The sequence below is a fragment of the Cryptomeria japonica genome, chromosome 4 (genome assembly GCF_030272615.1).
Source record: "Cryptomeria japonica chromosome 4, Sugi_1.0, whole genome shotgun sequence".
NCBI lineage: Eukaryota > Viridiplantae > Streptophyta > Pinopsida > Cupressales > Cupressaceae > Cryptomeria > Cryptomeria japonica.
In genome coordinates, this window is record NC_081408.1 from 234182132 (window position 1) to 234254220 (window position 72089).

The 72089-nt window shown below is 36.4% G+C and overlaps 3 protein-coding genes across 5 annotated transcripts in view; all 3 read right to left on the reverse strand.

Moving 5' to 3' along the window:
* Window positions 1-23266: 23266 nt before the first annotated feature.
* LOC131027229 (LRR receptor-like serine/threonine-protein kinase FLS2) lies at window positions 23267-32262 on the reverse strand. Of its 3 annotated transcripts, none has more exons than XM_059219746.1 (7): window positions 31540-32262; window positions 30288-31329; window positions 29994-30127; window positions 29704-29726; window positions 29319-29607; window positions 28057-29235; window positions 26517-27975 (listed from the first exon to the last, which is right to left on the reverse strand). In XM_059219746.1, exons 3-6 carry the CDS (start codon window positions 30087-30089, stop codon window positions 28483-28485), a joined length of 1161 nt encoding a protein of 386 aa, XP_059075729.1. In that variant the 5' UTR covers window positions 30090-30127; window positions 30288-31329; window positions 31540-32262; the 3' UTR covers window positions 26517-27975; window positions 28057-28482. The 3 variants fall into 3 exon arrangements, with proteins under 3 accessions (XP_059075727.1, XP_059075729.1, XP_059075728.1); XM_059219745.1 differs by having other exon boundaries at window positions 29994-30180; XM_059219744.1 differs by lacking the exons at window positions 29319-29607; window positions 29704-29726; window positions 29994-30127; window positions 30288-31329; window positions 31540-32262 and adding an exon at window positions 23267-23676 and having other exon boundaries at window positions 23786-27975; window positions 28057-28125; window positions 28210-28384.
* Window positions 23317-23909, reverse strand: LOC131875051 (putative receptor-like protein kinase At3g47110). Its single transcript, XM_059219055.1, has 3 exons — window positions 23786-23909; window positions 23456-23676; window positions 23317-23328 (listed from the first exon to the last, which is right to left on the reverse strand). The coding sequence occupies exons 1-3, from the start codon at window positions 23907-23909 to the stop codon at window positions 23317-23319; spliced, it is 357 nt and encodes a 118-aa protein (XP_059075038.1).
* A 28810-nt stretch (window positions 32263-61072) lies between the features above and the next one.
* Window positions 61073-72089, reverse strand: part of LOC131027252 (LRR receptor-like serine/threonine-protein kinase FLS2) — an 11767-nt gene continuing 750 nt past the window's right edge. Inside the window, exons 1-5 of the mRNA XM_059219056.1 lie at window positions 70280-72089; window positions 70085-70177; window positions 69866-69996; window positions 61298-61363; window positions 61073-61213 (exon numbers count right to left, since the gene is read on the reverse strand). The exon at window positions 70280-72089 is cut by the window's right edge and continues 750 nt beyond it. Of these exons, the coding sequence (XP_059075039.1) occupies window positions 61073-61213; window positions 61298-61363; window positions 69866-69996; window positions 70085-70177; window positions 70280-72089 (2241 nt within the window). The remainder of the gene's footprint in view (window positions 61214-61297; window positions 61364-69865; window positions 69997-70084; window positions 70178-70279) is intronic.

Genomic DNA, 72089 nt, shown 5'->3' on the forward strand with positions numbered 1-72089 from the left:
ATTCATGGAAATTGGACCTAAAATTTGAAAGATGAATGTTGGATTCACAAATAGTAGGAATTTTCTCTCCAAATTTGGACTTTTCCAAGAGTTCAATTTGAAAAGGTGCAAGTTGCATATAGATACAAGTCTATTTCTCATTTCAAAACCCTATAAAATCCAACCCACATCTACCAATTTTTCAATCAAGCAATTCAAATCAATTGAGCATAGATCTATAATCAAGCTAGGAATAAGGCATTCAAAGATACAACTTTGTTACATCAGTTATGATCAGCTACATTATGTTTTTCCATGATGAAAGTATACACTAACATGTTCTAGAAACATTAAAGCATTTCAAAATTGAGGTATATTTGTCAATTTTTTATTTACATATATGTTTGGAACATATTAACACAAATTGTAATGTTATGAAGCTTCCTCTGCTAGATACCTCCCTAGAACTGGTTCAAGATGACTCTCACGTACATTTGTAAATGTGCAAGGAAACATAGATATGCCCAAGTCTGAGAGCATAGTATCTGTGATATAGTATTCTCTCAGACTTAGGCATATCTGGTTCCTCTGCTAGATACCTCCCTAGAACTGGTAAGCTCTTTCTTCGCTATGTATATGTCCTAGTGCCATGGTAGGGGCAGGGTGGGAGAGAGAGAGAAAAGAGAAATAGAGGTCGATTTCCCTCTAGGGCGTATAGAATTCATGGTGGTGAAAGGGGAAGACTGAACATCGACAACTGAGGCATGGGGGCAACATTAAAAGACTTCTGATGACCTAGGAATAGAAAAGCACAGATAGTTGTGAAATGCAGTGGATAGCTCAAGCAATGGGTGGGATGCAAGAAATTCCTCATATATACAAATCAATGAATGAAGGTGAAGATTCAGCTACCTCGAATGGTGAAGATTCTAGCCAAGCAATTCCATAAATTATGCAAATATTATGCAAATCCGAAATTCCTCATGCAAATATTATGCAAATCCAAAGATTCAATGAATGAAGGTGAAGATTTAGAAATTCTTCATATTATGAAAATCTAAAATGAAGGTGAAGAATCTACCTTGAATGGTGAGTGTGTCATTTGATCTTTCTAGGGGTTGAGCTCAATGCGGAAGCCTGTGTGGGATTGCAAATGTCACAAATGACTTTCCCTCTTTTGTTTTTTTAAAGTATAATGCCCGTTGTCGTCGCAATTACGATGAATGTGGGCACTTTTTTGAAAAAATAATAAAAAAATTCATTGCTAATGTCTTCTCTGTCAAAACCAAATGTGAATTTATTGTCGGAATTTCGACGAATTCATGCATTTCTTAAAAAAAAATCAAATTTGGTCACATATACCTTCTCCGTCAGAATTATAGACCAAATGTATTAGTGTCAACCTTCTTATTGTCATCACTCCTTTGATTTTGTCTCTAATGATCTGATCTTCAGAATGATTCAACCTTACATACCTAGGAGTCTTCTAATTTTCTATTCCTCTGTCCTAATCTACAGTTACTGTTGAATTTTCTGATACTATCAGAGTAACTAGTTCAACATTTTATTTCGGTATAGGTTCTACCGATTTAGTTATGATCATTTCCACTGCCAGTTCTCTCTCAAAAGTTCTGATTTGACTTTTGTTCTACTCATCCACTTTCATGTTTGTGCTCTCCATAATTCTCTACAATCTTTTGTTATAACATCTTTATGCTTTGCTTTCATTAGATAACCAAAAAATATTCCTTCATCACATCTTGGATCAAACTTGCCAATGGAATCATCTCTTTTTATATAGCCTTTACTACCAAAGATTCTTAAATACTTAATTTTCGGTGTATGACCAAACCATAACTCATAAGGTGTCTTACATGTATCTCCTTTGATATGAACTCCATTGAATGTGTATACCACCGTACTTACAACTTATCGCCAGTGGATATGAGGTAGATTAGCTTCCATCATCATGGTTCTAGCTGCATCCAAGATAGTTTTGTTCTTCCTTTCCACAAATCCATTCTATTGAGGTGCCCAAGGTGTAGACAATTGTCTCCTTATCCCATTCTTCTTACAATAATTGTTAAATTCACCGAATGTGAATTATCCACCATGATCTGACCTTAAAAATTTAATATTCAATCATTTCTCTATCTCAACTTTATCTTTAAAGATTTTAAACTTTCTAAATGCTTCAGGCTTCTCCCTTAGAAAAGTAACCCACATCATCCTATAATAATCATCAATGATTAGCATGAAATATCTATCACCCTGAAATTTTTTGATTCTAGAAGGAGCACACAAATCAGTATGAATAAGATCAAGAACATCATTACATTTGTCTTGTATACTCATACAAGAAATCATGACTTTCTTTCCCATTTAACATTCCTTACATACCGGATTATAAGGCTTTACAATCTTAGGTATATCTCTAACTACCTTAGTAGAACTGATCTTCACAATGCAATCAAAATTCACATGACACAACCTCTTATGCCATATCCAACTTTCATCAATTTGTGCAATCAAATATGTCGTTTCACTAGAGTTCAAATGAAAGATATTACATTTAATAGGTGTACCTATTGCAATTTCTAGACTAGATCTATTGATAATCTTGCATTTTCCATCATTGAACTGTAACTAAAATCTCTTATCCACCAATTGTATTACACTCAAAAGATTATGCCTTAAACCTTCAACATAATAAACATTATTAGTGTTATTCTTATCATCCAATGACAGTGTTCCTTTTCCCTTGATCATACATGCTTTGTCATATCCAAATCTAACCAGACCACCATCAAATTCTTGCATAGATAAGAACTTCCTTTTATCTCTAGTCATATGATGTGAACATCCACTGTTAATTACCCATTCATCCCTATCTTCAATTTTAGCAGAAAGGGCCTTCTCTTCAGGTACCAGATCATCTTTCTTGATAGCCAAAAATACCCATTCCTTTCCATTGGCGGATCCACTAGCTGAATCTTGTGTCGTTTCAATATCAGAATCAGTCACACCTTCCTCATCCGCATAGTAGCAGTATTTGTCTTTGTTTTTCCTATACTTATGCTTGTTCTAATAATCATGCTTAGGCATAAAATATCTTCTAAATATTTCTTTAAATCTTGAATTCCATTTAGGACATCTAGATGCAAAATGACCTATCTTATTACATGCAAATAATTTTAATGGTGATTTCCCTTCACACTTACTTCCTGTTAGTCCTTTAGGTACTCTTCTAGCAAATAAGGCTTCAAGTTTCTCAAACTCTTCATCTTCTTTCTTCATATCCTCTAGTTCCTTCACATATAAATCTCTCCAATCACTCTTGTTAGTCGATGAATGAAAAACAGGTTCAGATTTAATAGCTCTAGAAGGTCCAAAATCCTCAAACTCAAAAGCAAATAATTTCCCAACCAAGGTATCCCTATTAACACAAGTGTTTTCCATAGTTCTAAGCTCATTAATTGCAATAGCCTTCATCTTATAAGCCTATGGCAAAGATCTGCGTACTTTAGAAACTATTTCATTTTCACTCAGAGATCCACCAAAACATTGAATTCCCAAAACAGTCTCATTCACTCTCTCCATAAAAGGAGTAATCATTTCATCTTCTTCCATCTTCAAATTTTCATACCTTACCTAGTAACCATCAAGTTTAGTAGTTTTAATAGTAGGGTCACCTTCATTCAAAGTCTCTGATTTTTCCCATATAGCCATTGCAGCTGATTTGATAGTTAGTCCCATAATTTGTTGATCAGAAAGTGTACACAAAAGGGCTTCTCTAGCTCTACAATCATTCAGAAGCTCTTTATCCAGACTAGCTGGAGGAGGATTGTTAGATGTTGGATTAAATGATGTAACACCATTCTTAGTTATATCACAAATATCATTTCCAAGACATCTCAGATGATTCTCCATCTGTATCTTCCATACCCTTTAATTTGTTCCATCAAGCCTAGGAATTTTTCTTCGAAAAACAACAACAGATGAACTAGATGAACTTGAATTGCTAGATGTCATAGGATCTTCCTCAAGTGGTTAATCTTTTGTAGAGAGGACCAATCTCTGATACCAATTGTTAGACAACTCAGATAACCAAAGGACAACTATGAGGGGGGTGCGTGAATCAGTTGTCATCAGATTATAGAACTTTAAGCATTTAAATCCTTGTTACTAGAACACATAAACTTAATACTAGAATGCATAAACCAAATAACGGAATAAATGATAAAGTATTTAAACATAAACATAAATCACAGAACCATTACCATCCATTCATAAAACATGAGACCAATATTTGTACATGGAAAACCCGATAAAGGGAAAAACCATGGTGGGAACCCTACCCATAGTCAGATAATACTACTACAGTAAGTATGTGATTACAATATGAGGGGCATGTACATGCAGGAAGGCCAACAACCTAGAACGCACTACTCATCACAAAAAGGAGCCTCATTGACTACATAAACATCGGACTACAATCAGGAAAGAAGAGTGAACTGCAAGTATAGAATCTTTTATGCCTGAGTACAGTTCCAATTAATCTCAGTATCGAAGGCCTTAAACCTCTCTTACAAACCCAATTCAATCACATAGGATTGACCTAACCTTCTGCATGTGATTACAATATTTTTCGCACACAAATAATCCCATAACCCTTTTCTATCTACCCATGATCTACAAAAAGATCTTACATCATATTTATACCAACCTGAGACCTAAACAATTAGGTCGGCCACCTAAAAAATAATACAATAAATTCATAACATAAACCCATAATCCAATGATCAACCAAGTCATGTTAGGCTGAAAACAATGTAAACCAACCATTGAATCCATTCGGTAACGCATCAAGAAACTCCAACATGTTATAGATACTGGTCCATAACCTAGATAACACCAGACCCAAAATAGGTCACCATAAACAAAATCCAACACCACCGATGAACTGGAACACGAACAAGATAACCAACAGCATCCTAAAATCCATCTAAAAGTTGCACCAAAACCATTTATCATGTGCATCAAAATATCTTCAACAAATCTATGTCGGTAAAACCCTTACCAGTGACCAAAAGCCTTACTAGAACAAATGATAGTTCCTGAGTCATCAGATCCCAAATCAACTGATCGTGATACACATCTGAATAGCATGAATGATAGATCCAAACCAATTCTACAAACCAAAGCATATTGGATTCTACCGGATCAATATCATGATCAACCACTCTACCGGAACCAATCAGAAACCGATGAACAACCAAAACAACCTGTGTTGCCACCAATGACAAAACATAAATGCAACACATAATCAATTCCTCCAAATGGCCAAAAGGAATAAGGATAGATTGTTTTGCAAATAATATTCTCAAAAGGAAGGAATTGATTATGATGAGACTTTTTCTCTGGTAGCTAGGATTGAAGCTGTGAGATTATTTCTTGCTTATGTTGTCCATAAGAACTACAAGGTTTATCAGATGGATGTTAAGTGTGCATTTATGAATGGATATCTTGAAGAGGAAGTTTATATTGAGCAGCCTGATGGATTTTTGCTTTCAGATGACAAAAACATGGTGTGCAGGTTAAGGAAAGCTTTATATGGATTGAAACAAGCCCCTATAGCTTGGTATACAAGATTGGATAAATATCTTTTGAAGCTTGGTTTCACTAAAGGTAATGCTGACAGTAATTTATATGATAAGATCATTGATGATGACATATGTATTGTTGAATTCTTTGTTGATGATATCATTTTTGGAGGTGAGGATAAGTTATGTATGAGATTCTCTAATAATATGAAGAATGAATTTGAGATGTCTATGATTAGGGAGATGAAATTTTTCTTAGGTTTGCAGATTACTCACACTGATAAAGGTATTTTCATCTATGAAACTAAGTATGCTAGGGAGTTGTTGAGTAAATTTGGTATGGAAAATTCTAAACTGGTTGGTACTCCTATGGTTACAAGTGAGAAATTGACTAAGATAGATGCATGAGCACTGGTAAATCCTACATGGTATAATTCTATGATTGGAGGTTTGTTATATCTGAATCAAACTAGACCATATATAATGAATGCATTTTGTATTGTATCAAGATATCAGAGTGATCCTAGAGAGAATCATGAGAGCACGGTGAAAAGGATTTTCAGGTATTTGCAAGGAACAACTGAATATGGTTTGTGGTATCCTAAAGATGGTGGTTTTACACTATGTGCATATACAAATGCAAATTGGGTTGGAGATGTTGATGACCAGCAGAGCACATCCGATGGAGCTTTCTTTCTTGGTAAGAAAATTGTTTCATGGATCAACAAGAAACAATCATCTACCTCTGTATCTACTATTGAAGCTAAGTATGTAGTTTCTACTACTAACTGTACACAACTTCTATGGATGAAACAAATGTTGAAGGATATAAGAGTGAATTGTAATGAACCGGTAGTTATTCACTATGATAACTCTGCTACTATTGACATATCAAAGAATCTGATATTTGATTCTAAGACAAAGCACATATCTATCAAGTACAACTTTTTGAAGGAGAAGGTGGAAGAAAATGAAGTCAGACTGGTTTATGTGAACACTAAAGAGCAGATTCTAGATATCTTCACTAAACACTTTCTTAAGGAATCATTTGAGTACTTTAGAGATAGATTGGAGGTTTTTTCCCTTCCAATAGAGACCTGAGCGATGCTGATTGACATCAATCCGATATGCATTTACAAAGATACTATTCATTACGGGTTGATGTGTTGGTGATACTACTCAGGGGGAGTAGTCAGCTGTGTGGTTAAGTGGATTTATGATTTTCCTTTGATGTTTATGTCAGATTTTGGGCATTGATGTCAAAGGGGGGGAGATATATATGAAAAACAGATCTTAACAGAATATCAGTCAAAGGGGAGAGATCACATCTTAATAGGGATATCATTCACATGGAGAGTTTGTTATATCATCTTATGGGATATTGTTGGTTATCTTCCTTTGGAGGAGATTTGTTGGCATTTGTTGGAACTTGGATGTTTTTCACATCAAGTGTTGCCATCAATGCCAAAGGGGGAAATTGTTGGAAAATTGGAGGAATTGTTTATGTGTTCCATTGATGTTTTGTAATTGATGGCAACATTGACTATTTTGGTTGTATTATGATATCGATCAAGTATAATATGGTAATCTTTGGTTTTTGGAATTGGTTTGGATCTGTCATTTATGTTATTTAGATGTGTATCACGATCAGTTGGTTCAAGATTTAATGACTTGGGAGCTTTCATTTGTTCTAGTAAGCCTCTTGGTCACTGACAGAGCTTTGTTGAAGATCTTTTGATGCACTTGATAAGTGGTATTGGTGCAGATTCTAGATGGCTTTTGGGATGTTGTTGGTTATCTTGTTCATGTTCCTATTGATAGATGGTGTTGTGTTTAGGATTGGACCTAATGATATCTTATTCTGCTAGGTTATGGACGGGTTTATGTAACATGTTGATGGATGATCCTGATGCATTACCGATTGGATCTATTAATTGGATTATTTTGTTTTGATTTTAGGCTGACTTGGTTGATCATTGGATTGCATGTTTATATTATGAATTTATTGTATTCTTTTAGGTGGTTGACCTAATTGTTTAGGTCACGGGTTGGTATAAATATGATGTAATATCTCTTTGTAGATCATTGTTATGGTTACGGGTTTATGGTTTTAAGGGTTATGCAATTATCTATGTGCGAATAAGGTTGTAATAATATCTAGAGGTTTTGGTCAATCATAGGTGATCGAATTGGGTTGGTGAAAAAGGTTTAAGAACTCCTGTACTGAGCTTAACCAAAATTGTACTCAAGAATAGGAGATGCTATTCTTCCAGTTCACTCTTCTTTCCAGATTGTAGTCTAGATTTATTTTGTAATCGGCGAGGTTCCTTTTGTGATGAGAAATGCACTCTAGTATGTTGGCCTTCCTACATGTGCAGGTCCCTCTTTTTGTAATGACATACTTACTGCAAAAGCATTATCTAACTGTGGGTAGGCTTCCACCATGGTTTTCCCCTATACCGGGATTTCCACTTACAAATCTTGGTGTTATCTTTTGTGGATGGTTGGTAAATATTATGTGGTTTATATTTGTGCTTAATTGTTATATCTGTATTCCATCCAGTATTAAGGTTTTAATGCTTAAAGTTCTATAATCTATCAACAATTGATTCACCCCCCCCCCCTCTCAGTTGTTCATTGGTTATCTGAGTTGTTCACGTCATATGACTAGAGATAAAAGGAAGTTTTTATCTTTGAAAATTTTGATGGTGGTCTGGTTAGACTTGGAGATGACAAAGCATGCATGATCAAGGGAAGAGAAACTATATCATTGGATGGTAAGCATGATACTGATAATGTTTATTATGTTGAAGGATATAAGGGTGGATTATAATAAACTGATAGTTATTCACTATGATAACTCTGTTGCTATTGACATATCAAAGAATCCGGTATTTCATTCTATGACAAAGCACATATATTTCAAGTTTAATTTTTTTAAAGAAAAGGTGGAAGCAAATGAAGTCAGACTAGTTATGTGAACACTGAAGAGCAGATTGCAGATATCTTCACTAAATGCTTGCCTAAGGAATCATCTGAGTAATTCAGAGACATATTGAGGATTTTTGCCCCTCTGGTAGAGACTTGAGTGATGTTGATTGGCATCGGTCTAGTATGCATTCATACAGCTACTATTCATTCTGGATTGATGTGGTTGTGATACTACTCAAGGGGAGTAGTCAGTTATGTGGTTAAGTGGATTTATGATTTTTCTTTGATGTTTATGTTAGATTTTTGGCATTGATGTCAATGGGGTAGAGATATATGTGAAAAACAGAGCTTAATAGAATATCAATCAAAGGGGAGAGATCGGATCTTAATAGGGATATGATTCATAGGGGGGGTTTGTTATATCATCTTTTGGCAGATTGTTGGTTGTCTTTCTTTAGGGGAGACTTGTTTGGCATTTCTTGGCACTTGGATGTTTTTTCGCATCTAGTGTTGCCATCAATGCCAAAGGGGGAGATTGTTGGCAAACTAGAGAAATTGATTATGTGTTGCATTGATGTTTTTTCATTGATGGCAACACCGGCTAGTTTGGATGTTTACTAATTTCTGGTAGGTTCTGGTAGAGCGGTTGGATTATGATATTGATCCGGTATGATCTGATATGCTTTGGTTTGTGGAATTGGTTTGGATCTACCATTCATGCTATTTAGATGTGTATCATGATCATATGGTTCAGGATTTGATGACTCATGAGCTATCATTTGTTCTAGTAATCCTTTTGGTCATCGGTAAGGGTTTTACCAATAGAGCTTTGTTGAAGATATTTTGATGCACTTGATAAGTGGTGTTGGTGTGGCTTCTAGATGGCTTTTGGGATGTTGTTGGTTATCTTGTTTGTGTTCCCGTTGATTGGTGGTGTTGCATTTAGGACCGGACCTAATGCTATTTTATTCTACTAGGTTATGGACCAGTTTATGTAGTGTGTTGGTGGATGATCTTGATGTGTTACCGGTTGGATCTATTGATTAGACTATATTATTTTGGTCTTAGGCCGACTTGGTTGATCATTGGATTGTGGGTTTATATTATGATGGCCGACCTAACTGTTTAGGCCCACAGTTGGTATAAATATGATGTAATATCTCTCTTTGTAGATCATTGTTATGGTTATGGGTTTATGGTTTTAAGAGTTATGCAATTATCTATGTGCGAATAAGGTTGTAATCATATATATGCAGAGGTTTTGGTCAATCATAAGTGATCAAATTGGGTTGGTGAAAGAGTATTAATACCTTCAGTACTGAGCTTAACTAGAACTGTACTCAAGCATAGGAGATTCTATTCTTGCAGTTCACTCTTCTTTCTAGATTGTAGTCTGGATTTATTTTGTAGTCAGTGAGGCTCTTTTTGTGATGAGCAGTACGGTCTAGGCTATTGGCCTTCCTACATGTACAAGCTCCTCTTTTTGTAATCACATACTTACTGCAGAAGTATTATCTGATTGTGGGTAGGCTTCCCACTGTAGTTTTTACCTTTACCAGGATTTCCACGTACAAATCTTGGTGTTATCTTTTGTGGATGGTTGGTAAATTTTATGTGGTTTATATGTGTGCTTAATTGTCATATCTATATTCTGGTAATAAGGATTTAATACTTAAAGTTCTACAATTTGTCGATAACTGATTCACCCCCCCACTCTCAGTTGTCCATTAGTTATCTAAGCTATCTAACAAAAGGAGCCTGGAAAAACCCTACGTTTCTTGCTTCTCTTAGGGATAGGCTAGATGCTAGTAGTTTTCAAGGGCCCAGTCTAGCCAGTATTTCTTTTTGGTTAGGGTTTAGCTTTAGGGCCTTTTGGGGTCCATAGATTCTCTTACAAGTAATGGAGCCTAGGAAAACCCTTCTTGTTGGCTAAGGGTGCCTTAAAAATCCCTCATTCTTTGTTTTTGAGGACTTTTGTTTGCTAACTTTGCTCCTCTGATTGACCAACCTATTTTGTAATGCCTCTCACCTGATTTATGGTTGGAGTTTGGTTGGTGGTGGCTACTTGGATTTAGTGTTTAAGCTTTGTGCACTCTTTGGTTCTTGGGCTTTGGATTCTCGTAAGTCCAAAAGGTTTCACGTCCTTTCTAAAACTTGTGGTTCACTACCAAGTAGTCTAGTCTATTTTATGATGGCAACTCTTTAGTTGTAAGGGTTTTGGGGTCCCTTCAAAACCCGTTTTATCCAAATGTAAAACAATGCAATTTCCAAATAGGATGATTATTTAACCACAAAATTAAGCAAAATAAACTATAGAAATGATAAATTTGAATAATTAATGTCTCTAAATATAAAAATGATATTTAATAAAACTTAGACCAGAACATAGAAATAAGAAATTATGGAATGAAAATGTAAGGTCCACCAAAATACAATGATGTGTAATGTGATTCACTAGACTAAACATGAAAACTACAAATGAAACCCACTCACATCAATACAGATTGGGGAAGCAATGAAATATACCCAACTATAAACGCTTAGAAAAGTTGGGTACAATAGTTTGATCATTTCTATATTGAGTGTAGATGAAATTAGATAAGATAGAATGATTAAATGTAATAACTAGGGCTAATGATGTAGAATTAAGAGTGATTATCATAACAAGTGAGTTGTAGATCATATATGTAGCCTTTGAGTACAAATCTAGAAATAAGGAACATAAAATAACATGTTTCAACAATTTGAGCTGCAATTTGAGCCTAAAAGTGCTCCACTATGTAGCTAGGTGATCTAGTGTTGGAGTTGTCTGATACAAATATCAAAAATAAAATCTAAATCAAGATATCACTCTAAGTATCTCCCTAATTCTTCATTCAAAATGTTCTAGACTATGTGGGTAAGCCACAGTGTCTAGGATTTTCTACTCCTTTGAAGTCTAGTTTTTTTTTTTCTCAATTTACACTTTCTAAATCTATATTACTTCTCTACTAAATCTGTAAGATACACAAAAAAGAGAGGAACAATGGTGACGGTTTGATAATGGTTTGTCTAGGTCAAATGCTCAGTTTGAAATTAACTCTATAATCATGAACAAATAGAGAAGAGAGTTGAACCTTACAAGGTGGAGGATAGATCTAGAATAAAAATGTTAAGTAAAAATGTTATACTTTCATTCACAAATATCTATTTTCATTGAAGTCTTATTTAAAAATTTTGATGTTGCTATGCATGTGTTCACATAAATTTGATGATGAATGTCATCTTGAATGCTTGAAATATGAATACTTGACCTAGATATTTCACTGCCTTAATGGAACTTGATTTCCTACTCAATTAAAAATCATGATGTGAATTGAATTACTTCATGAGAGATGTTTCAAATTAGGGGATCAGACTTTCCTTTATACAAAATCCTCATGAAATATGTTGAAAATTAAGAAGGATAACATCGAGTATGATTTCTCACTAAACTTTTAGTGAGTATTACAGGGCTGAAATTTGGGCCCCTTTTGCATTGACTATGGAACCTTGCAGCTTATTTCAATCCTTTTGGACTAGGCAAAAGGTTAGGAAGCAAGGAGAGAAAAAAAGACGACAAATTTAGCCCTACTTTGAAAATAATTAGGCGTAATTGGGGCAAAGAAGGAAAGAACACCAAAGTGTGACCAGAGTGAGCATGAAATTGTATGAGGATACAACATATGGCACGATAGATACTAATAGATCTATCAGAAAAAAAATTGTAGTAGATAGTTTGGCTGAGAAGCTTAAGACTCAATTTATAGAAAAAGGATACTCCTAGGTTCCCATGATAGACCACTTTGAGACTTTTACACTAGTTGCTAAGATGGATTCCATCTAACTTGTCGTTGTTATAGTTGTTGCCTGTTGTTGGGAATTTAATTAGATGGATGCAAAGAGTTCCTTTATGCATGTTGTCATTCAAGAGTAAATCTACATGGAGAATCCATAGAGCTTCATTCAAGGTCCTTCACTTGTGTGACGACTTCAAAATTCTCTCTATGGCCTCAAATAGGCCACTCGAGCTTGGCATGCCAAGATGGACTACTTCCTTTTTGACAATTGGGTTTAGTCGATGTCATTTTGATCTAAACATATAAGTTCTATAGTAGGATGACACTAACATTTCTAGTTCTATATGTTGATGACTTCTTGATCATAAAATGTCATTTATCCACCATCAAGGTAGTGAAAACTACTCTACATGATAGATTTTTTATATTATACTTAGGTATTTTGGATTACAACATGGATATTAAGATCACTTAGTCATCTTCAAGTATTTTTCTCTAGATAACCCAATTATGCACTTGATATTCTTTCTAGGTTTCGCATGGCTAGTTGTAAGCATACATTGACTCCATTCCTATTAGGAGTCAAAATTGAGGCTAATTGTTTGTCATTCTTGGTTGATTGTACTTTATACTTATAGCTTATTGTGATTCTCATCGACCTAAATCATGTGAGACCCCATAGTTCATATGCTATTGGTATGGTCTCTTGATTCATGTGAGGGTCACATTATTTGTACTAGAATTTAGCTAAGTATGTCCTCCACTACATTCAAGGTACTGATAATTATAAATTTCAATACACAATGAGCATGGATATTGACGTAGTTGGACAAACATATTCATATGGGTCAAGTGACTTTCAATATTACAACTCTAATATAGAGTATTTCTTCTCACTTGGTTTTGGTTTAGTTCGTTGGTCGATAAAATAATCTACAATTACTCTTTCATCAATCGAGGCTATCTATTGAGGGGTAGTAAATTATGTAACTAAGGCTATTTGGATTTATAATGTTATCACTAAACTTTGTATTGTTGGCAATACGATGGAATTGATTATGTGTTGCACTGATGTTTTATCATTGATGTCAATACTAGTTGTTATGGTTGTTTATCGGCTTCTAGTAGAAGGATTGGATTGGGAAGATTATAAGTTGATTGTCACCGGTATGATCTGGATGATGGAACAAGTTTGTATGGACGGTTCATATGCTTTTGAAGTATGTTTCAGTCAGTTGGTATTGACTTGATGATCGGATGCTATCTCATGTTCTAGTAAGCCTGCTTTATAGGTCCGGTAGGGTTTCATCGACAGAGCTTTATTGAAGATCTTTGATGTAATGCATAAGTGGTGTTTCTACATCTTCTAGAAGGGATTTAGGATGTTGATGGTGATTGTGTTTGTGCCTCTATTGATTGGTGTCATTGCTTTGGCATGTGTGGATCTAATTTAGGTTTGGTGCTATCTAGGTTATGAACCTATTTTCATGTAGCATGTTGGTGGATCCTTCGATGCACTTTTAGGATGTTTTATGGATTGGATGATGTTTGTTTGGCCTTAGGACGACATGTTTTATGATTTTATTTCAGGATTATGTAATGGATCTATTGAATTATCATTTGGGTGGCCGACCTAATTGGTTAGGTCCCGGGTTGGGATAAATATATGTAAGATCTCATTGTAGATCATAGGAAAGGATAAAATAATGTAATAATCATTTATGTAGAGGATTTGGTCAATCATAGGTGATTGAGTTGGATTTATGTAAGAGGTTTTATACCTTCGGTATTGAGCTTAACCGAAACTATAATCTAGCATTTTTTATGCTATTATAGGCAGTTCTTCTTTCTAGATTGTTGTCCAAATATCTTGAGGTGGTTGGCCTCTTCTGTAGCCTATGTCAATGAATACAACATACCTACCAGTCAAACTGCATCATCACCCCTTTGACATGGAGAAGCCATTCTAACCCCAAAATGTTGATACCAAGTGTTGAAGCTAACACTGATACTAATTGTATTTCTTTCGATACCAAATGCATGTTCTCTTGTGCAGGTAACTCTCCCTCTTTCCAAGTAACACTCCCGGTGGTCCAGTTGTCATTTCAATTAAATAGGCATTGAAATATCTCACAACCCTAGACACTTTCAAAGACACAATCATATCGGTCTAGAAAGTTTGATACAAATCAGAAAACATGGCTATTAACTCCCCCTGATTCATACATCTTAGGTTCCCATTGCCTGTCAGGTTCAAAACCAGAGCTCCAATCTGCACCATATATAGGTTGAGCTATGCATATGTGATCAACTGATGATCTTTTAGCTCCATTATATCCATCACAACATATGACATGGTTCTAGATATACACAATGCTATACAATAACACCATCATGCCATAAAGCAAACCGATTATCCCAAAAACATGCATACCTACATGATCAACAACCAGGCAAGCATATGTCATTCAGGTCTTCTTCAGTACCACTTGAGACATAAACTCCTCAATCCATGCTACCAGAGTTAATGCAATAATCCTGGACCTCATTGTCTTACATAACTTGCACTACCGATTAGGAAACATACCAGTAACATGTTGCACATATCGGTTACCTACATCGGTCCATCATCTCTATCGAAGCACCTTCCTCTAACTCTTGTCTTATTTTTTCAATTTGAATAGGATCCCATTTGCAAATTTGCCATCCAATGACATATGTAGTCGTGGTCCATCTTTCATCTATAGGTGTGTAGCCCAGGCAGCCACTAAACACACTTACCATCTTATTTCCTTCCTTCATGCTGACAACAACTTGTTCTTCCATATGTCCTCTTCCATTGAGGGGGTGAATGATAAGTTCAATTTACTACTCCCCCTAAGGTCCTACATCTACTTTAAGCCTTAGGAGATATCACCTGTGCATTTAATGCATAGTGTCGATCCATGGTTGCATCATCTTGCTTCTTCCTCCATACTTGTATGACTTCACTTTTCTTCCCATTTTCAAACTTGAGAATAGGTCTTACTTTCTTTTACCAATTTTTTCTTTCATTTCTGAATTCTGCCACATGATTGGAGACATTGTTGTAGAAGCAAACAATGTTCATGCCAAACACATGATTGGAGGACCTTTTGTCAAACTAGTTAGACCATCTTCTTCTGGTCATGCTATTGTAACCTGCTATCAAAACTGGTGGACCACTTGATCTTGTAGGAACAAAACCTCTTCTACTTTTGTTCCATGCAGTCCTTTGTCTCTCATATGTTCTATACTAATCTCCATGTTGAGCTTAACTGCTATATCGACTATCATATGACATAATTTTCATGTTCCTGCATTCATGACTTCTATGTCCAAATCTATTGCAATTATAGCATAAATAATTTACATTTCTTGAGGCAGCAAATGGACTCTTCTTATTATGCATAGGAGCAGATTTATGCATGTTTCTACAACTTGACATATTATGGCCATAAGCATTACAAATTGGACAAACTACATTCTTATATCTAGACCTTTTTATGCATTCATCTGCCCTATAACCATACTCTTTGCAAGAGAAGTAGTAGCCGATAAATGATGGCATATGACTTACAAATTTATTCTTCCATGCATGAGGAGATCTTACCGGTTTATTATCTCCATTTTTGCTTCTCTGGGGATGGATCTTAGATTGTCCATGCTCTGCAACTTTTCCATCTGGTCTCTTATTTTCCCACATTTGATTTGTCTTGTGGGCAGTAGAATTTCCTTATCTTCTACCAATAGGAGGTCTTGTTTGTTGTCTTCTCATGTTCTTGCTTCCGATGAAGCTCTCTTCTCCCATCTTCCCTTTTTCTTTGGGATCTATATTGTTGCTCCTTCTTGCAACACCGGTCTTCATCCTTGAGTCCATGTCTTCACCGGTTGTGGTTAGATCAACCTTCTTTCTTGGAGCATCTCTAACTATGAAGGTCTGATCCTTGTCATTTCCATTTGAGGAGACACATTTAATAGCTTTGTGGGAGGTCTCCTTTCTTGTAGAGAACTCGTCGGTACCACATCCTAATCCATCAGTATCCTTGGAATGCTTTTTCTCTTCAACATTTTGTCCAAGGCATCATTGCTGCCATCAAACTAGATTCTCACCTTGAGCTCATCCTGACATTTTTCAAGGGTATTTCAGAGATTCTCCATTTCTCCTTCTAACTGTTGATGCTCTTTATCCTTGTCCTCTAGCTCATATGCTAGATTAGTACACCATCACTCCTTGGTGTCTTCTTGCTGAGTCTTTAACTCTGATATACATTTCTCAGAATCTTAAAGGCAACTAATCAACTAGTTTTCTTCCACAACTGTAGCATTCTTGAATAAATTGTATTCATTCCTCACTCTACTAAGTTTTTTGAGTGCACTTACAAGTTCTCCTTCAAGATCTACTTCTTCTTCATCTTCATCTTCATCTTCATCTTCTTCTTCATCTTCACTATCACTGCGAAACACATCTCGCCAGTAGGAGTGATCTGCATGACCATTCTCAGATGTGTGCCTCTTATCTTTTGATTCTTGAGCCATGAAGAGGTGGGTTCCTTTTTCATCATTGTTGTGGCTACTAATAGATCTACCTTCATCATTTGCAAACACATGAGTTGCATTTCTCAGTCTCTCTTCACAAACTAGTTCTGTACTAGTAAGCTCATTTCCATAGAGCTTCTTCAATCTATCCCATAAGCTTTTTGTTGATCTGCATCTGTCCACTTGTGAGGAAACATTATTTGATAACCCATAGAGTATAACCTTCATTGCTATATCATTACACCAGTTTCTTCTTTCTGCGTCCAAATCGGTGGGAGAGCTGACTTTACTAGGGCAACCATTTACAATCGACATCCACACATCAAACCCTAAAGAGGATAGGTAGACTTCCATCCTACAACTCCAAATAGGAAAATTTGAACCATCAAATACAGGAGTAGGGATTTACAAAAAACAAACCATTGTGTTCAAATACCAAAAGCTACCCAAGCTAGGGAACCCAGGATTTGATACAAATTGTTGAACACTAGATGTCATAGAGAGGGGGGTGAATTAGTGATTTCCAAACTTTTCCCTTTTCTATCCTATGTGTGTATATAGATTAACAAATCTAACACAAATCAGACATATCAGTTAGATGAGAGACTAACACAAATGCAATCAGACATAAAAGGGACATCACATAACACCATATGTACGAGGAGAAAACAAGATAGGAAAAACCTCAATGAGAAGTGCTCCTGGAGGCTACTGCTCCAAACTAGCCTCACATGAAACACTTTTGTTACAACATTTAGGGCACCAACCCAAGGAGTACCACTCCTACTTTAGGGCTCCAACCCAAGGAGCACCAACCCTTGCACCAAGCTCCAACTCAGTGATCTACAATAAACATATTATCAATACAAAACTAATCTCTTGGTTACAAATGAGTTATGTAACCTCTGCAATCTTTCTTCTTTGTTGTAACCTTACCAGTTCAGCCTCTACTTCTTCTCTGTCAGTTATGCTCTCTGCATACTGTTGATACTCGGCTTGCTGGTTACTTCAGTTACAGGCTTAACTCTGCACTAATCTTCTATGTTTCTTCTATGCAAGATCACTCTTCTCTTGTTCCTTTACCAGTTACTTCACTTGTTCACAAGTTCACACCACTGTCAGGCTCAATGACAGTCTGTCAGTTGCTTTACCCTTATCGGTTGCACTCTTCTTACCAGTTCTCTCTTGAGAACACAATCACCATGATATTCAATGAACTTCTCTGACTGGTTGACTCTTTGCTACTCTTTCACTCTCTATCCTTCATCACCCTACCTGCAACATCATCCCCTTCTGTCATGAGTCGAGATATTTATACTTGAGATTTCCTGCCATGACCGACATTCAAACTTCTGGCTTGCTAGGGTTTCTTCACTATCCTCGAGGTAGATCAAATCTAGTCAGATCTTCCTCTAGAGATTGACCACTTGCAATAGATCAATCAAACTCTACCAATCCTATTGCGTTCAAAATACATTTGCCCTATTTGGTAAACGCATCACCTTCTTCGATCTACACTTGTCAAACACCTATGAAGCAATCATGTAGATAGCTTCACCTACCCTGATCAACACCTGGATAGTGGGCCTCGATCATGAAGTCATCAAATCAGATATTTGTCCTCTGATTAATCTCAAGCAACACTTTTCTCCTCTTTGACCCGTGAAACAAGCTATCAACATTAATGTCGACCAGTCACCGCCTACCTCACCAACAACACTTTCACCAACCTGTGCATGCATGCCACTTCAACTCCACGTGGCCCCTTTGTTGACATCGCCCTCAACTTAGTCTGCTATTTTGGTCTGGATAGGATCACCGACCACCTACACAACCAAGTTTATCTACCGGTTCATAAACTATGTCAGTTAAACCCTAACCAGACTTCCTTTACCCTTGCACTTTGTTTCTCTTCCAATGTAACACCTAAACCAGCCAGCGCACATGCCAAGCTACTTCATGCACATCTTCATAAGATGGGACCTTCTACATCTACACTTTATCAACATTACCAGTGGACATACTTATCGGTAAACATCTTGAATATGAGACATCATGTCATCAATCTTCAACATGCTCCATCTATCTGCAACTGCTCAACCTTGCCTTCTTCATCAGTAGATCGATTCTCCTATCAATTGGTTTGTCAAAGTGACAACCACGTATCCTTCATTCTCTATACTGACAACTCATCATTGTCTACCCGGCTGATCCAATGCATATCTCTGATCTCATGCACCTAAGGAAAGTTAGAGTTTCACTAGTTCATCTAGTAAGAGCCTTCAATCACCTACCTTCTACTTTTTTGTCTTATCTCAGAGAACTATGGTGCATTCAATGTATAATAAGAGATAAGCTCCACTTACCGGTGAGAGTGGATCTTTGTCATTTGCATCTTGCATTGCACCAACGTGGCTTCCCTATTTGAGCATGCATATCTTCAAACAAGAACATATGATTCAGTTGAGGCACATTCACTGTCGATCATCTCTTCAAATGGTGATTACATTTTTATCCGGTGGGAGTCCTGTTGTTTCTTATCCAAAGAACATACCGGTGGCCTGCACATACTTCACCTCCGGTGTTGATGTGATTTAGGTAACATTCCCCTTTTTCATCACAATCAACCGACCAACATCTTGCTCTCTCCTTGGTTGGCAACTATTAACTGCCAACATGTCACTAATTGGTTTGCAGTCCTTATGTCTTCAACACAAATCAACACTAACTTGTGTACCGGTGACTCCAATGGCCATTAAGCTAGATGACATACTCTTCCTTACTGGTGACCTGCTATGCTAGATGACATCAAAGACATCACATCCGGTATGCATCAATGATAGTGTTGCACATACATCTTCCATACCAATTGCCATCCTATATTGGTTGACATCAATGACAATACAATGCCAACATAGAAGAATGTTAAGAGATCAAAACTTTCCCAACAACTTACAACTAAGAAAAAAAAAGATAATATAGAAATGAAATTATTTCAAAAAAATTAATACAAGAAAATCAATATGATAGGAAATGAAATTTAGCAAGAGATGTAATAGCTCTATTAAAAAATTAACAAATGGAAAAATATTGAACAAAGTATGAACTTAGATAAAATCACGAAGAAATAAGAATACAACTTGATGAAATTATGGTTTTTAGATAAAAATGCTAAAATTTTAGCCACTAGAATTTGTGTCCTATAGTTTGAGCTCTAGAAATGGAAAGGGTGAGTGTTGGAAGGTTCGACAAAAAAAACAAGGCTAATGGTCACCAAGTGAAAAGTCAATGTGATCAAGGAAAATTTTGATGACAAGGAAAAAGTTCCTAAGGAGGTTTCTTTCATGGAGAAACTTAATTTTATCAATTGCACTAAATGGCAAATGGCTAGCAATCTATAGAGGTTTGTAGAGCATTAATGTTTATTATCTCTTATTGTTCTATGCTCATGGTTTTAGACTATCCCATTGTTGTGCTTTATATTTATTTATTTTGATTTGGTTAGATTATAGAGTGTTTAGTATCACTCCTCAGGAGACTCGAACTATTTACCTTTGTGGTATTTTTGTTTTATCAAGTTTGAACCTTATAATTCCATTTTTAATAATATTAAAAATTGTAGTCTTAGGTATCATCGTTGGCATTAGATTGGGATAAAAGGAAGATCAATTTTCCCTAAAACAAATTTATGTTAATGGTCTTGGATACAATGGAATGATTTTTTTATTGAAATATATTCTTTTTACCCTTTTCCTCATTTTTCTTATTCTTACACGATTTCTTCATTTTATTTAACATTTTCTATCTATTATCAATCCTCCTCATTGCCATACTAGTTTGGCTAGAGTTTTACCAGGAGTCACAAACCTATTTTTATTTTTGAATCACCCTTCACCTTTCTTACTAATTATTTTAAAACCATTAACATTATAATGACAAAATCTAATCACAAGAATACATAAATGATTGTGTTGCTTATCCTTAGCATCTGCCATCCCTCCCTAGAAAGTAGCAATACATTTTTACTTAGGGAAATCACAAAATAGATAATGAAATTTATGATAATCCTTGCACTTGAATGAAATGTTTCATCTTACCCAATAAAATCAACTAGTTTGGTATCAATAAATTTAGACACGTGTACATGGATTTAGCCATATTTAACTACTTTCTTTTGTTTAATGATTTTAATTGTACCTAAATAAATATATATAAAATACACTAACAATTTGAGGGACTAATATTTCTAAATTAGTAGAAAGGAAAAAAGAAAAATCAAAACAAGAACCTTAAAAGGAAACTCTTATGTAGAAATGAAACCTAAATATCATGGTTTCCAACTAGCTATGAGCTTAATCAACAATACTATTTATTGCTTAATGATATGATGTGGCACTTCCATTAAAGGACCAATAGACCCATGTGGGTTAGCCATGGCCAAGCCTAGGAATTTGTATGACCCAAAAGTATAAAAAATAGAAAGGAACAAAATTGAGCAAAAAGGACTCTTTGAAAACATATCACTTTTGTGTTTATAAGTATTAATTTGGGTATCTAAAGTCCTTCCCCATTAACTAAAGAATTTTTTTATTCATTAGTTTTCAACCATTTTTTATTAAAACGATGCTTTAGAATGAGAGAGGACAAGTGAATTCTAGATGTCTAAATGAACATTGATGAATGATTTGAATTTGAATTTAAATTATCCAAAATTTTAGGAGGTAATTGTCTAAAATTTGAATTAAAATTTTAAAAGGTAAAGGTTAAGTCCATGGCCATGTGATTGACATGCAAACAAACAAATTTGAATGGGTGATGACTATATTAAGGTAGGTGTATGGAATAAGTGTGATAAATTTTATGAATAAATGAATATATTGATATATGTTCTTGTAAATATTAGGTGAGTGCTAAATACGTTTAAGAAAGATATCAACAATAAGAATCCAAAATCTAATAATAAAACATATAACATACTAAAAGAAATTAACATCTTTGGCAATTTTGGTTAGAATGGAATCGTGGGAGTTTTTAAAATGTGAAATTGATAGTTTAACAATTGTGGAAGAAAATCGTTAATACTCTTTAGGAGACGGTCTTGACTAAGTGCAATCTTTTTGGCACTGTGGATCCTAGTGATGTAGGTATTCTTCAAAGGTTGAATTTTTTTGGTAGTGCGGGAAGTAGGCAACTTACATGGACTAGTTGTAGATAGTCTAAGAGGAAGATTGATCAAGTAGGTAGATGACTCCCTCCTCAAGGAGTTCTAAACATAAATACTGATGGCTGCCCTAGGAGGAATCCTGGTCATGTGGGTATCAGTGGTATTGGCAGAGAGCTTTGGTATTGTTCAGTTTCTTTTATTCATTTATAAAGGGTTTCATACAAATAATATCATGGAGGCCCTCGCCATCTTGTATGCACTGTAGAGAGGTTGTGCTCTTAATTGGAAATAGATTATTTGTGAATCTGATTCACTAGTGGTGGTGATTATTTGGAATGGGCAACACTTGGATGATGCTAATTGACATTTAGCTATAGTTATTCGACAAATTTTATGGTTGAGTAGGTCTTTAAAATCTGTTTCTTTTTGTCATATTCCTAGAGAATGGAATAGAGTAGCGGATTGCTTGGCAAAATGGGCATCTGATGGAATGCAAGGTTGGTATATTGTAGAAAGGGGTCAAGGGGATTTATCTTATTTGTTAGAGCAATTAGTTAGGGAGGATAGGAAAGATTGATTCTTTGTTCTTTGTTGGACTATAGACCTTTCTTGGTTTGTATTCTTCATTTCTGATTAATAAATTGTTACCCTTTAAAAAAAATTTAAAAAGTTAAATGTATGTTTTTTAAAAAAAATTAAACAAAACAGATTTTAAAGAGTGAGAATAAATAATATAAAATATGAAAACTATCGACTCGAAGCCTGGGAAAAGATAGAGTTGCAGAAATTACAACAAAACAGCTACAATAATTACAAAAGATGCGAATCTTGCTTAGAAAGCACGTTTAATTATTCTCCCTCGAAACCCGTCAGCCAAAAAGATGTACGTTGGAGCAAGTAGTTTAGACAGTGACATTTGACCAAATTTATTGTCATTAATCATTGAACAGCATATATTATCATCAGTCATTGCTCAGATTTGACAAGATAGTGAAAGATAAAAAAACAATATTCCAGAGATGGGTTAAGAATGAACTTTTATATTCATAAGATTTATACATATGGCGATTTTGAACTTTGTTGTGGAAAAGAAGAATTAAGTAAAAGGAAAACTATGTTTCTCAATATTATTATCACATTATACTACAAAAAGATTTAAGAAATACTGTTAAGAAAATATTTTTAAAGAATAATGATACTGATATGATTGATCATAACAAATATTTGAGTTTTTAAATCCCGTCCTTTCATTTTACTAAACTTTCTATTTCATCTCCTGAAAAATTAAAATAAACATCATTAATATCGTTCAGTTTCATGACAACTTCTTTCATACTGGGACGTTGTAGTGGGGATTTATTTGTACAAACCAACCCTACCTGTAAAAGTTGAGTAAGACATACCAACACCACTGATGTGTCTGATTCATTCACATTTCTAAGTAGGGTGTAATCCACCACTTCTGCTATGTCATCTTGAAAATTCATACTTACCCATTTAGGAAGAGTCAATCCTTCTATAAACATTGCATCTGTTGGCTTCTTCCTTGTCAAAAGCTCCAGTAATAAAATACCATAACTAAATATATCTCCTGTTGTCTCAATCTTTCCACCCATTGCATATTCTGCAGAAAATATACTCATTAGTAATTCTCAAAGTTCATTTTATGTATTGATGCAATATACAACATGAATTCAGTGTAATATAGAGATGAGAATGACTAAAACCAGTACCTGGTGCCATGTAACCAAAAGATCCCTGAAGTGCATTTGTAGAAGCCAATGAATCAAGAGAGTTTCCAAAAACCACTTTTGCAATGCCAAAGTCTGCTATATATGGAGTGATATCATCACCCATTAACACATTACTTGGTTTCAGGTCACAATGTATCACTTGCACAAAACAATAATGATGTAGACACTCCATCCCCTGGGCTATTCCTAGTGCAATTGTTAATCTATCATTTAAATTCAGTGTGCATTCATCTCCTCCCTCTGGGTACAACCACCTATCTAAACTTCCATTTGACATGAAGGGAAGAACCAAAGCTTTAATAACAGGGTTGGAACAGACTGTTATGATTTTAATCACATTGCGGTGTCGAACTCTTTTCAGTGCATTGCATTCTGTAATAAAACTTTTATGGGCATTTTTATCTTGAAAATTAAGAACTTTAACAGCAATATGTGTCCCATTATACAGAATTCCTTTATAAACTGATCCGAAACCACCCCCTCCCTAGCAGATTTGCCTCACTAAAGCCATGAGTTGCAGTGACAAGTTCTTCATATGAAATCCTTGTGGGTTCTACATGGAGATGAAGGGTAGTCTGATCTACACTGTCAGTTTCAGTAGAGGCAATCTGGTCTACATTGTCAGTAGAGATGCTCTGCCTATTATATCTCCATTTATAGGAAAATGCAAGCAATAGAAAGCAGAGGATTAGTATTACAATGCTGATCAGAACAACAATAATTACCTTATGGGAGACTGGTAGCCCTTTGTGCTTGGACTTGAAATTAGGGCACGGTGGTAAATTTATCCATGCACCACATAGGCCAAGATTTCCTGCAACTGCTGGGGAGCCAAGATCTGAGAAAACCCCTCCCTTTGGAACCTCTCCAGTTAATCTGTTTGAAGATAGATTAAGATGGCGAAGCATTTTCATGTCTTCGAAAGCCACTGGTATTGTACCTGACAAATTGTTGCCTGAAAAGTCCATGTCTTCAAGATTTTTTAGTGTTGCCAGAGACACTGGAATTGGGCCTTCAAATGCATTCCAAGAAAGGTTTAGATATTCTAAAGCCGTACAACTTGCTAGAGCGCTTGGAATGCCACTAGAGAAATGGTTGTTAGATAAATCTATAGCTAAAACCATAACCATTTTGCTCACATCCAGAATTGAACCTTTCAATAAATTGTTAGAAAGGTTGAAGTAGCAATGAAGATTCTGAAGACCTGCAACTTCAGGAGGTATATTTTCTGTAAGTTGGTTGTAAGCCAAGTCCAGCCTTTCCAAAGTTTGACATCTCCCTAAAGTAGCAGGTATTTCCCCTGACAGTTGATTGCGATGAAGATCAAGCTCTCGTAATTGTGGGAGGTCGCCAAGACTCTCTGGAATTGACCCTGAAAGCATGTTTTCACTAATTGACAACAATCCAAGCCTTTTTGATTGGCCCAAACTTTCTGCAATTCTTCCTTCTAAATTGTTTTTGTCCAGAAATATCCTCTCCAGATTTGATAGTTTACCGAGTGTAGATGGAATTGTCCCATTGAAGCGGTTTGCTTCCAGGGTTACTGTTGCCAAGTTTGTGAGGTTACCAATCTCATCTGGTATGTTTCCCCCAATTTCATTTGAGTTCAATGCAAGAAAGGAGAGTAAATTAGACAGGCGGCCAACTGAATTGGGTAAGACGCCAGTGAGATAATTTAAACCCAAATCAAGTTGTTCCAAGATGGAGCAATTAGTCAAGGCAGTTAAAATAGGCAAACCACTGCCTCCACTCACAAAATGGTTCTGCCACAAAACAAACCGTCTGAGCTGCTTCATTTTCCCAAATACCAGGGGCACTGCGCCGCTCAGATAGTTGCGCTCCAGATAGAGCACTTGGAGGTGAGTCCAATTACCCAGTGAAGTGGGTATTTCTCCAGTGAGTTGATTTCCCCACAAATACACATCTTGCAACTCTGATAGCTTGCCAAATTCCCAAGGAATTGGACCAATTAAGTTGTTCTGATATAATTGCAACATTTGGAGATGACTACAATTGGAAAGGGCAACGGGAATTGACCCTGTTAAGTTATTGGTGTGAACATTAAGCCAGTTTAGCTGACTAAGCATACCCAATTCAACAGGAATGCTACCTTGGAATCTATTTTCGCCCAACTCTATTATAGTTAAGGAGGACATGTTGCCTATGAAAGGTGGGAGAACGCCTGTCAATTGGTTTACTACTATTGACATGGTATCTAAATTTGAAAGAAGACTAAATTCAGAGGGAATGCTTCCACTTAAATTGTTAATTGTTGAACGACAGCCTCCTAGAGAGGATGGAATGCGGCCTTCCAAATTGTTATAAGACAACCGAAGCCTTCTCAAGCGAAAAAGCTTTCCAATTTGGTATGGAATATTGCCCTGCAAGCTGTTATTAGAGAGATCAAGTGCTCCAAGAAAGGAAAGGTTTCCCAGTAATGGAGAGATGGGGCCAACTAATCCCTTACCTGTGAGATTCAATGAAACCACACGTTGTCGACCAGAAGAGCAGGTAACACCAGTCCAATTGCAGAAGATGTGATCGGGAGACCAATCGAACAAAGAATTATATGGATCAACAGAGAGAGCAGCCTTGAAACCAATCAGAGCTTGATGATCAGTATAATTAGAAGACTCTGCTACATGAGCAGGCAGTGCAGACAAAATGAGTAACAGAGTAAGCAGCATCATCTTCATTCTTACAAAATAATTTTAGGGATAATGGACAGCGCACGAAAATTAAATTTATTGCAAGTCTGTGGGAGCTGACAAGAAACAGAGGGCATTAACTACTTATTGAATTATTGAGATAGAGCATTCTTATAAATATAATTCTTTGTTTAACTTACATCAACGTCGGATTAAATTTTTATACATTTGCTACATATTTTTATATATTTTTTTCAATTCATAAGAATTTAGCATGTTCAAAGTTAAACTTACATAATAACATTTAACAGTCTTAAACTTACATAATAACATTTAACAGTCTATTAGTTGTACAAAGTCTAATGGTATTCATATATACGTTCAAATGTTTTCTTTTGGCACATGTTTGCAAGTGCTACATATTCTGAAATACATGATCAATCTAGTATTCATATACACCTTAATGTTGGACAAAATATAACAATGAAATTTGCATATTGTACCAATTACTTTTTAGTTTTTGACTACTTTGAAAGATCGTCTTAACTCATCTACACTCTAACAAATGTCATAGTTTTGTACCAAACTGACATTTGCTTATCCTAATACATACACAATTCTCATTCATTTATCTACACCTTATCCATATGTATTGATATCCTCTTTAGGTATCAAGCATTTATTGCACATGCTCATGTATCTGTCTTTACATATTATATTATCCATTTAATTGTTTTCATGCCCTGAAGTTATATTTGGTGAATAATTCAATAGTCATAGATGTGGCCCTTAATAGATGTGACTGTATTTAATGTCTATATATTTTTATCTTTTGTAAAAAGATTTCAAATCTTTTCAAAATCTTAATTTAGGTTAATCAAAAGAATAAAATGTTAATGGGTCTTTGATCTATTGTTGAAGTTGAATGGTGCTAAATGACCCTATTAAGATCAAATCTTGCTGAATGCAAAACTATGACATTGTAAAAAATAACACTGAAATGCCAGATGAATTTGACGAAATGAATACTAAATCTCTTTCCAATATCCAGCCCACTAAAACTTCTGATCCTGGCCGTCATGTCCACAGAAAAGAAAGCTTAAAAATTGTTTACAGAGGTCTAAATTTTTTGCGATCACCACCCAACCCCTCTTCAGTCCGGCAGATGTTTTCCTTAATGACAAATCTTCCTGCCAGGATGAATTGAGTAGCTTGATCTTGCAATCTATTGTCATGCCACTGCAGATTTTTAAATCTTTGAAGACTGTTGAATCTTTTGTCCACATCAACATGTGCACTCCATATGCATGTGGTACTGTGACAAAAAATACGGGAGGTTCTGAAAGCATGTCCAAGAAATGTTACTTCAAAACTGCAACTGTTGTCTGCTATTAAACATATCAAAATTGCGCCTTGTAAGCTCTCGTTTTCTAACTCCACAGAAAATCGTATTCCCGACTCTAGTGGGAGTTGGGGGATGTCCATTACTGTAACATTTTGAAAGCTGTGTGCATCTGCGTCCTGCATGTATCACAAATTTCATAAATAATAAAGACACACATGAAGAGTAAATTTTGTTATATTTTGAAACTACACACGCACCATTTTATCAACATCCTCCTTATTGAGTGTTGCTCCACAGAAGATAGATGATATATTGGAAGGAAGCGTCTGCACGAATCCCGAACGAACGGGGGTTACAAACCTTTGTTAAATGTCAGAAATCCCAAACATCAAACTTGTTAGACAGCTTACACGATTAGGTTGAGTAGCTCTGATTGCCAACGGATCAACAGCATTAGTGCCATGATCTTCACTTGTCTGACCCTGGACCTGTAAGTTTTCGAAAGGCAAGTCCACTTCCATCTGAAAACCTTCAATGTTTGGACAACACCGTATGTCCAAAATCTTAATATTCATCCATGTAATTTCCTCTGGTAACGCCCTAACTTCGGAGTCCTATATCCGTAATATTTCCACATGCCCCAACAATTCAACAGATTTGCTCACATCATAGAGATTGAAGCTTTAGAATAGAGTCAAATCTGTTAGCCGGCTCAGATGATTAGGAGATTGTGGTAAACATGTTATCAGTTGGCTCCCTATATATAGCTGTTCAAGATTTTCTAGTTGATCTATATGCTCAGGCAATTGTTGGAGACTGGTATGAAGTAAATTTAAATACCTTAGAGATTTTTGAACTGTGGTTCCTCGAGGCAAATCCTTGAACGAAAAGCAGCCTTGAAGATCCAGGTACTCAAGAGTGGAGATTTTACCCAAATCTGTGATAACAAGGCTCCAGCAGTCTCTTAAAGCTAAATATTGAAGTTGCAACAATTCAGTAAAAGAATGTGGCAAAACTTCCAGATCACTGCAGCCAGATAGATCTACATGTCTCAGAGTTCCTGCTTCCTCAAATTTAATGGGCAGTGATACCAAACCCTTGATATTTTTCAAAGCTAGCTTTCCTAAATTTTTCAGCTTTCCTAACCATTCTTGAAAACTATTTAGGCCTGGATCTGAAGATGACTTGTTTTTCACGTTTAGCTTTTCCACATGCTCTTTAAATGAGTCTAAGCTTGCTAACTGTTTATTTGGTTTAATTTGCAACTTCAAATTTCGTACCCGCTTTTCAGATAAGTCTGAGTGTAGCAATACTTTATTGAACCCGCTGTTTGAAGGGTGATAGCTTGTAACTGCAAGAGGAGCACTTCTACGGAAGATTATGGTGTCCGAGATTTCTGTGCAGCTAACTGTCAGTTCCCGTAACTGAGAAGGATCCTGCAGTTGAAGTAATGTGTTAATTGTCAGGAATGAGACCTTCAATAGTGGACAAACTGGACTTTAAAATATAGGGCATATACCTCAAAATCATCAGATAATCCGTGTAAGCCTTCAAAATTAACACCAGTAAGTTCCGACACTCTTAAATTTCTTAGTGAAAGTTCTCTGCAATTAAAGTCGCTGCAGTTAAATTTACCCAGGGGAAGCCATATCAAATCTCCAGTTACACTATTAAATTGATGTAGAATTCCTGAATCTTGAAGAGCTACAAGTTTTAATCCACATATATCTTGACTATCTAAGAAGACGGGCAGTTGAAGCTTCTTGTGATCTTCATTGCCACGAATTCCTCGTACAGAGTGATTGCATCTGCGCAGAATAAAAAATGTAAACAGGGTCAGTTAAAATTTCAAATATAACAGTTTAAAGTAGCTTTTGAACTATTAATGAAGCTGAATAGCTTACGAAGAGTGCATACGGCATAGTCCCTGAAAAAAGAAATAATGAAACCAACATCATGCTCCAAATTGGCAGCGTAGAGATCTATCAAACCCTAGCTCTTAACCAGGGGAACTTTGAATCCAACAAAAAGATGAAACCAACTTCATGTTCCAAATAAACTTCACAGAGACCATTAAACCTTAACTCTAACTAAGGGAGATTAATAATTTCATGCACCCTGTGTCTAGAATTTTAAACCTCTAATTCAAAAAGAAAATTAAAAAAACAGAGCACAATGGGTTGAGACAAAATACCTGTGCAGAGATCATTTTATTGTTTGAGCAGCAAAGGCGAAGGGGAAATTCTTGTCTGCCGATTTGTATTGCCAATTCCCTAACTAAATCGTTCATTCTTATTCTCAAGCTACCCTTTGGTCTCCTCCAGCATTCTATGTAGAAAGGCTCACGAATATAAGTTTTGCATGAACAAATACTCTAGCATCTGGAAACAAATACATGATTAGGACTGGGAATTATAAAACAGTTGGAAGGATTGTATTAAGGCTATAGGTGTGAGCAAAGCCAACTTCCAGATTAAGTAATTCTTACAGATTTTCGATCAGTTCGCTCGAGGAAAGGCAGCAGATACATTCGGTGTTGGATGTTAATGTCGAAGTCGACGTCTGCATTTTCAAATTGCACAAGGCCTTTATGATGGAGAACCTCAAGGCAGTCGAAGCCACTCTGGTCCAATCCATCCAAAACCCGCACAGCCAGATCTCTGTCTTCTCCTACTAAGAAATGGGCAATGTCTAAAAACGCCTCTTTCTCTTTGTTCTTGAGAGAATCATAGGTAACTTTGAGTACCCTGTCTAAAATGTTATCAGGCAATTGTTGGCGAAAATTTTCCAATTGCCTCATCCAGTAGCTTCGATCACCATTACTAGAGATCTGCCCACCTAAAACTTTCAAAGCCAACGGAAAGCCACCACACATCTTGGCCAACTCCTCTACAATGTCTTGCAAATCTGGGGGCGACTTGGGCTCATGGAAAACATGCCAGCAAAATAACTCATGGGCATCTTTTATATCTAACAGTTGGACATCATACAGTACTTTAATTTGAGAGCGTGCAAGTAAATCTCTGTCACGAGAGGTGACAAGAATCAGACTTCCATTTCCAAGGACATCCTTCACTACTAATAAGAGATTCTCTATTTGCTCTGTATTGTCTACCTCATCTAAAACAATCAGAACTTTGAACCCTCGAAGACGATCTCTAAGCAAGCTCCTCCCTCGACTCGTATTCTCAATATGCATATACGGCTGAAACCCCAACAGATCAGTAAGCAATCTTTTCTGTAAAGATGGTAAATTCTTCTTACTCGCATCAGACAATTAACAGCATCTACTGAATTGGGAACGCTTTGTATTGTAAAGATGAGTAACTAGAGTTGACTTCCCCGATCCACCAAGTCCCACAATCCCCACAATAACGATATCATTCGTTGTAGTTTGATTCAAAACCTTGTTCTGGAAGTGCTCTGCAGCTTGATGGAGTCCCACAGGGTGTATAGCAACATCAAGTGCTTCCACCGTCACCTCTTTCAATACAGTGTCCACAATTCTATCTAAAAACTCCCCAAGGTCACTGAAACATTAAAAAAAATTGTTATAAAAATCAGTAACCAAACAATAAAGTAAAAAGGCTGATTGTTTCATTTCTGGATTCGTTTCTCTAAATTATTCGTCAAACAGGTCTCACTGATGATCCATCATCAAAAAGCTAAAAGAAATGAAATTTTTAAAAATAATAACTATCACCATAGATTTGCAGGTTATAGGAATTAGGAATGCTTACTCTTTGACCTTGCTGAACACCAGACCAGAAACATCTGATACTTTGGTTAGAGCACTCATCCATCTCTCCACCAGTGAATACTCAACCCTGCCCTTGTTTTTATGATTGTCGAGGGCTTCAGCATATGCTCCCTTTTGAATATACCGCAGGTCAGAAGGTTGGATGCCATAGAAGATTGGGATAAGCTTGCCGCCATGACAATCCAACATCCACAAAAGCTCATTCAAGCACCACGAAGTTTCCGCATATGTTTCAGAGAAATAGAAACGTGTACGGTGCAATTACTAATGGCAGTTTTTATTGCAGGGGTTAAATAATTTCCCGTTTGCAGTTCCTGCTCATCAAGAAACACTCTTAGGCCAATCCTCTTAAGAGCGCGGTAGATGAGGCTGCCCAGTGTTTTCTTGACATCAGGTCCTCTGTGATTTATAAAAACGTGGTATCTTGGAAACACTTGCTCCATAACCGAATCCAACCAATCAAAACCTCAGAGGCCAGATACCTACAGACTAGCTAAAGGAATTGGCAAGTCAAAGAGCAGATAACTGAGGAAACAGAAGGATTTTAAACAGGAAAAACCTTGGGGAACAATGAACCACAAACAGATTAAGATGGTGAAATAAGCTGGGCTTAACCAGCGCAGACTAGGGTGGGGTCTCATGGAGGTGCTTCCTAAAAAATAGAGTTGGGTTGCTGAGTTTTTTTAAGGAATATTTTAAAGCTAAAGGTCTTCTGAATTTTGTTTTTGCACTTCAGCTTCTAAATTTAAGGATGTCATGAACTTTGTAGTGCAAATTAACTTAAGTTTAAACTCCTAAATTTAAGTAAATTGGTAGTAAAATTTAGTTTTTTTTCTAAAATTTATGTAATTGACAAATGACATAATACTTTCCTAAGCTGGTGGGGCAATTTCTAGCCCCACCCCATTTTCAGCAGCTTAGGGTGGGGTGGGGTCCCATGGAAGGGGGCTTCCTAAAAAATAGAGTTGGAGCTACTGAACTTTTTTAGGAATATTTTTAAGCTGGCGGTCCCATGGATTTTGTTTTGCACTTCAGCTTAAAAATTTCAGCTTCTAAATATAAGGATGTCATGAACATTGTAGTGCAAATTAATTAAGTTTAAACTCCTAAATTTAAGTAAATTGGTAGTAAACAAATTTAGTTTTTTTTCTAAAATTTATGTAATTGACAAGTGGCATAATACACTCCTAAGCTGGGGGGGCAATTTCTAGCCCCACCCCATTTTCATTGGCTTAGATTTTCAAGCCTAAAAGGTAGGGGCTCTATTTTTTAGGAAAAGATTCTAATTAATGGGGGTAGCCAAAAATTTTTTTTTTCATGGGACTGCCTCTTCCTTAAAAATAGAGCTTAAGCCCCCTCCATGGGACCCCACCCTTAGATTTTCAAGCCTATAAGGTAGGGGCTCTATTTTTTAGGAAAAGATTCTATTTAATCCTTAGCCAAATAATATTTTTTTCATGGGACCGCCTCTTCCTTAAAAATAGAGCTTAAGCCCCTTCCATGGGACCCCTCCTAGTCTTATGAGGGGAGCTTAAGCTCTATTTTTATGGAAGAGGGGGTCTCATGAATTAAAAAAAATTGTGTTGCAGGATTATTTGGAATCTTTTCCATAAAAATAGAAGCCCTAGGGTGTGAAAGGGGATGCAAATTTGAGCGGGTGAAAAAGGGTGGAGCTAGAAATTGTCCCACCAGCTTAGGGGTGTTATTTGCCACTTGTTAAAAATTTAAATTTAATTTCTATAAGAAAATAGTTTTGGAGGGAAATGAATAAGAAAATGAATTATTTTTATTTGTTTTTATTATGCACATAGCATAAAAGATATTCTTGAGACGACCAGCTTCCTTAAATTTTTAAGTTGGATTACACTATGAAATTCATGGGACCACCAGGTTTAAAATTTTCCTAAAAAATCTCAGCTGCTCCCGCTTTACTTTTTAGGAAGCCCTCTCCATGGAACCCAGCCTAAGCACTAACCGTTTACCGTTCCAGCAAACACTGGTCGTATAGTCAACGGTCAGCAGTCCTCGCTTCAAACAGTGTTTTTGGGCTTCTGCAGAAGCACTGTTTCACTGTACGCAGCAAACAGGTTCCAACCCAATCAATTTACATTTGGTAGCGTATTCCCAACATGCGCCAAAATGGGAATACGCTACCAAATGACTATTTTGAGTGCTATTTTTAGGGTTGGAAGGGTTTACAGTCCTAGAGAAATGTTGACCCCTCTAGAAGCTATGAAGAGACTTGTTTTTGTAACTAGTAGCTGCAGAATGGAGAGGTTAAGGAGCTTGAGGATCCATATTTTGCCAAAGCGGATAGATGGCATACTGGTGCTTGGAATTGGGTAGGATGAATGTTAGTAGGCACACGGGCATCTTTTAACACTTTAGTAAGGATCTCTTGATGGATAGATGAAAATTTTAAAATATCAAAAATAGATCAATCAATCCTTCTGGGAGAAGAATATCTACAACAGGGATTGTGAGGCATGTTGTGGCTCTTGGTCGATATCTTCTGAATCCATTGGCCATGGTTGCAACATTATGTGGCCCTGACAAAGAGATATTATTATTGAAGCTTCATTTACTGGAACATTTCCTTAGTCCAGATGACAAGTATGAAGTTGTCGAATAGGTAATGGTTACAGTAACCAACCAAGTTAGTGTTGACATAAACCTAGCAGCATCATCTGAATGGATGTTTTCTCCTCTACAATTTGTAGTTGGCCTTGGACCTAGAAAAGCTGTGTCCATACAAAGGGATATTTTGAGGGTTGGAAGGGTTTACAATCGTAGAGAATTGTTGACCCCTCTAGAAGCGCTATGAAGAGACTTGTCTTTATAACTATCAGCCGCAGAATGGAGAGGTTAAGGAGGTAGAGGATCCATATTTTACCAAAGCGGATAGATGATATACTGGTGCTTGGAATTGGGTAGGATGAATGTTAGTAGGCACATGGGCATCTTTTAACACTTTAGTAAGGATCTCTTGATGGATAGATGATAATTTTAAAATATCAAAAATAGATCAATCAATCCTTCTGGGAGAAGAATATCTACAACAGGGATTGTGAGGTGTGTTGTGGCGCTTGGTCAGTATCTTTTGAATCCATTAGCCTTGGTTGCAACATTATGTGGTCCTAGCAAAGATATATTATCATTGAAGCTTCATTCACTGGAACATTTTCTTAGTCCAGATGACAAGTATGAAGCTGTTGAACAGGTAGTGGTTACAGTAACCAACCAAGTTGGTGTTGACATAAACCTAGCAACATCACATGAATGGATGTTTTCTCCTCTGGAATTTGTAGGTGGCCTTGGACCTAGAAAGGATGCTTCCATACAAAGGGCGATTTTGTTTGTTGGAAGGGTTTACAGTCGTAAATAATTATTGACCCCTCTAGAAGCTATGAAGCGACTTGTCTTTATAACTGGCAGCTATAGAATGGAGAGGTTAAGGAGGTTGAGGATCCATATTTTTCCAAAGTGGATACCATTAAACAAATTGAAAAAGAGAATGCAAGGAAAGCAAAGGAACTTGAAAAAAATTCTTGATGACAAGAACGAAAGGAGCAACCTCTTGTACAGTTGTTGGCAAGCATCTATCTGTAGCAATTGTGCCCGCTTCCTCCCAATTTTCACATCCTAAGCCCGCATATAACGATGGAGTGTAATTAATTTTTTTTTTAAATACCATGTATTTGTCAGAATTTTGACGTGAATTATGAAATCTGCACTATCGGCAAAAGTCAACCCTATGGTAACACATAAGTAGAAGCACGTGATTAGGATAGAATACACTGATGAACTCCATTGGCAAAATGCACACTAGCGGTAATGGAGAAATCTTGTATTGCTGAAAGCCGATGATACGATCGGTAAGACTTATCCCGATGGACATTGGAAAAAGTAAAACGAATTGGCAAAGGTTATGGTGATAAAGGGTGAAAGCTTATGTTGAGGAGACATAACGTATCAAGAGGAGATACACCAAGGGAAAAGAAATGGAAGAAATTATGCCCATTGCCTGAACACATTTTAAGCTATCTCGATGCCCAATGAGATTAGCGAGATAACTCGCACCGATCAATAGGAAGAGAGGCCATTGGCTTATGTTATCCCGATGAGTAAGAAGAAATTAAGACGATGTGAAAATCATCGGACCAACATATGCCGATCAATAGGCAAAATCCATGAAATTTTACCACGTCAAAATTTCGCCGAACACGGGGTAATTTAAAAAAAAAATTAATTCGACAAAGCAAAAGAAATCCCATAGCTCGTCAGAAAACTGCTCCAAATGTACTAGTGTCAAAATTCCGATGAACATGAGCAAGGTTTAAAAAAAAAAAAAATTTGACACAAATTGCATTGTAAAATATGACAAAGAAAAATAAATCTCGTAGTTCGTCAAAAAATGCACCCAAATGAGTTAGTGAAGTGTGAAAATCGTCAAACTTTGACGTCACGTATCTTCCCGTGGCATGTATGGACAAACCGTTTGAACCTACAGGGTCATGTGGTGGATGAATACAAAAACCTCTCCCACTTTTGGACAACTCAATTTCATTTTCTCATGACCACACTTTTTCTGTCGCATCAAAGACCATCAAATGCATTCAGTGCAAGGTAGCAAAATAGCACAACTTTAGTTCCACTCGTCGTAGCAACAAACCGTCAATGTGAACGCATATGAGTGGTTGTGTTTACACTAGGTATTCCCTTGGTTCACTCCCCAAGTCACCTGATCATTCTGAGCCACACCTTAGCGACACTTTCCCTTGAGCGCTCAAAGTGTGAAACCGTCAAACTTTGATGTTGCGTATCTCGGAGCCCATGGCACGTATGGACGAACCATCTAAACCTCTGGGGTCGTATGGTGGAAAAATACAAAAAACTCTCCCTCTTTTGGACAACTCAATTTCATTTTCTCATGGTCACACTCTTTTTGTTGAATCAAAAACCATCAAATGCATTCAATGTAAGGTGGCAAAATAACATAGCTTCCATTCTTCTCGTCATGGCAATGAATCATCAGTGCGAGCACATCTAGGTTGTCAAGTTTACGCTAGGCATGCCCTTTCTTTTCTCCCCAAGTCACCTGATCATTCTGAGCCACACCTTAGCGACGCTTTCCCTTGAGCACTCAAAGTGTGAAAATCATCAAAATTTGATGTCACGTATCTCGGAGCCTATGGCACGTATGGACAAACCTACTGATTTGTGTGTTAAATGACTACAAAAACCTCTCCCTCTTTCGAACAACCCAATTTCATTTGCTCATGCTCAAACTTTTTCTATCGCATAAAAAACTGTCAAATGCATTCAGTGCAAGGTAGCAAAATAACACAACTTTCATTTCGCTCTTCATGGTAACAAACCATCAGCGCAAGCACGTCCAAGTTGCCACATTTATGCTAGGTATGCACTTGATTCACTCCCCAAGATGCCTGATCATTCCTAGCCACACCTTAGCGACGCTTTCCCTTGAGTGCTTTGTTAGGGGTCCCACAGATACTGAGAGGGGGGGATGGATCAGTATCTGTCTGGTAATTAGAATTTCTTAACTTAAAACATGTAGAACATAATATAACAGTGTACCGGTATGCAAGAAATAATGCAATAAACAGAATCAAGAACATCCACATGAAAAACACACCATAACACAAGATGTTAACGAGGAAACTCGGTGTGGGAAAAACCTCGGTGGGATTTGTGACCCACAATATTCACTCACTAGCCAATAAGAGAATATTACTTACAATAGGGGCCTACACATGCAGGAAGGCCAATTGCCTAGAGCTCACTGCTCAATGGGAAGTCTCACTGACTTACAATAAGGATTATACAAATCCAATATCTTGTACTGCTTTACAATAGCATCTTCAATGCCTGATTCAGTACCGGTTCCCGCTCTCTTCTTTACATATACCTCTTGACCTATATTTCACACATTAGGTCTGCCTAATATTTTCCTTAATACTTCTCTATCACATCACTCAAATGTCTACAATGATCTCTTTTATATATAAGAGTCATTTTACAATTTTCCAAGTTGGCTTACACATTTTTACAATAATAAACAAAATGTAATATAACAAAATCCTGTCAGCCTCTATGTCGATATACTTCCTTTCTTCTGTGTCGGTGCTGGTGTCCTGAGTGTTGGTGTAGAGTGTGATCTGCTGATGTCGGTATAATGTCTTTGTTGGTGCCATAGGATTGCAAGGTTGCCATCAATGACAAAACCTTCAATCACATACAATATCTCATTGGAGTGTGCATATGCCAACAATCTCCCCCTTTGGCATTGATGGCAACACTCATGAGAAATTTTAAAAAGTATCCAAAAATGTGTAGTCCAATAATGTTACCAAAAAAATGTGTGTACTCCCCCTGAGCATATGATTCCTATGATTTGAATTTTCTCATCCCACTACTCCCCCTTTGGCATCAATGACAAAGGCTTCAATCACATACAATATCTCATTGGAGTGTGCATATGCCAACATGCTCAAAGTGTGAAAACTGTCAAACTTTGACGTCGCGTATCTCAAAGCCTGTGGTACGTATGGATGAACTGTCTGAACCTACGGGGTTGTGTGGTGGATGACTACAAAAATATCTCCCTTTCGAACAACTCAATTTCATTTTCTCGTGGTCACACTTTTTATGTCGCATCAAAAACTATCCAATGCACTCAGTGCAAGGTGGCAAAATAACATAACTTTAGTTCTTCGTATTGTGGCAATGAACTGTCAGCGCGAGCGCATCCGGGTGGCCAGGTTTACACTAGGTATGCCCTTGGTTCACTCCCCAAGTCTCCCGATCATTCCAAGCCACAGCTTAGTGACAATTTCCCTTGAGTGCTCAAAGTGGGGTGAACTCACAATAATGGTTCCCACTTTTTTGCCACTTTTGACACTAAGATGTACATTTTTAAAATAATCTTCAACTTCCGAGAACTATAACTTTTAAACTATTAAAAATTTGAAGATGATGTAAATTAGTGATTTCTAGCATTTTGTTTTTAGATTCTATATACATTTTTTTCAAATTTTTTTGAAAGATTTTTTAAAATTTTTTCCATCTCCCTTGAAAAGTAGTTTTTTACAACAAACTACATTTTTTAAGAGTGATGTGCCTCCCGAAACGCATAACTTTTTTTCTATAAATGATAAAAACTCAATTCTTTCGAATTTTGGTTTGTAACATCAATATCCAGGGCTTGCATTTGGTTTTATAGTGATATGTTCAATATTTTTCATTTTATAAAGTTTTGAAGTCCGACTAGTCATAATTCAAACATAGGTTTACGTTTGAACACATAACTTGTTCTATATAAATCGAAATTCAATTTTATTTTTTTTGTTAGAAAGAAGACATCAATACCAAGGGCATAGATATTTTTCAGAATTTTTTTGAATTAGTTTCTTATTTTTCCCAATGCGTTGAACAGAGAAGTTCATGTTCGGTGAAAAACCAATTTTTAATAAAATTAAAAAATCAAGAACATAATAAATTCAAAATATAACAAAATTATATTCGTTGGAAAGATTGCTTCGAGTACTACCATCTAATATTTTTGGGTTATCAAGATTATTTCATTCGTGTATTGAACCAGAGCTCCGAAGTCATTAATTCTTCAGAACTCTGAAATTTTTTGGGAGAAACTTCTAATTTTGGGGTTTCGATCGAACACGTGTTCGATCGGATTGGGTTCGCTCGAACCAAAAGGGGTTCGAGCGAACCCCCATTCGCTCAAACCGGCGAGCTAGATTTTGGCACTCATATTTTTGTAACTGCCATGTTCGAGCGAACCCAACAATTTTTAACTGTCGGCTTTCGTTCGAACTCGGGCCGACGCATTTTTTCATTTTTTTTTCATTTGTGGAATCGTATAAATGTCCATAATTTTTTTTCGCTTTTTATCACTCAAATGATTAAAATAATTCGCATTTTTGGATGAGAGAAGATATTTGAAAATTATTTTGAAGGCGAATAATTTGAAGGTGTTTTGTAAAAGCATGGGGAACAAGAAGAGAAGGCAAAATAAGACTTCAAGGAATTATTCTCCCGAAACGGAAGAAAGATATCGAGAACAAAGAAGACAAAGATATCATGATGCAAGTATGTATTTTTAATTTTATTTCTATTTAATTTAATATGTATTACGTATCAATTAATTAGAATTCAATATTTTTTATCTAATATTTTTAATAGGATTAAAAATAATTTTGTTTTAATTGGAAAACATAATTAATTTGAGATAATACATGTGTATTTGCAAATTTCAATTTCCATCAACTTGCTTGTTGTGTAATTGCATTTTTCTCCTATATAATTAAGTTCATTTATAATAGATAAGACCTATTAAGTCATAAAATTAATAAGACCTATTATGTCATAATTTTTAGGTTCTAAATTATATATATTGAATATTTAATCTACGTGTACAAGTAATTTCATGTGATAGGTCCTTTAATATCACATAATATATTTGTCTTAAGGGTAGTTAAGTATATTAATTTTGTGAAATGTTTTTTCAAATGTGGTCATATTGATTTTAATAATAAGGCCTATTAGGACTATTACATTGATTATAGTTCTTAAATGTGACATAAATTTATAACAAAGAAGATATTTAATTTAATATGTATTACGTATCAATTAATTAGAATTCAATATTTTTTATCTAATATTTTTAATATGATTAAAAATAATTTTGTTTTAATTGGAAAACATAATTAATTTGAGATAATACATGTGTATTTGCAAATTTCAATTTCCATCAACTTGCTTGTTGTGTAATTGCATTTTTCTCCTATATAATTAAGTTCATTTATAATAGATAAGACCTATTAAGTCATAAAATTAATAAGACCTATTATGTCATAATTTTTAGGTTCTAAATTATATATATTGAATATTTAATCTACATGTACAAGTAATTTCATGTGATAGGTCCTTTAATATCACATAATATATTTGTCTTAAGGGTAGTTAAGTATATTAATTTTGTGAAATGTTTTTTCAAATGTGGTCATATTGATTTTAATAATAAGGCCTATTAGGACTATTACATTGATTATAGTTCTTAAATGTGACATAAATTTATAACCTATTAAACATGTTGAATAATTTAGGTGAACTATTTATATTCAACTTCACGTACATGCAAAAACATTTCAGATTAGGAGGTCTATTATGCAATAATAGGTCTTAAATATACTCACATGTGACAAATTATAGTCCACTTACATTATGGTCCATAACAAATTAATATGAGGTCACCTAAGTTATCGTATGCATGCATCAAAATATTTGTACTTTTAATTTTCAAAATTGGAATTTCTAATTTATCAAAATTTTATTTTATGTGTTAAATTAGTGCTCAAAATTAGAGATTGAACTTTAATCCTAACCTGAGAACAAATTGAACTTTAAACCTAAATAGGTAATTTAATTAGAGTTATAACAATAAGGTCCTAAAAGTATTTAAATTTAATAAACCAAATTGAATGGGCTAATTTTAACATGTAAAGCTTTAAGCCAAATTCACCCCTATTCTTAATCCTAATTGAATAATCTCTGATTAATTCAAGAACCTTACACAAACTCTTAAATTATGTGCAGAACGGGCAAATGAACCTGTTGAAGAACACAATATAGTTGATGAACATAGGGAGGAGATTGTCCAAGTTGAACCAATGGAGACCTTTGAAGGAGAGGGGTCAGGCTCCTTACCTCCTACCACTGATATGGATGAGCATATTGTGGATCTAGCTAAACAGGTGAAGAGAAATATTTCTTATAAAAATTTAGATCATTTACTTGAAATGGATGTGGATGAGTTGAAACGTCTCAGTGAAGAACCTAGACATACTAAAAGGAGGTCAATGAATAAAAGTGCAAAAGAAATAATGTCGCATTTCAACAATCTTGATACTACACTAGAAAAAGCTCAATTGTTATCAATTGTACTTACTCATAAAGACTTAATAGATCCAATGAAATTGTTGGGTATAGATACAACAAATCAAAAGAGGAAATCTTCTCAGCTACAAAAATCTATTGTTGATAATGTTAAGAAAGGTTTGGTGAACATTGGTAAAAAATCTCGAAAACTAGATAAGACCATTTCAAGAAGAGTGATGTTGACATCTTTAGTAAATGAAAGATTGCCTCAAAAAAGACAAATCTCTTCACTGTCATCTGAGTTTGGTTTTAGTAGAAGGACAATATCTAAATATGTTAAAAGGAGAAAGATTTTGGATGATACTACCTCAGAAGGGAATTGGGCAATTATGTGTAGAGCTCCTCATTTTGATAGAATTGAAGATGTTGTTAGGAACTTTGTGACAAGTTTTTGGAATGATAATACTTGCCCTTCATCAAATAGTAGAGATGTTATCAAGCAAAGGATTGGTCCTGATCGTTATGATCTCTATGTAAAACATTGGATAGACACAACAAAACATGAATTGTATGTATTGTTTACTAAAACAAACCCTCATATAAAGATTGGACAAACCACGTTTGAACGGTTAAGGCCATATTATGTGAAGTTAAACAAAGTTTTCAAAACTTGTTGTTGTCGTTATCACATCGAATTTGACTTGTACTATCAGGTGTTTCGAAAGATTAGAGAAGATAATGATGGTTATGAAAATGCTCCTCCTAAATGAACAAGTCAATTCATAGCATCCATCTTATGTGATAAATCAGATGGTAATGCAACCGGTCAAATAAATTGCATAAGAGGAATTTGTGGAACATGTGGGGACTTGGCTAAATTGCCTTTGAGAGATGAAGATACTGACATGAGGAAGATGGTAAATTGCAAGAGTTATAAGTACAAAAATATTGAAACAAAATTTGGAAAGGAATCTACAAGACTAGATTATGTAGAAGAGGAAATACCTATTGGAACATTTATGGAAAATTTTCGTAAGTTGATAAAACCATACATATGCCATGGTTTTTTTGCCAAGTGGCAAGCAGAACAATTTAAAAGATTAAGAGACACTTTCCCACTTGGAACTATTTTATCTATAGTTGACTTCACAGAGAATTACTCTTTTGTGCATCAAAAAGAGATTCAATCAGAGTATTATTTTTCAAAGCAAATCACTATTTTCGTGCATGTGTGTTATCGACATGCACAGATGAATTTAGATGGTGTTGATAGTACATTTGAAAATCATGTCATTAAGAAAGAGTACCACTTCTATATCAGTGATGATAAGGAGCATGACACACTTTTTGTACAACATTGCTTTAAGAAGTTTTTTGAATATTTGAAAGATAGAGGCATAACAATAGTTAAACATTTTGTTTGGTCTGATGGATGTGCAGCACAATTCAAATCTTCGAGGCCATTTTATGCACTATGTAGATATCATCGAAATGACAAAATACCACATGTTTGGAGTTTTTTTGAGAGTGGTCATGGAAAGGGTGAACATGATGGTGCAGGAGCTTGTATCAAACGTGCTCTAAGAAAGCATCAAATAAAGTACACAAGAGAACGTATAGAAAATGCACATGATGTTGTTGAATGGTGTAAGAAACACTTTGAGCAACCTAATTATCCTGTGGAATCATCATCAAGAACATATAAGCCCATTCCATATAGAGTGTTTTGGGAGATAACCGGTACGTGTTCTCTTTTAGTATTTTATTCTATTTTTTTTTAATTTAACAACTTGATCTACATGTACATTCTTGTACACATGTACATTTTACAGATGTGGATAGAAAATCAATGCATGGATGCAAGAGTGTGGAGAGGACAAGATCTTTGCATTGTGTCATGAGTACAGATAATCGCCCATGGACATTATACACTAGAGATTATTCATGTTTTTGTTCTGAATGCATTTTTGAAAACTATGTTGATTGCAAGAACCAAGAGCTTGGATATGTTAGTGAATGGAAAATGGTGCCACTAGATGTTTCTGACACATACGAGGATTCAAATGAGGATGAAAACTTTGAAGACATTCCTTTGATTTCTGGTGATTACGATCATATTTCAGGATTGATTAAAAAAGGTATGTATGTACATGACGTACACATGTAAACATTTCCTTAAAAATGACATATAACTTAGAATTTATTTAACTTGTGTCAAATTGCAAGAGATATTTTTGCAGTCATAGCAGAAGATGGAAATATAGAAGGTGTTAGTTATTATTTATTGCGTTGCACAAAAGAGAGAGAAGTTATCAAAATCTAAGATGAGTGATGGAATGTCATTTCCCACAGGTTTGAGTTCTGATTTGAATATGTACATACATACAAATCGCTTGTGTGAAATTTTTTAATTTCTCACATTTCTTATATACATGTACATGCAGGATCAGTTGTAGTGCAAGGGACATATTTCAAACAAGTTAAAATTGTTCAACATGGGATTCATTTCACTGAATACCAAATTGATAACAAGGTATATCAGTATAGTCACTTGGTCATTGCTGTTGGCCTAATTCTTCAAACAGTTCCACGTCGAGGGCGGACTCAAAAGTGGAGACTAGATAGTGAAGATCATGACAAAATATTAAGTGTTATTGAAGAGTGTTGTGAACCACTTGATGTGGTATGAACTATATATACATTTAGTAATCCACATGAATTGAATTTTAATGTACAAGTTCAAGATAAATTCTAGATCTCAAGTAACTTGTTTTGAAACTATTTAGGATAAATATTTTTTAAGTTTATTTATACATTATATCAAATTAGGATGTATTTAAATGTGCACGTGTTTAATTGTATGTAATTGTATTTGTATTTAATTAAAAAATGCATATTTAAATTAGAATGTAATATGTACATTTGTAAAATTGATATATTTAATATGGAATTAGGACATGTACATGTTGTGAACTATTTAACTACAATATACATACCTAGAAGCTCACATACCTACAAATATACATACCTATGTAATATACATGTACTGGATGTGAACTATTCAATACATGACCTATTAAGTTTAGTTTGTTCATTTCATACATACTCTTTTGTTTGAAAATCAAACATGTATAATTGAATACATAATCTTTTGTTTGAAAATCAAACATGTATTTAAATCTAATCTAATCAAACATGTATAAATCTAATATAATCAAACATGTATAATAGATGATCAAACACAAACCAGGTATACAGAATAATCTAGAGTCTAAACAAGTCATTGTACATGCATGAAATATACAATCTAATCAAACATGTATTTAAATCTAATCTAATCAAACATGTATAAATCTAATATAATCAAACATGTATAATAGATGATCAAACACAAACCAGGTATAAAGTATAATCTAGAGTCTAAACAAGTCGTTGTACATGCATGAAATATACAATCTAATCAATCATGTATTTAAATCTAATTTAATCAAACATCATGTACATAAATCTAGAATATAATCAAACATGTGTATAAATATAATATAATCAAACATGTATAAAACTTATAACATGTATAATCTATAGTCTAAACTCCATGTATAAAGTATAATCTAGAGTCAAACACAAACCAGGTATAAAGTATAATCTAGAGTCTAAACTCCATGTATAAAGTATAAAGTATAATCCAGAGTTAAACATAAATTAGGTATAAATTATAATCTAGAGTCTAAACTCCATGTACGTGCATGAATATATATAATATGAAAGTATATAAAAAGATAAATGTAAATGAGCTATAAAGTCTGGAGCAAATCAACAGGGATCATCATGTCGGCTACGAACTGAGCGACCATCTGAGGGGGAGTCCTGTAAAAGTAGAATTTATTTAAATATTAAATATAATATATATATATCTCTCTAGACGTGCATGTACATCAAATATATATATACCAAAAACCATAACTAACCTGTACACTAACAGCATCTAAAGAATCTCTCCTACGCACATGCTCAGAGCTCAAGGAAGGAGTGACATGAGCTAACTGTCAATTTAAGGATTAGTCCACAATCAATTTAAATGATCTACAAATTAAAACTTAGAACTCTAGATTATTTAAATTAAACATGAGATCTATATATATAGATTTATCAGGTACAAATTTGCAATGTATGTATACATATCTTCTAAAATTTTAAATGCACATGTACATGTACATACTTGTGTATCACCTGGAGTAGGCTGTATAGTCTGATCCTGTCCCATGATCATATCAACAACATCACTCGTGCCAGCATATCTCTCTCTAGCTGTACGTATCACTGAGGAGTGCAAGGGGCTAACTAGATGAGTGGGCATCGTGGATGAAGTGTCTGACTGTAGTAGCATGTCCATAAATCCAGTATGGCTCAAATCTCTCAGCTGATCCTCAAATGAGTCCAAACCCTCATCTATGATATGTACCTGATCAGCTCGTATCTCCTCACATGAATCCAATCGGCCCTCATCTGTGATATGGAGCTCATCAGCTCGTAGCTACTCCTTTGCAGCAACAGAGTGATCTGTAGGTGGGTCAGTGCCTGGAGCATGCGTAGAGTGATGAGAATGCTGTGACTGCCTCGGGGTATGCGTCGATGCTGCTGTAGCCTGAACATCTCTGAGAATCTCCTCTCTAACATCACCCAATGGTATCCCAAGTCGAGATGAAATAAAACTATAAGCATGTAGTAGGTCCTCGACTAAATACTGCGACATCTGTACATGTCTACTACCTCCGACTATAGCTGCTACCTCATCTGGGGAGGGGATGCCAGCATAAATATACCGATCATCTAAATCTGAAGCCCCCCCATGACTACAAGATGCATGATCTATGGATGATCGCGAACGTGGTCGACTCATCATATATTTGCCCACCCTGTCAGAAGATATGGTGGCTGCTGCTGATGCAATATGTCCAATCCTATCAATTGCTTCTCTCTGAGAAGTAATCACAATGTGATCTGCTATGGGTGCCATGGCTGGGACTACTGCAGGAAATCTCTGGCCAACAAGGTCCCTATGTCTAGGCAGAGCTCTATCACGCCTATGATATGCATCTCTATCAGCAATCCTGCCCCTCCCCGGTCCATAATATCCAGGAATATCAAGGTAGTTTGGTTTCATCTGACAATGAACCTCAGCAAATACCTGCTGTGCAAAGTATAATGGAATCTGGTCGTTATTAGGATAATGACCATGGGCTGCTAAGAATCGTGGGTAAATCAGTGATGCAACCTGTGGGTCGATACATCTGGTAACCTGATATCCCCTCACCTTACTCTTCTCCTGATATTGTGGGAAGCATCTCTCCTTGATGGTCTCCTTCGAGACCACCCCCACCACATCAGCAAAAGAATGAGGACCCCTCACCTCACTCCTCAACTGTCTATATATATCCTCTATAACCTCAGGTGAGAATGAGGTATGAGATACTAAGCGGTCCCTCAATGTCTGCAAACTGTCAAAAATGGACATGCACATACTCTTGTACACGCCATTAGTACAAGGGTCATCTAGTATGGCCCTCAACCTATGCAACTCTCGATCACTGTAATGAAAAATAGTAGCAATGTCAGGCAAGGGGGGATCCTGCTGTGGAGGATCCTACTGTGGTGGCTCCTGATGTGGAGCCTGCGCAAGTGGATCCTGATCAGGAGCCTGCGAAGGTGGATCCTGATCAGGAGCCTGCAAAGGTGGATCCTGATCAGGAACCTGCGAAGGTATATCCTGGGATGCCATCTATCTAGGTACATGTCATAAAGTTAAAATAAATACGTAAGTAGAGAGAGAGATCATTTTCATGAGAGAGAGAGAGAGAGATCATTTTCATGAGAGAGAGAGAGAGAGATTATATACATATAAATCTTCATGACAGAGAGAGAGAGATCATTTTCATTTTCAAAAAATACAAGTAAAAATTTCAAATATTTCAGTGAGAGAGAGAGAGAGAGTTCATATATTTCAGATCTAGAGATAACATATATTTCAGAGAGATAGAGAGATCTAATGTACATGTACATATTTAAATCTTTGACATACATAAAAAATTCAAGAATAGAGAGATCTAACACGTCATATGTATGTTAGGACACTATATTATCCTATGGGGAATGTCATATGTACAGTAGGATGTTATAAGGGGTCATATGTGGGTCTAACCACATATGACCCCTTAGGACACTATATGATCCTAAGGGGAATGTCATATGTATAGTAGGATGTTATAAGGGGTCATATGTGGGTCTAACCACATATGACCCCTTAGGACACTATATGATCCTAAGGGGAATGTCATATGTACAGTAGGATGTTATAAGGGGTCACGCATGTGTTAATGCATGTTGACCCCTTAGGACCACATACAACCCCTTAAGATAGTATGTGATGGACTAAGGGGTATGCCGTTCACACTAGGATTCTATAAGGGGTCACGCATGTGTTAATGCATGCGTGAGCCCTTAGGACCACATATTCAACCCCTTAGGACACATAGGAAATTTCATATGTACAGTAGGATGTTATTAGGGGTCATATGTGACCTACTAAGGGGTCACGTATGTGTCAATGCATGCGTGGCCCCTTAGGACCACATATGACCCCTTAAGACGCTATGTGATGAACTAAGGGGTATGTCGTTCACACTAGGATTTTATAAGGGGTCATATGTGGGTCTAACCACATATGACCCCTTAGGACACTATATGATCCTAAGGGGAATGTCATATGTACAGTAGGATGTTATAAGGGGTCACGCATGTGTTAATGCATGTTGACCCCTTAGGACCACATACGACCCCTTAAGATAGTATGTGATGGACTAAGGGGTATGTCGTTCACACTAGGATTCTATAAGGGGTCACGCATGTGTTAATGCATGCGTGAGCCCTTAGGACCACATATTCAACCCCTTAGGACACATAGGAAATGTCATATGTACAGTAGGATGTTATTAGGGGTCATATGTGACCTACTAAGGGGTCACGTATGTGTCAATGCATGCGTGGCCCCTTAGGACCACATATGACCCCTTAAGACGCTATGTGATGAACTAAGGGGTATGTCGTTCACACTAGGATTTTATAAGGGGTCATATGTGGTTATAGGATTTTATAAGGGGTCATATGTGGGTCTAACCACATATGACCCCTTAGGACACTATATGATCCTAAGGGGAATGTCATATGTACAGTAGGATGTTATAAGGGGTCACGCATGTGTTAATGCATGTTGACCCCTTAAGACCACATACAACCCCTTAAGATAGTATGTGATGGACTAAGGGGTATGTCGTTCACACTAGGATTCTATAAGGGGTCACGCATGTGTTAATGCATGCGTGAGCCCTTAGGACCACATATTCAACCCCTTAGGACAAATAGGAAATGTCATATGTACAGTAGGATGTTATTAGGGGTCATATGTGACCTACTAAGGGGTCACGTATGTGTCAATGCATGCGTGGCCCCTTAGGACCACATATGACCCCTTAAGACGCTATGTGATGAACTAAGGGGTATGTCGTTCACACTAGGATTTTATAAGGGGTCATATGTGGTTATAGGATTTTATAAGGGGTCATATGTGGGTCTAACCACATATGACCCCTTAGGACACTATATGATCCTAAGGGGAATGTCATATGTACAGTAGGATGTTATAAGGGGTCACACATGTGTTAATGCATGTTGACCCCTTAGGACCACATACGACCCCTTAAGATAGTATGTGATGGACTAAGGGGTATGTCGTTCACACTAGGATTCTATAAGGGGTCACGCATGTGTTAATGCATGCGTGAGCCCTTAGGACCACATATTCAACCCCTTAGGACACATAGGAAATGTCATATGTATAGTAGTATGTTATTAGGGGTCATATGTGACCTACTAAGGGGTCACATATGTGTCAATGCATGCGTGGCCCCTAGGACCACATACGACCCTTAAGACGCTATGTGATGAACTAAAGGGTATGTCGTTCACACTAGGATTTTATAAGGGGTCATATGTGGTTATAGGATTTTATAAGGGGTCATATGTGGGTCTAACCACATATGACCCCCTAGGACACTATATGATCCTAAGGGGAATGTCATATGTACAGTAGGATGTTATAAGGGGTCATATGTGACCTACTAAGGGGTCACACATGTGTTAATGCATGCATGACCCCTTAGGACAACATACGACCCCTTAAGACACTATGTGATGGACTAAGGGGTATGTCGTTCACACTAGGATTTTATAAGGGGTCATATGCAGTTCTAAGGGGTCATGCATATGTTATAACAAATGCATGACCCCTCAGAACCACATATGACCCCTTATGACACTATGTGATCCTAAGGGGAATGTCATATGTATAGTAGGATGTTATAAGGGGTCCTATGTGACCTACTAAGGGGTCACGCATGTGTTAATGCATGCGTGACCCCTTAGGACCACATACGACCCCTTAAGACGCTATGTGATGGGTTTTGGGATATGTCGTTCACACTAGGATTGATTTTATAAAGGGTCATATGCGATTCTAATGGGTCATGCATGTGTTAAGACACTATTTGATGGACTAAGGGGTATGTCATTCACCCTACAATTTTATAAGGGGTCATATGCGATTCTAAGGGGTCACGCATGTGTTATAACACGTGTGACCCCTTTAGAATTATGTATGACCCCTTAGGACACTAGATGTGATCCTAAAGGGAATGTCATACATGTACACTATTATATTATATGTGATCCTCTATGACCTCCTAAGGGAACGTATAGTGTCATATGTGGTCTTAAGGGGTCATGTTGTGCATGTAATAGGATGTGAAAATGGGTCACATTGTAGAGGATATTTATTTTGTCTAATTTGTTTAAATTTGGTATCTAAATTTTCTAATGTTTATTTAAATTAATTTTTTTAACGTTTTTCTTTTTTTGCTAATGTTTTTCTAAGTTCTGATTTACTACAGGGTAGTTTTCTATGTTTTTCATAACAATTTTTTAAAATGTTGAAAAAAATATACATCTATACAATTATGTAATTTTAAAAACAAATTTACACATTTCAATCAAAACATTAAATTATCAAACATTTTTCTAAAATAATGAAAAACAATAAATTATCAAACATTTTTCTAAAATGTTGAAAACCAATAACTATATATAATTATTTAATTAAAAAATTAAATTAACAAATAAATTATTTACAAATTTAATAAAAAAAGACATTATTAAACCAAACAAAGGGTTATTTTGTGCACCTGATATAACAAAGGTCAAAAACTGAAATAGGAAAGATGCTAACTGCTGCAGACAAGGCTCGATGACGTGATGCTGACGACTGGTTCGATCCAACCCCCACCAGACAGAAAAAGTCAAATTTAATAATGACCTTTTAACTGTCATTTTCGATATTTATAAAATTTTAAAAAAACCCTAATTGCAAAGGGTTCGAGCGAATGGGGGGGTTCGAGTGAACCCATTAAATATTGATATTTTAATGGGTTCGCTCAAACCCAAAACCTGCCCACTGTTCGATCGAACCCAACTGAACAGTTTGGTTCGCTTGGACTCCCAGGGGTAATCCGAGCGAACATTTGTGTTTCGCTTGAACATTGTCAAATCCAAAATTCCCACTTTCGCCAAATTCTTTCGTTGGCAAAAGTGGGAACCAGCTTTGTGAATTCACCCAGTGTGAAAAACTATCAAAATTTAATGTCACGTATCTCAGAGCCTGTAGCATGTATGGATGAATAGTCTGAACCTACGAGGTCGTGTAGTGGGTGACTACAAAAATCTCTACCGCTTTCGGACAACTCAATTTCATTTACTCGTGGTCACACTTTTTCCGTCGCATAAAAAATCATCAAATGCATTCAGTTCAAGGTAGCAAAATAGAACAACTTTCATTCGTCTCATCGCTAGGTATGCCCTTGGTTCACTCCCCAATTCACTCGATCATTCCAAGCTATACCTTAGCGACACTTTCCCTTGAGCGCTCAAAGTGTAAAAGTTGTCAAACTTTGACATTGCGTATCTCAGAGCCTGTGGCACATATGGATGAACTGTTTGAACCTATAGAGTCGTGTGGTGGACAAATACAAAAACCTCTCCTTCTTTCCGACAACTCAATTTCATTTTCTCATGGTCACACTTTTTAAGTCGCATGAAAAACCATCAAATGCATTCAATGCAAGGTGGCAAAATAGCATAACTTTTGTTCTTCTCGTCATGGCAATGAATCATTAGCACGAGTACGTCCCAGTGGCTGAGTTTACAGTAGGTATGTCCTCTTTTCAATCCGCAAGTCACCTGATCATTTTGAGCCACACCTTAGCAACGCTTTCCCTTGAGCGCTCAAAGTGTGAAAAACTGTCAAAATTTGACGTTGAGAAACTCGGAGCCTGTGGGATGTGTGGATGAGTCGTTTGAACCTATGGGGTCGTATGGTGGATGACTACAAAAGTCTCTCTTGTATTTGGCCAACTCAATTCCATTTGCCCATGCCTAGACTTTTTTTGTTGCATCAAAAACTGTTAGATGCATTCAATGAAAGGTGGCAACATAGTGCAACTTTTGTTATTCTCGTTGTGGGAACTAACAGTTAGTGCGATCATATCTAGGTGGTTTGGTTTGCCCTAGGTATACCCTTGTTTTTCTCCCCAAGTTGCCTAATCATTCTGAAGCACATCCTAGCAATGCTTTCTTTTGAGCACTCAAAGTGTGAAAATTGTCAAACTTTCACGTCTCGTATCTCGGAGCCCATGGCACATATGGAAGAGTAGTTTGAACCTATGGAGTTGTGTAGTGGGAACCTACAAAAACCTCTCTCACTTTCTGAAAACTCAATTCTATTTGCTCGTGGTGAGACTTTTTCTGTCACAAAAAAAATTGTCAAATGCATTCAATGAAAGGTGGCAACATAGTGCCACTTTCGTTATGGTCGTCATGGGCATGGACCATCATGTGAATGCATCTAGGAGGCCACGTTATTGCTAGGTATGGCATTATTTCGATCGCCAAGTCTTCCGATCGTGATTTTAAATTTTTTTAAATACCATGTGATCATTTTGTTTTTAGTGTGAATGGGTATAAATAAAAGTTATTTCAATTTTGAAAGTAGTTTATAGGGTCCATATTTAATGTAAGAGTTGACATCTAGCTTGTACTCGAAATAAAATGAAACACCTAATTAAAAGAGGAATTTCTTTATTAAGCATATATGTAGACTCATGCAAAATAAGATTTTCTAACTTAGTCTAACACTAATAAACCAACTCTAACTAAAGTGAAGAGACTAGTTATTGAAACTAAAAATGTAACTAGGCATGAAAATGTTTGCCTCCACGGACTACGACAAAATAGAAATACTAGGCATGAAAATAAATATATTTATTAGTGTAGCGTCCTAAAATTGCGACACTTGCAATTTTGACTGCATTTCGGTCTTCACGATGGCGACGCAACACGCAACCTGAATGGAGACCCTGAAACTTGCTCACGACACTGAAAACTGCATTTTTCAAGTACCCTGGCCTGAACCTCCTTGCACCCTGATGTCCCGGGAGGTGGGACCAGAGCGCCCAGCGCCCTGTTCCCTGGGTCCTATTTTGGGCCCGGTCTCCTAAGGGGTCTCGGGTCTTTTTGTTTGCAAATTGGAAATTAACTTTCCTGGTCGGCCTAAGGTCAGGAAAATCAGTCTATCAGCCCTAAATGACAAGTATATAAACTACATTTTTCTCTCTCATTTGGGATGAAGAGGATATGTGTACAAAGTGTGGAAATTATACTCAAGCATTCAAGCATTCAAGCATTCAAGCATTCCTTCAAGCAATTGATCATTTCAAGTCTCCATTCAAGGCTAAGTGTTGCATTCAAGACAAGGATTCAACCATTGAAGAGGAGATCATATACTACATGCTACAACATACAACATACAACATCTAAACCTTCGCACATAAGGATACAAACATCCTTAGAACAAGGTATTAGTACTTGTTTTACAGTCATTTACATTTACAGCTCTTGCTCATTTCTTGGTTAATTCCAAAACCGAGGTTTGACCTAAAGGCAAACCCCTAATCCCTAACCCCCCAATCGTCTTCTCTTTTCTGTGTGTAGGTTGCAGGTACGCGGCTGAAATTGAAGATCTGGAATCCTTGTGCAGAGACGAACAGATCCCCCTTCGTTTCGCGGATTTTTCGGAGGACCGTGGCGCCGGGCGCCATCGTCCTGACAACTTTTGCTCAAATTTGCAGGACAGCGCCGTATCGACATTTTACTACTAATTCCAGGTCCGCAGCTTCATCCTATAACCCGAACTCAGTTTATAAGCGAATCTTTATGACTTTCTATGCATTCCTAGCTTAATTTCCTTAACAACATTCTTTACAAAAGAGGGTAGCCTTGCTTTCCTAACCCTTGAAATTCATTTAGCATCCAATCTTACATTGTGTGGGATTGGATCTTATGAGTTTCAACCCCTCTTTTGAATGTAAAGTCTCTCCCCTAAGTGAAAAACCATCGAATCCTAGCGAACCTCCCTTTTCTCTCCTCGGAGTCGGAAGAGGGGAGAGCAACTAGGGTTCGATCGCGATTTTTCCGCTTTACATTTTGGTGAACCCGACGTGAACATCCTTTCTGATTTTTCATGCTTAAGATTTGAAAAAATTGATTACATTTCCAGGTTTGATCTTTTGCAAAATTTTAGAGGTGATTGCATAAAAACCCTAAAATTTCTTTTTAGTAATTAAACTTGTGAAATATTTAATTGTTAATGCTTGTTTCAGATCTGTCCTTCTATTACAAATTATCAATTCATATCTATGTTTTAATTTTGAAAATTAAGTGGTTAAGTGTCAAAACCCTAATTTTTGAAACCCTCTTGATTCAACCTTTGTTCGACAATTTCACTGATCAAAACCTCTCCAAATCAGCTGTAACTTTGGATTCCGCAATAAAATCACAATATCTTTCATCCCTGAAAATTTGGAAAAAAGTTGCGAGGACCGTGGCGCCGAGCGCCATCGTCCCCGACATTTTTTCCGAAATTTCGGGAGTGAGATCTTACTGTATTTTCCTGCTAAAATCCAGAATTTTGGCTGATTTTATCAATTTTAACACCTTCAAAATAACAGTCAAAGTTGGTCTTGTGATTGCTTGGATTAAGGCTTCTAAACATTTAAAAATCATTGAAATTGAAATTTTGTGTCAAAATTGTGTTCTTACTGTCCTAAATCTGAAAAGTGTGTTATCATTCATTAAAAATTTCAGTGCTTTATTCAAATTCTTGCATTTTGTGACTTTTGAAATTAAGTGCTTAATTACAACAACTTTGATTTCCGCTTTCAAAATTGAATTTTGCGTGAAATTGAGTCAATTTTTGAATTTCAAAATTTGCATTGCTCTTGACATTCCCTCTAAAATCATAACATTCAAAATTTCAAGTTTCCCTCTCTTTTTCAAAATTCAAATTTTGCATTTTTCGACAATCTTGGTAGGGTTCAATTTTGAGATTACAACTTTAATTTGGCCTATCTACAGATCGTAAAATCACTCAATTTTTTCAGATTAGCTCTAAAATCATCATACCTTTCATCCCTGCAAATTTCGAAAAAAGTTGCAAGGACCGTGTTGCACTCTGAGCGCCACGGTCCCGGACATTTTTTCTGAAATTTCGGGAGACTGTTGTGATTGCATTTAACAGCTTAAATCCAGAAGATTGGCTGATTTTACTGAAAATTGCTACCTCTAAATTCAAAATCTTCTCTCTCTTTCTAGTGCATGAGTTTTACAACAATAAGCCCTACTTACGCTATTCCCGTTAGACGAAGCCGTAGAATTAAGTCTTTCCGAGGTTTAACTACTGAGGAGATGGAACCTAATTTGAATAGCCTTTTTAATGAGGACATGGGTAATTCCTCTAATCCTCCTAATGATGAAGAAGCTCTCCATGAGGTTTCTGAAGAACAACTTTCAAAATTGGATAACCAATTTGACGATTTTCGACAATGGATGTCTCAAGAATACCCTGATAGTCAAGCTCTTCCTTTAATTGAGGGTCTAAAACGCATGCTTCAAAGTGATAAGAATGGAATTGATATTTTGTGTGGTATTTCACACATTGTGAATTTGAATGTGATGCCTATGAAAAGTTGTGCTGAAAATTTGGGTTATACACAACCTCCTACACAAGTCAATCATTCTATTCCTTTGACAACTCCTATTGCTAGTATACCTACCCTTACATCAAACATCATGGCTACTTCTATACAAGACATTTCTCCTGTGATTACTAGTCATGGGGGCAACCCTTCTTCTTCAATTAACCCTCTTCCTTCATTCAATCCGATTTCTTCATTCACTCCTTCAATGAGTGTTCCTATTACATCTCCACAAATGAACATGACGCAAGGGGGCAATTCATTTAATCATTCCATTCCTCCTTGTAGTGTTCCTCCTGTCCAATCATCTCCTATGACTAATTATCATAGGGTCCCACCACCTTACTCTTTGCCTTCTTTCAATAACATAACACCTCCATCTCAATCTAACACATCCAATACGAACTCTTCGACTGAAGCGACCATTAACAATCTTGCACAAACTGTCTCATCTTTACAGCAACAAATTGCCTCTATGAATCAATCTAAGTTTAGTGTGCCCACATTTGATGTTGCGAGCCCACTTTCTCTTGACATTGTTTGAGCTATCCCTCCTAAACATGTTGAAATCCCGCATTTGGAACTTTATAATGGTAAAGGAGATCCTCTAACACATGTTAAGACTTTTCAAACAATATGTACCGATTTTGCTTATGACCAAAGGTTGCTTGCAAAACTGTTCACTAGAACATTAAGAGACAAAGCCCTACAATGGTATTGCTCGTTGCCTTCCTATTCTATTTCTTCTTTCGAACAACTTGCAAATGCTTTCATTCAACAATTTCAAAACAATATAAGTCCTAAAGTTACTTTGATTGATTTAATGCATTGTAAACAAGGTGTTAAAGAAAAAGTGACTAATTTCATTGGTAGATATAAGCATTTGTATGCTCAAATTTCTTTTCCAGTACCTGATAATGATATTCAAAGAATCTTTATTTCTAATTTACAAAAAGATATTCGAGACAAACTTCTATTTTCTGAGTTTACTTCTTTCCAACAGTTGTGTGCAACTCTTCACAATTATCAACTGACTGTGAGTCAAATGGAACAATCACATCCTATGGCTCCGAGTGATAAGGGTGATAGCAGTCAACAACCATTTGGGAAGTTTAAACCGAACAGAGATTCCATCAAATTCAATGAAAACATCATCAACAACAATGTAAATGCAACATCAGGTGTGCCTCCTATTTCTAAATTTTTCAAGAAAGAAAGAAAGTATACTCCTTTGAATGAATCATTGCATAGTATTATGAATAAGTTATTGTAACAAAATGTGCTTACTCTTCCTCCTATAAGACAAATTGATCCTGCAAAGATTACTTCACCTTATTTTGATAACAAAGCTTTTTGTCAATTTCACCGTCAGCCTGGGCATGATACTGAAAAATGTTTTTCTTTAAAGGGTAAAATTCAAGATTTGATTGATAATAATACTATTTCTGTTTCTGGAGTGAATGATAAAGGCAATACATCTGTAGCTCCTCCTAATCAAAATCTTCAGATTTTCACTGATCCATTACCTTCTCATACCTCTAATGCAATTGAGGCTAATGATTCCTCTCTCTCATCTGATGGTCTTGTGTCTATGACTCCGAATGTGATTAACTTTGTAGAGCAGCAAGAAATCCCTAAAGAACCTTCCATCACATTTGATTCCAGTGAAACCATTAGGGCACCTGATGGTCCTTTATACATAGTTGCAAAAGTTAAGAATACACCTTGTCGTGGAGTGCTTATTGATCCTTCGTGCATGGTTAATGTTATTGCTGAAGAATTTCTTTTTACTTTGCAATTGAATCAAGTGATATATGACAAAACAGATGTGATTGTGAAATTATTTGATGCATTTTCTTCTCCTGCAATTGGTTCTATTACATTGCCTATTGAGGTCCATAACAAATCTCTTGATGTGAACTTTGCTATTATTCCATCTTCCAAACAATTTCGTGTGAAGCTTGGCTATCCTTGGCTATCTTCCATGAAAGCTATTGCTTCTCCTATTCATAAGTGTTTGAAATTTCCCCATAATGGTGAAGTTGTTACTGTCAATCATAGTCTCTTTAAACCAGCTGAAAGAACCTCTAGTGTTCCTATTGATTACTTTTGGCCTAAACAATTCCAATCTCTTCCTTCGCGAAGTGATCATCTTTTCAAATCTTATCAAAAGTGGAAAACAGATATGATCCTATTTCTAAGTGAACCTAGAGCACCTAAACTTGATATTCCTATCATTCTTGAGAAGGAAGTTCTTCCTTTGAAAGATAAAACTAATGTCTTTCCTCAAGAAGATTCTCAACCCATCCCTATGGATGTGACTATGTCTATACCTAATAAACTTCCTAAGAGTAGACCTATACCTCCTCGTCATGATGGACTTGGTCTTCTCCCTAAACCAAAAATTCCTCCTTTGTATGGAGCAGTTCCTCCTCCTTCTTTTTATAGAGAGAAGAGACCTTCTTCTTCTCCTATTATCCAGCCTAAGAGACCACAACCTAAACACCCAAGTGCTAAGGATGAGAACATTCCTCCTCCTCAGTCTTCTTCACTTCCTACTAAGACTAGACGAAATCGTTCTGCACGTGAACGCCAGCGAAAGCATCGTCTTAGAGCTCAAACTTGACAATCTCCAAAAACACCTTCAACAAGCATTATTCCATTTTCTCCTCAGCTGGACATTGAGCCTAAATCTCCTAAACATAAGATGCATGATGGTCTTGATCCGGTGCGAGTTAAAGATCCTATTTTTATAAATCTTGATGATGATATAGATGAAAATGTTATTCATGATGAAAATGTTACTCCTCTTGCTTCTGATAGTGAATATGAACTTGTTGATGTTGATAACCATTTATCTAATGAATTTTCTAAAGCACTTATCCTAGCTCCTAGACAAGAACAATGTGGCTCGGAACATGAACATAGCCCTTGTTTGGGTCTTGTGATAGCTCCATCTGCTGTGTTGGATGTTCCTCCTCTAGCGTGTTCCCTGCCTTCCCGAAACATTGATCAGCAAGATCGGGGGGTAGATGACGTGCTAGACTAGTTACATTAGCATAGCAGATTCTCTCCTCCTCTCTTTTGTTACTTCTTCTATATGTTATTCTCATTCTTCTATTTGTTGTCCTTGGTGTTGTCTACTTGAGGACGATGCAAAGCATTGAGATCTCTCGATCTCTCTCATGTTGACTCAAAAGACACATGTGTTCCCTTCTTCTAGGTGACCTTCCTTGATTGGGGAATGAAGAACAATTATGCATACATACATATGATATATATACATGAATTATCATACAGCATACTGACCCCGAGGAAAGCGAAGTCACCTCGTGCTTTGTGTTTTGTGTCTATTATCCTTGGGTTTATCTCACACTTGGGGGCTAAATCCTTGCGATAACGTGCTCCTTTCCTTTCTCATTTCTTATGTGTATCACTACGTTAAAACAATCACCCCCGGTGAGGCGTGTGCGATCGCTTTAACGTAGGGGGCCATACATCCCGTTCATATCTTTTCAAGATACTTGAAATTTTTTGATATCTTTCTTGCATGACTCATAGTGAGGGAACCCTACTACTGACAGTCATGGTTCTCCCTCGTGATCTTCCCTTTTACTTTGTCAATCGAAGTTGTAAGATCCTTAGTCCACTGGGGGCTTGGTGTATCTTGCCTCCTTGACGTGGTGAAAGCCTTTCAATATTGTTTCCTTGTACTTTACCGGAAGTATGAGCATACATACTCCCGCTAAAGTTGGGGCTAAATGTAGCGTCCTAAAATTCTGACACTTGCAATTTCGACTGCATTTCGGTCTTCACGATGGCACGCAACATGCAACCTGAATGGAGACCCTGAAACTTGCTCACGACACTGAAAACTGCATTTTTCAAGTACCCTGGCCTGAACCTCCTTGCACCCTGATGTCCCGGGATGTGGGACCAGAGCGCCCAGCGCCGTAGTCCCTTAGGACTAGGGCACCCAGCGCCGTGGTCCCCAGGACCATGGGGCCCAGCGCCCTGGTCCCTGGGTCCTATTTTGGGCCCGGTCTCCTAAGGGGTCTCGGGTCTTTTTGTTTGCAAATTGGAAATTAACTTTCCTGGTCGGCCTAAGGTCGGGAAAATCAATCTATCAGCCCTAAATGACAAGTATATAAACTACATTTTTCTCTCTCATTTGGGATGAAGAGGATATGTGTACAAAGCGTGGAAATTATACTCAAGCATTCAAGCATTCAAGCATTCAAGCATTCCTTCAAGCAATTGATCATTTCAAGTCTCCATTCAAGGCTAAGTGTTGCATTCAAGACAAGGATTCAACCATTGAAGAGGAGATCATATACTACATGCTACAACATACAACATACAACATCTAAACCTTCGCACATAAGGATACAAACATCCTTAGAACAAGGTATTAGTACTTGTTTTACAGTCATTTACATTTACAGCTCTTGCTCATTTCTTGGTTAATTCCAAAACCGAGGTTTGACCTAAAGGCAAACCCCTAATCCCTAACCCCCCAATCGTCTTCGCTTTTCTATGTGTAGGTTGCAGGTACGCGGCTGAAATTGAAGATCTGGAATCCTTGTGCAGAGACGAACAGATCCCCCTTCGTTTCGCGGATTTTTCGGAGGACCGTGGCGCCGGGCGCCATCGTCCTGACAACTTTAGCTCAAATTTGCAGGACAGCGCCATATCGACATTTTACTGCTAATTCCAGGTCTGCAGCTTCATCCTATAACCCGAACTCAGTTTATAAGCGAATCTTTATGACTTTCTATGCATTCCTAGCTTAATTTCCTTAACAACATTCTTTACAAAAGAGGGTAGCCTTGCTTTCCTAACCCTTGAAATTCATTTAGCATCCAATCTTACATTGTGTGGGATTGGATCTTATGAGTTTCAACCCCTCTTTTGAATGTAAAGTCTCTCCCCTAAGTGAAAAACCATTGAATCCTAGCGAACCTCCCTTCTCTCTCCTCGGAGTCGGAAGAGGGGAGAGCAACTAGGGTTCGATCGCGATTTTTCCGCTTTACAATTAGTTACCAAGTTATGAAGTTGAATTATTGAACAAAAATTGATTTCAATTAATAAATACATAATAATAATTGTAGACAAAACCTATAGAATATATAATATTTCACATACAAAAATGTTTCTGCAATTAGAGAAACTCAATTTCAATCATCAAATTTATATATGTGATTTTGGATAATAGTCGTAATATGATTTGGATTAACCAAAATAGTCATAAAGTCATAAAATGTTTCATGTCGATAAGAGTATAGCATATATATCCAATACAATAAGATGAGCTTACCAAAAGACATATGGCAATAAAATATCACATATACATAATAGAAAACATATGCTTAAAAATGCCATTCAGGCATACAGTAAAGACCCCTAGTCTACTAATTTCCTACCAGCACCAGGAAATAGATCATGAGCTGCCTTCGAATGTTGAGGGGATGGAGATATATGCAATGCTAGCATCTTTTGAATGTGCTCACTAGTCCTCCTTTCTAGACTTCTTTGGAGCTCCAACTGATACAATCAAAACTATAAACATTAATATAATATATATATATAATGAATTATAGAATGACAAAGAATAGAATAATTACTTACTGCAAACATATAATCACTCTGTTCATCTACAATGGGGGGACAATCACACTCAGGAGTGACAAGGACCTACAACAAGCATTATGATAGAAATTAAATTACATACAAGTATCATTATAATTTTCAATATAGATGATTAAAAGAACAATTGAAATGTACGAATTTGTCTCATAACTCCATCAAAGCTTCTGAACTTGCTACTGCTACAGCAACACCATGATCCAATGTAGCTCAAACACCAAGAGGACTATCTGATGTCAACTACTAAAAATGAAATAATAACTATTATTCAATTATCAAAACTACTAAACTTGTTTTACAACATCATCAATGCACAAAGGTTACCTCAGTGTAAGTGCCTTGACGAACTTCACTGCAAGGTGTCGATGTCGAAGCTTCAGCACCAAACTATTTGACATCCAAAGTGACTTATGAGAAAACCATTCATCTAATATTGACAATTCACATGTAAAATTTAAATTATTTACTAGAAACCTACTCGATCACTCAATGGTGTTGTGTAAAACATGGTTGGGGGAATGCCACAGGTAGTAAAACACTCTGACCCTACATTTTTATCACAACCATTGTACTAACTTAGTTATTCTAACACTTCAAAATAAAATTTAATAAACAAAATTAAATGAAGATGCAAAAATTTACCTGGGTATCAATGCTGAATGTCTCACTCAATAGAGACTCTGTCATGAATATATTCTTTGTAGCAGATGGCTATTGTGTAGGTGCATGTTGACTACTATCAGGTTGATAAGTGCAAAGGGCCCTGCATGACTGACAATAGTGAGATGGAACTCGAGCCCTATAAGATTCATCTGCATCAACATGTACTAGAGGCTTGGCATATTGTATGAGGGTCCGAGTCAATGAGCTAATGGACTCTAAGGCATCCACCTCAACAATATCCTTCACAATGGAAGGAATAGTCACATGCTCCACCATAGGTCTACCCAAGGGTCTCAGTGCTAGGCTTGGGTTACACTATGCCCCTACTTTGTCATGTGACGATCCCCCGCCCCTACCTTGAAAATTTACGTAGTCAAAATAGTTAGTGATCTCATTGAGGACAAACTCACAATAGAGTTTCCTCAAAAAGTACTAAGGCACCTCATGATTATTACACGGTGGGTGATCAAAAACCATCCACCACCTATCCCAAAATGTATTCCTTATCCCTTCATGGTGGCACCAATGGATGGGGAACCTCCTACATCCAGGTTGTAAGGGTTGATTGGTTATAGGGTCTATGAAAAGTGCACATAGGTCAACTTTGTTTATTTTCTTTTTCTTTACTGCAACATATTATAACTTGTTTGCATAAAATTGTTTTGTTCTTCTCTTTTGTTGGACCACATATTAATTTGACCACTCACTGAACCTACATGGGCTACAATAGGTTCTAGTGACCCCACAAGGCTTGTCCTATTAGAGGTTGTGGAATTAGGATCTTTTAGCCTATTTATCAACTCCTCAAGTTGTTTTTTGTTGTTTTCAATTTTCCCTAATATGTTTTCTTCTATTCCCGGGGGATGTGTAGGAATTGGGGGAGGCATTGGTTGTGCCTCTTCTCTAGAAGGCTCTTCATGAGGAGGTGGTGGTGGGTTTTCAACATTTTCAGATGGATTTTAATTTCCTAAAATTTAAAACAACTTTCAATTTAAATACCTAATTTAATCCATATTTTAAACAAAAAATAGAGAGTAAAAAATATAAATAAATACTTCTTCGACCCCCTTGACGTCATGGTGACATTTTGGTGAAGATATCACACTACTGGAAGCTAAAACTATGTCTATATTTGGCGTGCGCAGTCTGGAAGGTGAGATATGCAAGTCAAAATGCGGGTTTATCAGAAAATGGTCTCCAAAATGTGATTCTCCCACTTTTAAATATGTGGTTTCTTATTTGGCACATTCCAAATAAGGCGTGCGCCCTATTTGGCATGCACCAAATAGGATGCGCGCCTTATTTGGCGTGCATTAAATGGGTTATTGGGGACAAAAAAGATTTTTGGCATGTTTTTGGTCCCCCATCTTGGTGCATATGCCCTCATATGGTGTCCTAAGGGGTCATATGGTGTCTTGAGAGGAATATGGGGTCTTAAAGTGTCATATGGTGTCATGAGGGTCATAAAGTGTTCTAAGAGGTGATATGGTGTTGTTAGAAGTCATATGGTGTCTTAAGGGGTCATATGGTGTTGTTAGGGTTCATTTGGGGTCCTAAGGGGCCGCACATGTGTTAAAACACTATATGACCCCTTAAGACACCTTATGACCCATTAGGACATCATATCTCTCCCACCCTTCCTATTCCCTTCATCTTTACCTCTCTATCCCTCCCACCCTCCTTAAACTCCCATCTCACCTCTCTCTCCCCTCTAGACCTCTCACCTCCCTTCCCTTCTATCCACTTTATCACCAAGTCTCTCATTCCCTTCATGTTTACCTCTCTATCCCCCCTCCCCCACCCTCCTTAAATCCCCATCTCCCCTATATCTCCCCTCTAGGCATCTCACCTTCCTTCCTCTCTATGTCCTTTATCCCTAAGTGTCTCATTCCATTCATGTTTACCTCTTTATCCCCCCACCCTCCTTAAAACCCCATTTAACCTCTCTCTACCCTCTGAGGCGTCTCACCTCCCTTACTCTCTATGAAATTTATCCCCAAGTCTCCCACCTTTCTCTCCACTCTAGGTCTATCACCTCCCTTACCCTCTATGTTTACCTCTCTATCTCCCCTTCCCTCCTTAAACCCCCATCTCACCTCTCTCTCCCCTCTAGACCTCTCACATTCCTTCCCTTCTATGCCCTTTATCACGAAGTCCCTCTTTCCCTTAATTTTTACCTCTATCCTCCCCACCCTCCTTAAAACCCCATCTCACTTCTCTCTACCCTCTAGGACTTTCACCTCCCTTCCTCTGTATGTCCTTTATCCCTAAGTATCTCATTCCATTCATGTTTACCTCTCTATGCCCCCCACCCTCCTTAAACCCTCATCTCACCTCTCTCTCCCCTCTAGGATTTCCACCTCCCTTCCCCTCTGTGTTCTTTATCCCTAAGTCTCCCACATATCTCTCCCCTCTAGGCTTCTCACCTCCTTTCCCCTTTATGTTTACCTCTCTAACCCCCCACCCTCCTCAAACCCCCATCTCACCTCTCTCTCCCCTGTAGATCTCTCACCTCCCTTCCCTTCTATTTCCTTTATCACCAAGTCTCTCATTCCCTTCATTTTTACCTCTATCCTCCCCACCCTCCTTAAAATCCCATCTCACCTCTCTCTACGCTCTAGGCTTTCACCTCCCTTCCTCTCTATGTCATTTATCCCTAAGTATCTCATTCCATTCATGTTTACCTCTCTATCCCCCCCCCTCCTTAAACCCTCATCTCACCTCTATCTCCCCTCTAGGCTCTCCACCTCCCTTCCCCTCTGTGTCCTTTATCCCCAAGTCTCCCATCTCTCTCTCTTCTATAGGACTCTCACCTCCCTTCCCCTCTATGTTTACCTCTCTATCCCCCCCCACCCTCCTTAAACCCCCATCTCACCTCTCTCTCCCCTCTAGACCTCTCTCCCTCCCCTTCTATGTCCTTTATCACCATGTCTCTCGTTCACTTCATGTAGACAATTAGATAAGTGAGAAACCTGAAGCAAGAGAGAGAGGTGGGTAATAATATAGGGAGGGAGAGGTAGTGAGGTGAATAGGGAGGGAGGGAGGGAGAGCCCTAGATGTGGGGAGAGTGAGAAGAAGGGATAGGTAGTGATAAATAGAATGGAGGGAGGAGAGAGAAACAATAAGAGAGAGAGAGAGAATAAGAGAGAGGGAGGGAGTAAATGATAGAAATGGGGGTAAGGAAGGATTGAAAGGTAGACAAGGTGGGATATACCTAGAGAGGGGAGAGAGAAGTGAGAGAGACAAGAGAGGGAGAGGGATAGGTCTAGAGTTTTGGGAAGATAAAGAGAGTGAGATACAAAGATAAATAATTATAATAGGAGCATGCTAATTACTGAAATTTGACTGTTTCAAATTTTATATGATCCTCTAAAAACTAGAATCTCCATGATGACTTCTATAGAGTGGAAACCACTCTCAAACATCCTACCAATATATACATGAAATATAACTTAAGTATAAGAAAGAAAAAAGACATATTGAAATGTGAATTATACTTAAATCTTATATTTTATGTATATATTCTCCTTTGGGGGTGGGTATAACTTGTGGCCAAATTGGAAAAATGCAAAAATTAATAATGCATGACATTTAACAATGCAGAACATTTGGCATGCGCCAAATTTAGTGTTTGCCAAATGCAAAAATTTTAATTTTTACATTTGGTGAGCAACAAATTTTGTGCATGCCAAATGTGGAAAATTCAAAATTTTGAATTTGGCGAGTGTCATATTTGGCATTCACTAAATGTTCTGCATTAGAGAATACCAACTGTTTGGGTTGGATTTGCCTTGGGCATCCAACCTGAACATTTGGAGGACCATTTCGTGCCAATGACGCGTTTTTATGAAAAGATTCAAAGTGGCACCTTTTTGGTACCACGACTTGGTGCACTTACCCACAATACCCCATAAAATAGGGTTGCCTTGTAAGAAAAACAAAAAGCACAAAATAGCCACTATTAGATCTATGACCTAATGAGAAATGGTCAATATTTACAATGATAAATTATACATAAAATGTGGCTTCTAGGGCCCCAAAAATCCCCCATTGAGGCACATGGCCCCCAAACCTCAAAAGTAGGGTATCCCCCCTTGCAATCCTGTACTCTCATTTATAATAGTAACCTTTCATTATTGCAAGGTTGAGACACCATTTTCCTGACAAGAATTAGGCATTATATACTTTGACATTGGCTTTATACAATTATATGCATAGGGTGCAACACTCTTTATATATGCTACCAAGATATCTATCGAGGATTAATTTAATGATAACATAGATATTTAATTGAATTATTTTCATAAAACAAACATATATATGATATGAAAAGTTAGGGGAGGGTAAGTGCACCAAGTTGTGACACAGAAAGGGGGGCTTAAGATGCCATTTTTTTCCCCTATAACTAGTAAATTATTTTATCTTTGACAAGAAAATGAAGATAGCTACATTGAAAATTTGAATATGTAATAAGAACAAGAGTTGTAGTGCTCCAAATCTACTATCTAAAATACTATTTTTTTGGAAAATGGTGAAGATTAAAGGTTTCAAAAGATAGGAGAACACAAAATGGTCCTATTATTTAAAAAAAAACATAACATAGTGTCTAGTGTGCTCTCTCTAAAATATTTTTCATTTTTATAAATTTCAAAAATTGATTCAGTGAGAAATTAGATAACATGATGTAGATTATGCGAGTTTTTTTAGCTATTTTAAAAATGAATATACAAATTTTTACTAATTTTCAAAGTGTACACATCATCAAAAACAAAAATTTGAGTTTTCTCCACACTAAATTTTTTGAATGCTAACCAAATATCATTTTTTTTTCAATACATGTAGAATGGAGTGTAGTTTCTAAAAATATAATTTGTTTGAAAATTTGATGAACAAGTGAAAAAATATACACAAAATACGACATGTTGGTTTTTAACAAAAATGGACACATAAACAGCAAAAATCAAAAATCAAAACCAGTAACATAATGAAAACATGAAAAAAATTATATGGTTAGATAGTCAAGAGAGAGATTAACATCATTGTGGTGTTTTTTAAATTTGTATTGAAAACATACAAACTTGATGCAGAGCACTACCAAAATTGTGTCTTTTTACCTTTTAAAAAAGCACATTTTTGGCATGGAATGGTCATCTAAGCCTTTCAATATGTCTTCTTCCTTTATTATAATTTAATTTATATTTTAAGTGTATATTGGTAGGATGTTTGAGAGTGGTTTAAGATCTCTCTAAAGGAAGAGAGAAGAAGAGAGAGGGAGGGGGGCAAGTATAGAGATAATTTTATGGAGGGAAGGCAAGGTAGAGAGGGTAGGAGAGACCTACATAAATAGAGGTACCAAGGGATAAAGGAGAGGTGTGTAAAGGTAGAGAGGATACATATAGTACAGAGTGAAGTGTGTGTGAGAGAGGTATAAAGGTAGAACTACGTATTGGGGAGAAAGGAGAGAGAGATAGAAATGTAAAAAATGAGACAGAGGAAGAGTAATAGAGAGATATAGGTCTAGAGTTTGTGGGAGATAAAAAGAGTAAGATAGATAGAGAAATATAATATTGATACAATTTTGTTGATTACTAAAAATTGATTAATGTTGAAAATTAATAAGATCTTCTAAAACCTACAATCTACATTATAACTCCAAATTGTCATCATATTCTTGTTTGGTAACTAGATCCTATGTCTTTAGACATTCTACTCTGCAACCATTCTTGTTTTCTCATTTTCTAGGTGGACTAAGGTGCCTAACATCATATTTGCTATAAAGGAGGGCCAAAATCAAACATGTGTGTGTTGGTTCTCGCCATTTGTGATCTGATCTCAATTATTTGATCTATGACAATTGAAAGTTATCTTAAACTAGGAAATAGCTTGCAAACCATTTATAAAGGTATAATTTCTATTTCATTTTCACCTAAGCATTTTAATATATAAAGTTCATAATTTACATTATCGAGCAAGTGCCTTTAGATTTGACCATTATAGAGTAGCAAAGTACAACAACCTACATGCATGTGTGTTTCTATGATTGATCTTGTTATGTCTTGTCATGATGTCATGCTATTGCATTAATGCTTGAGATATTTATCAAAAGAGCATTGATCGACACTGTTATCAATTCTAAGAAGAGCATTTATTGGTTGATAATGCATACTTGGGCTCTGTTCTTGGTGGAGTTCTTTTACGACAAGGGTTTCTCCATGTAAATCTTGATTTATGTATTTATCTTATGTTATTGATTTTTTATTCTTTGTCGATATCTTATGGTGATGTTATGCATGTTTTATTGTTGTTATAAGTTCACAAAATATGGTGTTAATAAGCTTTACATGAAGGTTGATTTTTAGAATCATAAAGCAATATCTAATCATGGACAACTTAATTTTATATTTTCATATAAATTTCATATTTTTTGTTGTAGTTGGACCCCATCCTTGTATCTCATCCATTGACTACTTTATTAGATAAATAACTTTTGGTTATGAACTTGTAAATTTCCGAACAGTATCTTGCCAAATAATATTACTAAGAATATTATTAGAGGATGTGTTCCAAATATAGAATGAACCTACCTTGTTGTATTGTTATAACAAAAGTGCTATATTGATGACAAATAATCATGCGTTTCTTATTGCATAACTAAACGAATTAAGATTGAACATCATGGCATCCACAAGTTGCTTCAATAATTATTAGTTGAGGTTGCATATCATGTCATAGAAATGATCAAATAGTAGACATATTAATGAAGTCCGTAACTTGTGATAGGTTTTAAAAACTTCTTGACTTATCTTGAGTTTTTTCTATTGTTTATTATAAGTAAGAAAGAAAGAACAATACACATTGTATAGTTTATATGTATTATTTAATTTAGTAAATTCTAAAATTTAATATATTGTAAAAACATAAAAAATATCAATTTATAAATAATTATATCATTAGCTATTATTGTTTAATTTTCTATATAATAAAGAAAATTATGATCATGACATATGAAATCAATACTTTAAAACACTTTTATAATATATATTCTGTAATTATTATTTCTTTTTAATTATATTATTACTTTATTCCTTCATTTACTACATTACAATTTTCTACTAACCATAGCTGGAAGTTAAAATATATTGAAAATTCAAAATTAAATCCTCATTTATTAGTGAAATCTGGAAATCTAAAAGATACCGAGACTTCCAAATTATGTATTCGTTCTATATATCCATGAAAGGTACAGATAATAATATTTCAGTGTAATATACTTGAGAAAAATTCTGAATTCTTAATCAAAATCTATTGTCAACCATATTCTGCAAATAAAAAGTCTTGTCTACCCAGTTTTTACTAAGAAATTTAGCCATAAACGTCTCAACATCTGAAAAAATGATAATGGTGGTTGACTCGAAATATTTCAGGACGAATACAATCTATCTTAGTTGAGTGAAATAATGTAACCCTAGAAAAAGCTTCACAGTATACTTTACATATATTACATTTAAATCATAATTATTTGATTCTACTCAATCAAACTGTTTAAAAGACGATAATTAACGATTTGAATTGTTAAATCGTGAATTATTGTAGACCATTTTTCTGTAGCCCTCAGAATCACATTTTTTGTGCCCTGTGTATTGTCATAGCTATTGGTAATTAATAATCTCGGGTGGCATCAGCATATTTACCTTTAATATTGTGTAATCTCTTGATTATTTCAGTCATATCTAGGCGTTGTTGAGGCAACTGGTTTGTGCAATCTAATCCCACTTGCACCAATGCAGTGAGGCATGCCAGTAACATTGATGTCTCCAATTCGTTAGAAATGCTAACAATGTTATCGTCCACCACTTCTAAAATTTTATTTGGAAAATGCATGCTTACCCATTTTTGTAGATTGACTTCTTCTGTAAACATGTCATCAACTGGTCTCCTCCTTATCAACAACTCCAAGAGTAAAATGCCAAAACTATATACATCTCCATTTGTCGAAATCTCTTGACCCATTCCATATTCTATAATATGATAATTTAATTTAGAAATCTTAAACTGTAAGTTAATTTATATAAAATAATAATAACAATAAGATAATGAAATATGTACCTGGTGCAATATAACCAAATGACCCTTTCAGTGCATTTGTGGACGTCAAATGATCCCAGGATTTGCTCGATAGTATTTTTGCAATGCCAAAGTCTGCAATATATGCAGTCATACCATCCCCTAATAGAACATTGCTGGGTTTTAGGTCACCATGGATCACTTGTACGGTGGAATGGTGATGTAGATATGCCATACCTTCTGCTATCTCCATTATTATTCTTAACCGATCATGCAAATTTAATCTGCATCCACTCCTTTCAGGAGGATATAACCATCTCTCCAAACTTCCATTCGACATAAATGGAAGAATCAAAGCTTTGAAATCAAGATTCGAACAAACTGAAATGATTTTAATCACATTGCGATGTCTAATCTTTTTAAGTATATTGCATTCCCTGTGAAAACTTTCATGAGCATTTTCATCCAGCAAATTGAAAACTTTAACAGCAACATTTGTGCCATTTTTGAGAGTACCTCTGTAAACAGATCCAAAAGCCCCAGTTCCTACAAGATTTGCCTCAGAAAACCCGCCTGTAGAATTTGCAAGTTCACTGTAGGAAATTCTGGGGTTTCCTACATTTAGAGAAGGGGAATTCTGGCTGGTAGGTGGATGCCTTGCACGTCTCCATCTAGAGGATAATGCTATAAGTGCAAATGACATGATTAAAATTGTAACGGCAGTCACAACAGGAATTATCACCTTTATGGACCTGGATAGCTGTTTGTGCTTGGAACTAGAGCATGGTGGCAAATTTATTAAGGACCCACAAAGGCCAATATTTCCCATGATTTCAGAGCTTTCAAGTGTTGCAAAAATGCCCCCCTTTGGCACCTCTCCAGTTAATCTGTTGAAAGAAAGATTGATAACTTGGAGCATTTTCATCCCACCAAAAGCCGTGGGTATTGTACCCGATAAATTATTGCATGAAAGATCCATGGTCTCAAGAATTTGCAGATTTGCCAGCGATGCAGGAATTGGGCCCTGAAATGAATTCCAAGAAAGATTTAAATATTGCAATGCTGTGAAGCTTTCCAGTGCGCTTGGTATGCCACCTGACATGTGGTTGAGAGATACATCTATAGCTTGGATCATAACCATTTTACTCATTTCTAAAATAGAACCTTCTAATAAATTGTTGGATACATTGAAATAAAATTGGAGATTTGAGAGAGCTGCAACTTCAAGAGGTATACTTCCCGTTAGTTTGTTGTATGCTAAGTCCACCAGCTCCAGAATTTCACATCTCCCTAAGCTAGCAGGTATTCTCCCTGATAATTGATTGTGATGAAGAAGAAGTACTCTCAATTGGGGAATATCACCAAGACTATCTGGGATTTGCCCTGATAGCGTGTTATCACTCAGTTCTAACAATCCAAACCTTTTTGCCTGACCCAAAGTTGTTGGTATTAATCCTTGTAAATTGTTATTGTTTAGGTACAACCTTTCAAGATTTGGAAGTATAGACAGAGTGGATGGGATTGTCCCACTGAAATAGTTTCCTCTTAATTGCAGCTCTGCCAACTTTGTGAGGTTGCCAATCTCATCCGCCAAGTATCCTTCCAGTTCATTCAAGGCCAGTCCCAAATAGTGGAGACTAGTTGAGAGAAGGCCAACTGTGGAGGGCATGATTCCAGTAAGATTATTAAGAGAAAAGTCTATAACTTCTAAGCTGGAGCAATTAGTCAAGGCTGTTAGAATAGGCAAACTGCTGCTTCCACTCACCAGATGATTTCCCCACAAAACAAGCTTCTGAAGCTGGAGTAATTTCCCAAATTCCAAAGGCACTGTGCCACTAAACTGGTTACTGTCTAAGTCAAGTATTTGCAGACGGGTACAATTGGAAATTGAACTCGGTATCTCCCCATTCAGTTGGTTTTCCCATAAATACAGATTTTGCAGATTTGATAGTTTGCTGAACTCCCAGGGGATGTGACCTACTAATTTGTTCCTAGACAACTGTAAAATTTGGAGATTACTGCAGTTTGAAAGGACAGTGGTAATTGG

Excerpts from the sequence above, each read along its gene's own strand:
- LOC131875051 (XM_059219055.1), bottom strand. The coding sequence starts at position 23,909 with ATGGGTGATGATATCACTCCATATATAGCAGACTTTGGCATTGCAAAA. Across the intron at positions 23,677-23,785 it reads TTTTGGTTACATGGCACCAG|AATATGCAATGGGTGGAAAG; the intron begins GTACTGGTTTTA and ends TATTTTCTGCAG.
- LOC131027229 (XM_059219744.1), bottom strand. The coding sequence starts at position 26,502 with ATGAAGATGATGCTGCTTACTCTGTTACTCATTTTGTCTGCACTGCCT.